The sequence below is a fragment of the Ochotona princeps genome, chromosome 6, assembly GCF_030435755.1.
Source record: "Ochotona princeps isolate mOchPri1 chromosome 6, mOchPri1.hap1, whole genome shotgun sequence".
NCBI classification, from domain to species: Eukaryota; Metazoa; Chordata; class Mammalia; order Lagomorpha; family Ochotonidae; genus Ochotona; species Ochotona princeps.
The window spans coordinates 11947523-12008470 of NC_080837.1; the positions used below are offsets into that span (position 1 = coordinate 11947523).

The 60948-nt window shown below is 55.3% G+C and overlaps 2 long non-coding RNA genes across 4 annotated transcripts; both read right to left on the bottom strand.

Annotated features, from left to right (window-relative positions):
* Window positions 1-34075: 34075 nt before the first annotated feature.
* Window positions 34076-50521, bottom strand: LOC131480520 (uncharacterized). 3 transcript variants are annotated; one of them, XR_009245580.1, is made up of 5 exons: window positions 49951-50521; window positions 42022-42096; window positions 41354-41478; window positions 38809-38933; window positions 34076-35255 (listed from the first exon to the last, which is right to left on the bottom strand). It is a non-coding gene; the product is annotated as an uncharacterized LOC131480520 (long non-coding RNA). The 3 variants fall into 3 exon arrangements; XR_009245581.1 differs by lacking the exon at window positions 41354-41478 and having other exon boundaries at window positions 38809-38929; window positions 42032-42096; XR_009245579.1 differs by lacking the exon at window positions 41354-41478 and having other exon boundaries at window positions 42032-42096.
* Window positions 50522-50539: 18 nt separating this feature from the next.
* LOC131480521 (uncharacterized) lies at window positions 50540-59892 on the bottom strand. The gene is made up of 4 exons (XR_009245582.1): window positions 59784-59892; window positions 53485-53568; window positions 50698-50804; window positions 50540-50585 (listed from the first exon to the last, which is right to left on the bottom strand). It is a non-coding gene; the product is annotated as an uncharacterized LOC131480521 (long non-coding RNA).
* Between the last annotated feature and the right edge of the window lie 1056 nt (window positions 59893-60948).

Genomic DNA, 60948 nt, shown 5'->3' on the forward strand with positions numbered 1-60948 from the left:
AATCCAAAGCCAGGAGCCAGGAGCTTTCTATGGGACTCCAGTGCCAGTGCAGGGCTCCAATTCTTTGGGCTGTCCTCGACTGCTTTCCCAGGCCACAAGCAGGGAGCTGGATGGAAAGTGGGGCAGCCGAGACTAGAACTGACCCTTCAAAATGGAATGTGGGTTCCGAGTGGCGGGTGCATCCGCTGGGCTGCTACACTGACCCCAGCAGCAGCTTTGATGCTAGAGCCTGCACAGAGATGGGGGACAGGCAGACAGATTCCCTCCCTTGGGGAGCCCGCCCACCACCAGCTATCAGCACGCGGTGTGGCTAGGCCTGCCCACAGAGAAGTCAGCAGAAGAGCAGCGGACTCAGCCAGCAGGACCATCGAGATTGAAACAACAGGCTTGACATGAGGGAGTGCACCTTGGGCTGAACTCCATCTTAGGTGAGGTCTCCCCTCCCACTAGCTCCTGGACAGGTATATCCTTAATAGCAGCTTGGGCACAGATGCAGGAATGAGCCGAAGGAGGGGCTGTGGGGGAGCGGGCCGGGTCACGGGGTGTGACCACTGTATGGAGGAGTAGGGGTTCAAGGGAAGGCTCCCATGTTGTTGTACCCTAGCTCTGCTGCCCGCCAGCGCTTCCCCTCCAAGAGATGAGGTGATGGCATCATCTCAGGCAGGCAGAGGCTGAGCCCCAGGAGCCCCAGCTTCCTCACCATGGCCCCCCAGGCTCTAAGTCCACTTAGCTGGTGGCACAACATGGGACAAGGAGGAGGTTCCCTAGTGGCGCTCCCTGAGCCCTCTACTCTGAGTCTGTGACCCCCTCAAACTTCCCTTCCCTAATGCAGGCCTCAGTTTCCCCATCTGTCATATGGGTCAAACCCCTTCCCTTCTCTCACACCCCCATGTTTGCACACTGGGTTGCCGAGGCAGGCAGCAGTAAGGGTTTCTAGCTGCCAGGGTCAGTCACTTCCTGCCCGGCACCCAGGGGGCTCATGATAGGCAGCATGGGAAACGCCCCATTGAGGGAGGAGCCTGGTTGCAGGGGTCAATCAGCTGCCAACATGTGCCAACCTGACTCAGCCAGCATCAGGTCCTCCTAAGCTGGCAAAACGGGGGGGCCCACTTAGTGCCTCCCCATAAAGGAGGCTCCTGGGCTCCCAGCTTACCTGGCTCCTGGGGCTGCCAGGTACAGAAAGGAGGCGGATGTCCCAGCTGTGGCTGCACTCAGGCCTCTACCCTGGGCTTCCGTTCCTGCTGAGGTTTCTCCAGGGGAGACTCCTGGGTGGGCTCTCCCTTGTCCTTCTTTGTAGGGGCTGAGTGAGCAGCACAGGGGCCCAGGCTGAGCTGAAGGTGTTGCTTCGGGCAGCAGTATGGTGTAGGACCGGGTCACAGGTCTGGGCTGACCAAGGGTGGACTGACATCACACATAGCAGCCCCAGTGTGTCCTAAACAGCCGGGAGCCACAGCAAGAAATCTTAGTGGGTCTCCTGGCAGATTAGGGCTGAACAGATCTGGCTGTGTGTGTTTCAGCTTGCTGATGCAAAAGAACCAGAGAAGCATCAATTTGAGAAGTGCAAAGTGCCACGTTCAGGACCTGGCCCCAAGCAGGTGCTCAGCCAGTGGCGACAGCGGCCGTGAGTGTTCCCAGGGACAACCGGCAGCTCAGCAAGGCAGGGCTCTGTGTGAAGTGACCTGAGGCCAGGTGTGCATGTCTCTGGGCACACTTACAAAACAAGGGCCTTGAAACAGAGAGAGCCCATGGCCTCCTCCTGGTGGGGTGAGCTTTGTGCTTCATGGCCCTTCTGGGGGATGAGGGTGAGGCTACATGTGAGCCTGGGATACCGGTGACAAAAGGAGCAGGTGAGAGAGGACTATGTGAAAGAGAGAGAGCAGGGATGAGGGAGAAGGTGTGAGCAGCAGAGGGGAGGAGGGAGAAAGGGAAAACGGTGAGCTGAGGGAAGGGGAGTGGAGGGAAGGGGAGTGGAGGGAAGGGGAGTGGAGGGAGGGGGAGTGGAGGGAGGGGGAGCTTCAGCTGGGCTGAGCTGAGGAGTCAGGGAGGGAGTTTGCTCCAGGGACACTAAAAGCAATCCTGGCTTGTTGGGGATAGGGCAGGCTTGGATGACCCTAGAGGGTTGGTGTTCACAATTGAAATCCCTGAATTGGGTGCACCCATCTGAATTCCAGCGAAAGACCCCCAGACCTGGGGGCCCTGCCTGCCCCCACCCAGAAAACCGGGCAGGCTGCGTGAGAGCCGCTGGCCCCGGGGGAAACCTGGTCACTACTCCCAGGACATGAGCAGGAGCCTAGCGGCTGATCCTGCCATCCATCCATGCAGGTGCCTGGTGAGCTAGAGGCGGGAAACACCGTCGGGGCGGAAGGGGTTACCACAGTCCTTCCCCAGCAAATGTGGCTGCTCCTGGTTCAGCTGGGTTGGTACAGATCAGGCAGCCTGGGCTCGATGCTACATCCCTCAGCTGGCATTCCCTGCCCTCCCTCCTGCTGCATGGTCCACAGCACAGGTCCAGGAGCGCCACCTGCATGTGGGAGCTAGGAGGCTCCAGGAAGGGGGCTTGACCCCTGCCGGCTCTGGCAGCCTAGTGCTGGGAGGGCTGAGGGCAGGAACATGGCCCCAGGACCAGGGATTGAAGGCACAAGGAGGAAGGATGTGGTGGGGCAAGTCTCCTTTCTTCTGCCTCTTCCTTCCTTCTCTGTCCCTCCTCTGCCATCGGGCAGGGAGAAGAACCCTGCAGACCAGCTGCTGGACCCACGACCCAGCCTGACTTCAGCTTCCAGCCTCTTAGGGTAGCCCTATGCAGCCCTCAAGCAGGTGGATGACACACACAGCCACTCCTGGGGTTCCCTCACTGCTCACAGGCCGGCATGCCATGAGGAGTGAGCCCCTGGTCTGCGACAATGGCTGGGCCCCCGGGGTGGGTGGGCGGGGAGCCTGTGTGGGCTGTTGAATAGGTCTGGGGCCCAGAAGCAGGAGTCTGGGACCCCAGCTGCCTGGGCGGGGGCAGGAGGCAGCCGTCCGTCCGGGGGGCCTGGGAAACCATGTGGCAGCCAGGCCACAGGCAGGGGCGGGAAGTCAGGACCGGCAGGGGCTTTGTGCCCCACACAATTGCAGACGCTCTTCTGGATAAAGGGACCAACAAAAGGGTCTTCGGAAGTTGCCACACTGCTCAGCACCCCGGAGGCCCCAGGAAGCCCAGCTTATGGGCTGCCCACCCAGGCATCCTCCTTGGGGTGGGGGTGGGGGCTCGGTGGTGGCCAGCTGGGCCCCAGCCACCCACGGCCTGGGAGGCTGTGCTGGGAGCTCAGAAAGTCTCAGGGGAGCCCCCAGCCAGGGGCAAGGTGGAAGCGGGTGGACGGTCATGGCTAAAGCACTGCTTCCTCCCACCTTAGGAGTGCAGCTGCCGGAGCTGGAGATGCCTCCTCTGGTCTCCAGGGCTCAGCAGTAGCTGCCTCTGGCCTGTCGCCATGGCCTGTGGTCCCCACCTCCCTTGCGGGCTGGCTGGCTGACAGGAGCACGGTGGGCCTGCAGGAGGGTGCGGCGGCTCATGCTGCTGGTCCCCAACATTTCTCCCTTTCTAAAATGGACTAGAAATTCAGAGTTGGGACCAAGACCCTGATCTGAAGGGTCTGCTCTGTACGCAGCATGATCATGGAAACAATCATTAATTCTAAGTTACTTGTACACAGAAGTAGTCTTGGGCTACTTCAAAAAGTATGCAGGGAAAAGGAAGTTAAAAAGATTCTTTTATTCCTTTACTCATGGGTCCAGCACCATGGTGTAGTAAGCTAACCCTCTGCCTGCAGTGTCGACATCCCATATGGGCACCGGCTCATGTCCCAGCTGAACCACTTCCCATCCGATTCCCTGTTTATAAGTCCAGGAAGGCAGCAGAGAATGGTTCAAGTCCTTGGGTTCTCCAACATGGGAGATGAGGAAGAAGCCCCTGGCTCCTGGCTTCTAATCAGTTCAGCTCCAGCTATTGTAGCTGTGTGGGGAGTGAATCAGTGGATAGAATATCTTTCTCTCTGTGACTCCACATATCACATAAAAATTTTTTAAAAACAAATCTTTTTTTAAAAAAGACTCTTATTTTTGCTGCTAAAAAGTGTTTGGAATTCATGTATTTCCATGAACTTTGTTGAAAGCTCCTTAAATGCATGGATTTCACAATTTTTGTACCGAGGGCCCGGCACAGTGGCCTAGCGGCTAAAGTTCTCACCTTGAACGTGCCTGGATCCCATATGGGTTCAAGTTCTAATCCCAGCAGCTCTGCTTCCCATCCAGCTCCCTGCTTGTGGCCTGGGAAAGCAGTCGATGACGGCCCAAAGCCTTGGGACCCTGTACCCATGTGGGAGACCCAGGAAGAGGCTCCAGGCTTCGGATTGGCTCAGCTCCGGCCGTTGCGGTCACTTGGGGAGTGAATCATTGGGTGGAAGATCTTCCTCCCTGTCTCTCTCCTCTCTCTCTCTCTCTCTCTATATATATATATATGTGACTTTGCAATAAAAATAAACAAATCTTTTTAAAAAGTTGTACTGAACTAAGCTTATCTTTTAATTCCATATTCCAGGAATATTTTTTAAAATATTTATTTATTCTTTAAAAGATTTAAAAGATATTTTTAAGAAGATTCCCACCGCTTCTGCACATCTGCCCCTCCTCCCATAGAGCAGAGTCTGGCTGCGGGTCCGGCCCTGGGAGCAAGGAGCTGGCCGAACCCCAGAGAGGCCGAGGAAAGGCCCTGCGGCACAAGAGAGGACAGCTGGGCAGAGCCTGCCAGGCCCTGGGTGCGCAGCTGCCTCCTGGTCTGGACCTGGGACTCTGTCTGCAGTCAGTCCCGTGCCAGCACCCACCCTCCCCTGCAGAAAAGGGGCTTCTCTTTCTGCTGGCCCACAGACAGCACCAGGGCAAAAGGGGCTGACCTGTGTTCCGGAAGCCGAGGCTGCCTGGCCATGCCCACTTCACCTGCACTCCAGAGCACCGAGTGTCCAAGGCCCCCGTTCCCCTCTATGCTCCAGGCCACTTCTGCCCATCTCTGACCCACTGCCCCACAGAGCACCCATGGCTCCAAATGTTCCTTCCAGAAGGCTGGCCCAGAGAATGCATTGGAAAGGCAGACAAGATTTACAGAGAGAAGGAGAGACAGAAAGATCTTCCATCCACTGGCTGGTTCACTCCCCAAATGGCCAGAGCTGAGCTGATCGAAAGTCAGGAGCCAGGAACCTCTTCCAGGTCTCCCACATGGGTTTGGGGGCCCAAGCACTTTCCCAGGCCACAGTCAGGTAGCTGGATGTGAAGAGGAGCAGCCAGAACAGAATCTGGAGCCTATATGGGATCCCAGCGCTTGGCACATAACAAACTAAAAAGCAAGTAACAGAATGAAGACCCCGGGAATGTCCCATGCGCCCAGGCCCCCCAGCTAGGGGAGGGACAGGAACTGGGTCTCCAATACCTGTTCAGGATTGGGCCGCCAGTAGCTCCCCAACGATTCACTGTAGAGCCCATGCCCTCAGCTCTGTGCACAGCGGAGACCTAGCTCTATGAGAGAAGCCTTGGTCATCGCTGCAGTTCCCAGCTGCCTGCTTTCAACAGCCTGGTCTGGGTCCATGGCTGAGTCCCTGCATGGTTGGGGGTCTCCAGGAAGACAGCCTAGTACGGCTGTTGGGCAAGTTGGCCTGTGTGGTGCTCACCTCATCGGGTGGCTCTGAGGTATGCCCAAATCTGAAAGCTGAGGCTAGAGACACCTCACTCACTATTTCCAGGCCAGAGATAGCAAACACATGCCTACCACCCATGCCTCAGGCAGGCACACGTGGAAACAGGTGCAGCACATGCTGAGACCCCGTTGCAGGTAGATCTGGGCAAACCCAAAGACACCACCAGCAATCACAGCAGGTGACAGCTGGGGGGACCCTTCTCGTGGGCACCTGACATGGCACACCAGACAGATACATTGCCCTGGGAACACAGACCCAGAGATGCTGCTGTAAGTCAGAAACCCAAAGCCACAGCACCTCGTAGCCGCAGGCAAAATGACAAAGGGACAAGCTAGCCATGGGCCCACCCCAGGGTAGGCAGACGCATCACCAGCAGGGAAGTCATAACCAGGGAAAACAGCCATCTCCAGCTCCCATCACCACAAAACACATCCCTTCTCCCAACCTCCAATTATTTTAACCTGCTGAGATTTTATATATATATTTAGAGCGCAGCACAGTAGCCTAGCAGCTAAAATCTTCACCTTGCATGCGCCGGGATCCCGTGTGGGCGTCAGTATTAATCCCAGCGGCCCTGCTTCCCATCCAGCTCCCTGCTTGTGGCCTGGGAAAGCAGGGAGCTGGACGGCCCAAAGCCTTGGGACCCTGCACCCGCATGGGAGACCCGGAAGAGGCTCCTGGCTCCTGGCTTCAGATGTGCTCAACTCCAGCCATTGTGGTCACTTGGGAAGTGAATCATTAGATGGAAGATCTTCCTTTCTGTCTCTTCTCCTCTCTGTATATCTGACTTTCCAATAAAAATAAATAACTCTTTGAAAAAAATATATATTTCTTTGTTTCACAGGTAGAACACCAGAGAAGGAGGGCGAGACAGACACAAGAGAATTTGCATCTGCAGGTTCACCTTCCAAATGGCCACGACAGCCATGGCTGGGCCGGGTCAGAGGTCATGAGCTCAGAATTCCATCCAGGTCTCCCACGTGGTTCCAGGAGCACAAGTGTTTGGGCCATCTTCTGCTACCTTCCTGGGTGCATTAGCCCAGCCCTGGGTTGCGGCCATTTGGGGAATGAACATTGATAGAAAGTCTGTCTCCCTTTTTCTCTCCCTCTCTCCCTCTCTCTGGCTCTTTCTGCCTTTCAAACTCTCTCTGTCTCTGTCTCTGTCTCTCTCCAAGGACCAAAGCTGCTGATCACCGAGTGCGTGGGTGTCCCATCCCACAACACTCCCGATGGTGAACAGATGGGTTCTGGGTGAGTGTGGGGTCAAACGCAAGAGGGATCCCGCGTGGGCCCTTCCAGCCTCCCCGCACTTCCGAGGCCCACCACGGGGTGTCGCTGTGCCAAAGCGATCCGGCCCACGCCCCGGGAGCCCACGACCCGGGAGCCCACGCCCCGGGAGCCCATGCCGGGCGCGCCTGGCCTCCAGGGCAGGGAGGTCACACGAGGGCAGGTCAGCTGTGTGCCCAGGAACTTGTCAGTCCTGCTTTCAGGAAATGAGAGAGAACACACTCATGAATACACCCAGAAAGTGTGTGGATGAGCCGCTAACGAGGACCGGTGGTTTCCTCCAAGACTGGTGGAGCTTTCACTTGCGCACATTTTACTCCGTCCGGATTTTAAACTGTGTGAATGAATCGCTTCTCTGAAACATAAAACATGTAAGGGGCCAGTGCTGTGGAACAAGGCTATGGGGTGGGCCTCTGCAGTGCTGGCCTCCCATATGGGTACCACCCCCCCAGGTTTCCCAGGCCCTAAGCAGAGGGCTAGGTCAGAAGTGGAGCAGCTGGGACATGAACTGGGGTCGGCATGGGGTGCCAGTGTGGCAGGTGGAGGCTTAGCATGTTGTGCCACAATGCCCGCCCCTGCAGCCGCATTATGCTTTATTATTTTTTTTACATTTTCTTATATTACCATTAGTTTTTAAATTTTATTCTTGGTATTGCTTACATAGCTGATCAGAGTGGGAAGGGTCGAGGATCGGGGAAAGTGGGCAAGACCATTGTTTATACATTTTCTTCTTCCTGTGTGTGGGGAGGGGAGGATACAACGGGAGAGACCACGTCCAGCCTCCCCAGTACCCGATGTCCCAGGGTCCCCGTTGTGGAGCAGGTTCTGAGGGTTCTGCTCGAGTCGTTTTGATAGTTCTGAGATGCTGCTGATCTCGCCGCTCCAAGGATGAAGAAATCCTCCCAAGGTCCATTGGCTGACACAGTCCACCCCAGAGTCTCCGTTCGCCCAGAAGTTTGCTGTCAAGTTTCACTGGGGTAATTGATCAATTTGTTCTACCTTTCTCTGCAGATCAATAGATGTGCAGCTGCATTTTAAACAAATAAATCTAAAAATTTTTTTTTAAAACTGTGAAATCTTTATGATAAAAAAGAGATTAAAGCCATGTGGCTGTGTTGTGTAGGGAGACTTGCAGAAGCAGACACTGAGAACACGGGAGCATAAGTCTTGAAAAACACAGAGGATGGAGGTGGGCCTCGCGGGCCTGGGTCTCCAGCACCGGGGACGGGCACAGAGCTCAATTATGGCCTTTTCTGGAGCTATAAAAATATAAAGGGCATGGCAGGTGCAGGGGAGGCTTAAGGTTTCTAAAAGAAAACCTGCAAAGTTCAAATTAAGGAAATGATTAGTTAGATGCCTGACAGAATTGAACTTCTGCCAGCCAGCCAGAGTGCCCCATAATTCGTAGTGGCCTACGTTCAGTGAGAGAGCACCTTAGTGGGCCTGAGCTAGCCTTCGCAGGGCTGGGCTGAGCTGCCCTCCGGCACTCCCAGGGCCCAGCACGGAGGGGCTCAGGAGCCGTTCCTCCACGCCGACACCGGAGACGGCAGCTTGCCAACCACAAACTTCCATGTCCGAAAGGAAGCATGGACTCCCAGTTTGCATTACATCAAAATGAAAAACACACAGAGGATGATCAAGACACCCACCCCCCACATCCCAGTACCTGGGGTCAGGGCTGGTGTTGTGGGACAGCCCATGAAGCTGCCGCTTGCTGTGCCCGTATAACGTATCAGAGCTTCAGAGACTCAGCTGCTCTGCTTCCAAGCCAGCTCCCTGCTGTCAGGCCTAGGAAAAGGAAACAGAAGATGTTGAGCTGCTCAGACCCCTGAACCCATGTGGGAAATCCGGATGGAGTTGTCGTGGCCATTTGGGGAGTGAACCAGCAAGTGGAAGCTTGCGCTCTCTCTCTCAACTCTGTCTTTCAAATAAATCACTTAAAATGAAAAAATGGGGGTCCAACGCAGTAGCCTAGTGGCTAAATTCTCACCTCACATGTGCCTGGATCCCATATGCGTGGCTGGTTTGTATCCAGGCTGCTCCACTTCCCATCCAGCTCCCTGACTGTGACCTGGGAAAGCAGTCAAGGATGGCCCAAAGCTTTGGGACCCAGTACCCGCTTGGGGGACCTGGAGGAGGCTCCTGGCTCCTGGTTTTGGATTGGCTCAGCCCTAGTCTTTGCAGCCACTTGGGGAGTGAATCAATGGACAGAAGATCTTCCTCTCTCTCTCTCTCTCCTCCTCTCTGTATATCTGACTTTTCAATTAAAAAAAAATAAATCGTTTTTAAAATGTAACATCCTGGAAAAGTGTTCAAGATAATTTGTTTTCTTGAAGTGATAAATTCAGATATCAACAAGGCCCTTACTAGTACAGAGAAAAATGTATACTTCATTAAAAAAATTTTTTAAAGATTCATTTATTTTTATTGTAAAGTCAGGCATACAGACAAGGGGAGAGGCAAAGAGGAAGATCTTCCATCCGATGATTCACTTCCCAAGCGGCCGCAATGGCCGGAGCTAAGCCGCTCTGAAGACAGGAGTCCAGGGCCTCCTCCAGGTCTCCCACGTGAATGTAGGGTCCCAAGGCTTTGAGCCATCCTCCTCTGCTTTCCCAGGCCACAAGTTGGGAACTTAAAGGGAAATGGAGCAGCAAGGACATAAACCAGTGCCCGTAAGGGATATGGGTGCTTGAAGAGATAGGGCAGACGGTTGGCAGCGTGAGGGTAGGCTGCCACATGGGACCCCTGCACCCCACATCCAAGATCTGCATCGACTCCCCATCCAGTTTCTGCTAATGCACCTGGGAAGGCAGCAAGGCACGTCCCAAATCCCTGGGTTTGCAACATGGGGAGACCAGGATGGGGCTCCGGGCTCCTGGCCTTGGCTGCCTGGGCCGTTTGAGGCGTGAATTGGTAGGTGGAAATCTCTCTGTCACTCTGGTTTTCAAATAAGTACAGACGTATTTTCAGTAAAATATTAGCAGCCTTCATGTCTGGGGGACAGGGCAACCTTTATTCTCTTCTGAGCTGTCTGAGTTTTCTCCACACGCATGTACTGCAGTGCACGTCGGAACAGACCCACCGTGCCCTTAGCGTTTCAGGCAAAGCCTGGAGCCGCCTCCTGTTCCCGTCCACTCAGGACAAACAGGGCTTGTGCCCTGGTGTTTTTCCACCCTCTCAGCTTAGAAACCAGATTGGGCATCAGAAGTGACACGTTGAGGCCAATGCCAAGGCATAATGGGTTAAGATGCTGCCTGTGGCACCTGGGCACCAGCTGTTCCACTTCTGATCTAGCTCCTTGCTGACGTGCCTGGGAAAGCAGCAGAGAACGGCCCGAGTGCCCCAGCATGGGAGACCCAGAGGAGGCTCCCGGCTCCTGGCTTCCCCCAGGTCCAGTCCTGGTCGTTGTGGCCATATGATGTGTGAACCAGTGGGTCAAAGATCTCTCTTCCCTTCCACTTAAGTTTGCTCTTCAAATATAGAGAAACAAATACATTTTGAAAAGAGTGAAGTCGCCTCCTTCGCCTCTGGCTCCGTGGCCATCGTTGCCCCTCCCCTCCTTCTCCTCCGTGCAGAGGCGGGAGCAGCTGGGGGCAGGGGAGAAGCCTGCTGCCCTGCTGGTTCTTCCACGGGGACCCAAAAAAGGATCCGAAATGCTGTAAGGCAGCAAAAGAAGCACCCCGAAAAATTCCTCTTTGCCGCACATCTCAGGTTGGAGACGATTGGCCTTGTTAAAACTGCACCTTAATGAGACTCCTTTCTGGCCTAATTGTCGCCATGGCAATGACCCCTAGTGGCCGTCTTTAATTAACTCGGAATCAGAGTCGCCAAATGAGCTCCTCCAATAAATTGCTTGCCAGCCCAGGCGGTCACGCAATCCCTCCCCTGCCCCCCGACCCCGCTCTCTTCTGGCATGGGTAATGGGGCTTTGCTCCCCACCTGCTGGTCCTCCCCAGCACGGCCAGGGGAGGGAACACAGACCCATGGTGGGAAGGACAGCACGGACGCTAAGTGCTTTCGCTGCATTATCTCATTTAACCTCCACACTAAGTCTGTGATGGATATACTCTCATCCATCTTCTTTCTTAATGTATTTACTTGAAAGGCAGAATTACACAGAGACAGGGAGAAACAGAGTAAGAGATCTGCCATCCCCTGGTTCACTCCTCGACAGCTGGTGCTGGACCGGGCTGGAGCCAGCAGCCAGGAACTCCATCTGGGTCTCCTGTGTGGGTGGGTGATCAGGGCCCAGGAAGTCAAGCCTTCTTTAGTTGCTCCCCGGCTATATTAGCAAGGAGCTGGATGGGAAGTGGAGCAGTTGGGACTTGAACCAGCACTCATATGGGACACGAGTGTAGCAGGTGGCAGCCTAACCCACTGCACCATGGCACTAGCCTCTCATTGATCGTTTTCTGTAGAGGAGGAAACAGAGGGGCTGGTGCCACAGCATAGTAGGCTAAGCTTCTGCCTGTAGTGTTAGCATCCCATGTGGGTGCCCATTCGAGTCCCATCTGCTCCACTTCCAAACCAGCTCCTGCCACTGTGCCCAGGAATGCAGCAAAAGTTGACACAAGTGCTTGGCACCCTGCACCCACGTGGGAGACCCACAAGAAGCTCCTGGCTTCAGACTGGCCAACCTCCGGCCATTGCAGCCATGTGGGGAGTGAACCAGTGGATGGAAGATCTCTCTCTTTCTCTTCCCCCACTCCTGCTCTCTCTCTTCCCTTCCTTCTCTGTAAATCTTCCAAATAAAAATAAATAAATCTGGGCCAGGTGCAGTGGCTTAGCGTCTGAAGTCCTCGCTTTAAACGTGCCGGGATCCCATACGGGTGCGGGTTCTAATCCTGGCAGCTCCACTTCCCATCCAGCTCCCTGCTTGTGGCCTGGACAGGCAAACCAGGATGGCCCAAAGCCTTGGGACCCTGCATCCGCGTGGGAGATCTGGAGGAAGTTCCTAGCTCCTGGCTTCGGATCAGCACAGCTCTGGTCATTGCGGTCATTTGGAAAGTAAATCATCAGATGGAGATCTTCCTTTCTGTCTCTCCTCCTCTCTGTATATCTGACTTTCCAATGAAAATAAATAAATCTGAAGAAAGAGGGAGAGAGAGAGAGAGGAGAGCTCTGTGCAGTAGCCTAGTGACTAAAGTCCTCACCTTGCGTGCTCCAGGATCCCAGATGGGCACCAGTTCTAATCCTAGGAGTCCTGCTTCCTATCCAGCTCCCTGCTTATGGCCTGGGAAAGCAATCGAGGACGGCCCAAAGCCTTGAGACCCACATGGGAGACCCAGAAGAGGCTCCTGGCTTTAGATGGGCTCCACTTCAGCCGTTTCAGTCACTTGGAGTAAATCATCAGATGGAAGATCATTGTCTCTCCTCCTCTCTGTATATCTGACTTTCCAGTAAAAAAAAAATAAATCTTTTGTTAATAAACAATAATTAAAAAGAGGAAAGTGAGTCACACACAGACTAGGTGGTTATTTTGTCCGCCCTCCCCCCGCTGGGGATGGAGTTGACAGGCTTACCCACTTCTGAGCACAACAGGACCCAGAACCGTTCCCATGGCCGCCACCTCCCAGCTAGGCGGCTCAGGCCATTCGCCTCACCTCTCGGAACCCAGTTCCTGGTCTGGGACAAGGAGGGCGGGCAATGGGGCAGGGCTGGGGCCCGAACACCTTGCCAGTTCTGTTCAGTGGCGAGTTTCCCCAGCACCTTACCATGGCGTGGTCTCGGGTGAGTTGGCGTGAGGAAGCTGCCTGCTTCAGGGAGCCTTGGCTGCGGCTGTCACACTGTGTGCACGGTGAGGGTGGAGACGATCTTTGGAAAGAGCTCGTCTAGGATGAAGCTAGCAGTCAGAACTGTGGCACACAGAAGTAGGGACGACCCCACTGGCTTCATGTTGTGGAATGGACAGGCAGCAGACTCAGGAGCCACAAGACACAGCCGCAAAGGTGGCAGCCTGCCCATATTAACCCAGCCAGACAAAGCTGGGAAGCCCAGGGCTGGCCCCAGGGTGCACTGTAGGCAGGGGGAGGCAAAACAGGATGACCAGCCTGTCCCTCAAGGCACGGCTGGGCCCGCATGCACGGCTCCACAAGACCATCTGAGTGCCAAGTGTACGACATGGCATACAAGGCCCTCTGCTCTCTCATTCTCCTCCCAGTGGCCCGAACTCAGACATCCCTCCCTGCCTCCACACCTTGCTTGTGCTTGAAGTGCCATTATGTCCTCTCCACAAAGGAAAAGGCAAGAGAGAGCGACCAACACAACACCGCTAGCCATTTGATCCAGGCTGGGGATGGCAGCTCTTGGCTGCCTGGGGCTAAGGAAAGGCCTGACCCGTGGATGCGCTGGCATTATCTGTGCCAGCAATCGCAAACGGGGGTGGTGAGGGGGGGAGATCATGAGTCCTAAGTTTGTTCTTCCAGTCCCACTGGCCAGATGAGAAGCTGAGACCAAGAAAAGCAGGCTTGCCCAAGGTCACATAAGGAATGTGATCCCGCATGGATGTTCACAGCATGCTTCTGTCAGCAGGCTTCTGCGGTGTGCTAATGACTTGTGGGTGAAGGGCAGTCCCGACTCCGCAGGTGTGACTCAGTGGATTCCCCCAGCCTCCCTCAACACCTCATGGGCTCATCCGAGAATCGCACGGTCCTGCAGTTCCCCGAGACTGTCGAGAGAGGGTGCAGATGAGCCACAAAAGAGCCCCGAGAGAGACTAATTTCTGGAAGCAGGGGAATCCATCTCTGGCCCTCAAACGGCGTCCTTTCTGCCAGTCGCGGCGCCTGCGAGGGCCAGGTTCGCCTTTGTCCTTGAGTCTGGGGCCACTGGACACCCCCTCACACTAGACAGTGATCTTGCGACCATCGCCTCTGCTCCTGGGGGTGCTTGCTGGCTATAGGGAAGCGAATGAATCCCAGGTCCCAGAAGCAAAGCTTACACCTGCCTGAGCCAATGAGCAGCCAAGCTGGGCAGGCTGAGTCCAGCCATTGTGTCTTTCTCAGTAGCAAAGTGAGGTGAGAAGGATATGTTTGCTCCAAGGGCTCCAAGTCCCTGTGTGTGACACAGGTGGCTCACTAATCTACTGTCCCTCCTTGGACCAGCTCCTGTGCTCTGCAGCTGTTAGGGTGGGTCCCAGCCCTGCCCTGCAAGGCCCGGACATTAGTAAGCTGCCGTCCCAGAAGGCTGAGTGTCGAATGTTTTCCAGCTAAGGCCTGCGCTGGAAAGAGGCAGTTGTCCATCCCTGGTGTCTTGTCCGCCTTGGGGAAGCATGTGGAAGATGGAGGGCCTGCACTGGCCATGGGCACCCGCCCTACTGAGAGCACCTGGCCAGCCCTTTGCTGGCTTTTGGGTGCTTTTCTCTCTGGTCCTTCACCAGCTCCCACACCATTTTCTTTTTTTTCTCAGTCAGTGTGGGTTTTTCAAATAACACCAGCTACCTTTCCCTTCTGTTCCCTCTCCTCCAAAAATAATCCCCTGTGAGACCATCTACAGAGGTTAAGAGTCAGTGCTCATCTTTCCCTGGCAGCCTGTTGGACACCTCTGATTGCCTTTCTTAGTTTGAAAGGCAGTCACACAGAGAAAGGGACAGATCTTCCATCTGCCAGTGCACTCTCTAGACGAGTGTAATGGTCAGAGCTGGGTATAGGGGCCCAAGCACTGGGGCTGTCTTCCGCTGCTTTCCCAGACACATCAACAGGGAGCTGCACTGGAAGAAGACCAGCCAGCATGTAAACTGCTGTCCATACAGGATGTTACAAGGGACGGCTTTACCTACTCTGCCACAAGGCTGGCCCCATGACTTTTTTTTCCTTCTTGAAGCTGCTAGAGGCTGGTTCTGTGATGCAGGGAGTTAAACTGCCTGAGATGCCTGTATCCCATGTGAGATGCCTGTATCCCAGTTTAAGACCTGGCTGCCTCACTTCCGATGCCTGCTAGCATGCCTGGGAAAGCGGCAGATGATGGTCCAAGTCCTTGGGCTTCTGCCACTCCTGAGGGAGACCGGATGGAGTTCCTGGCTTCTGGCTTTGGCCTGGTCCAATTCTGATCACTGTGGCCATTTGTGGTTGCACAATCTCTCTCTCCCTCTGTAATTTCTACCCACTCTGTTATTCTATCTTTTAGATAAATAAATAGATACATCTTAGGCACACAGCCCTCTTTCCTCCTGGGCCCCAATACATCATTTTCTCAGTTCTCCTGCTCAGACTCCCAGCCTCCTGGCTCTCCCTCCTTTGGCCTCTAAAGTCAAAGTGCTCAAGTGACTCTAGATGGCTTTCCAACCATTTCCTCTTGCCTCAGAATTCCTGAAAAACAGAGTTAAAAAGCAAGCTCATTTTGGTGCAAAAAGTGTTGAGATTCATGTGTTGTCCTCATAACACACATTTTCCACGAGCTTGTTGTGGCCTAACAGTTCCCTTTTAGAGTCCAGCCAGGACCTCTCCTCTGAATGGCAGGCCTACACATCCAGTTGCCTGCCCGACTTTCCCCTCCAGCTGTCTAGCAGGCCTGTCACACTCGGCATGTTCTAGAACCAATCTGCTATCACCCCAAGTCTCTGCTCTTGCACCTCCCTTGGTTCAGGAGACAGAAACCTCAGCTTCCTAGTAGCTCGCACCAAATGCTCACCGCCAGCCCTGGCTCCGCCTTGCCTCTCATGCCATACCTCCAATCCCATAGCAGATACTAACAGCTCTGTGTCCTCACCCCTCACTGCCACTCTGATGGTGTTCAAGCTGGAAGAAGGAGACAGGAACCACTGTAGCTTGTTGAAGAGCAGGAGTTGCACTGGCTAGAGCAAGAACTTGAAAGATTTTGTAAACTATTTATGTATTTGAAAGAGAGAGATGTCTTCCATCTGTTGGTTCACTCCCCAAATGGCCACAGCCACTGGAGCCAGTCTGGTCCAAAGCTGGAAACCAAGAGCTTCTTCCAGGTCTCGCATGTGGGTGCAGCGGCTCAAGCACTTGGGCCATCCTCCACTACTTTCCCAGGTACATTGGCAGGGAGCTGAAGGGGAAGTGGAACAGTCGGAACTAGAACCTGGGCTCACATGACATGCTGCCATGGCCAGTGATGGCTTTACTCACTACGCCACAACTCTGGCGCTAAGAACTTTATGTTTTACCCTCAGTTACGTGGGAAGTCACAGGAGGACTTCAGTGGTAATCAGATCAGCCTCTTGAAAACTCCCAGGGTTTGGAGGTTGGTGAGTGATGGCTTGGAACACTTCCCTCAGGTGGAGACCTCTGTCCAGGCAGCCATGCTTCAGCACCAAAGTAGGGACAGCTCCTGGCCGCGCTGTGGGAGCCCAGCCCTGCAGGTGCAGCCAGCCCACCAGCGGCCCTGGGCTGGGTCGCAGCATGGTGGGGGAGGTCTGGACTCCTTCTTCTGCAGCCCTCGCGTTTTGAAAACCTGCATCTTTTCTCTCCTAACACAAGGATAACGTTGCGAGCACTGATAAACCTCACATCTCTGCTAGTCCGGGACACCCATGGGAGGGGCTGCTCAAGAGCAAGACCCCTGAAAGTCAGATAGGTCACACGCTCGAGTTTCTGTCCTGGGCTCTGGAGGAATAAAAGAGAAGCATGGTGGGCCACAGGCTCGGAGATGCTCGCCACGTCTGTGCCGGCGGAACCCCCAGGATCCAGGCTCCTGCCCCAACAGGGCAGCCTCAGTCATTCCAGACAGGGCAGAGCGTCTCAAACGCCTGGTAGCCAAGGTAGCCCAGGTGAGCTCTGCCGCTGGCGTCCCAAAGCCGCTGTGCCGACAGGGCCCAGTTTAAAACTGTACTCCTGGGCCGGGCATGATAGCCTAATGGCTAAAGTCCTCACTTTACACACACCGGGATCTCATGTGGGCACCAGTTCTAATCCCGGCAGCCCTGCTTCCCATCCAACTCTCTGCTTGTGGCCTGGGAAAACAGATGAGGATGGCCCAAAACCTTGGGACCCTGCACCCACATGGGAGACCCCAGAAGAGGCTCCTGGCTCCTGGCTTCGGATTGGCTCAGCTCTGGCCGTTGCGGTCACTTGGGGAGTGAATCATTGGGTGGAAGATCTTCCTCTCTGTCTCTCCTCCTCTGTGTATCTGACTTTCTAAAATAAATAAATAAATACTCTTAAAAAAAAACTGTACTCCCTTTCCTAAGAGAGGCTAGGAGTCTTGGTGAACTCAGGTGCCTCACTCCAAGAGAGCCAGGCACCATGAAGGGCCTGACTTGTCCTTGACACTTACACCCTGGGAGCCTCTTTGGTTCCCAGGGACCTTGAGTGAAGCTCAGCCAGTGTCCTCACTAAGGACCTTGTGTGTGGCTTTGGTGCTGGCCATAAGTGTCCACTGCACAGGGTGAGCCAGGGAATGACCACCTGCCTCAGGAAGGGTGGCACAATGAGAAAGTCATGGACCCAAATAGGCAGGCCAAGAAGGCCACCATTTCCCTGGGGACTTACAAGGTGCCGTAATGTCAAATGACCCTCTCCGTCCCTGAGGCCAGCACTGTGGTGTGCAGAGACCCTTGGGATCAGTGTTGTACACATCAGGTTAGGCTGCTACTTACAACGTTGGAACCCCATGTTGGAGCACTCACTTGAGTCCCAAATGCTCTGCTTCCGATCCAGCGTCTTGCTAACGCACCTCGGAAGGCTGCAGGAGATGGCCCCAGGGCTTGCGTCCTGATTCCCACATGTGAGACCAGGATAGAGTTCTTGGCTCCTGGCTTCAGCCTGACCCACCCTGGGCCTTGGCAAGAAATCTGGGGAATGAACCAGCAGATGGAAGAACTCTCTGTCACTTTGCCTTTCCAACAAATTCAAAATCTTTGGACAGAGACAGACTTATCATGCTGCTTCCCCCTCCGCCTCACCTCCCATGCTAGACCTGTGCGGTAATCCTGTGTGTAATCTTTTCAAGATAGGATTCTGGGTACAAGCCACCACACGCCCAGCCCCAAGTACAGAGTCTGATAGGGAAGAGCTGAATTTAATATGAACGCTCCACTGTGGCATCTGGGGCTGAGAATTCTCTGAGATGGGGTGGGGAGTGGAGGCAGATGGGGTGGGGTGGAGCAGGGTGCAGAGGTGTGTACAAGTTGCTCACCACTCCCCTCTCCACCCCTGCTACCCAGAACCATCTGGGTCCTGGGAGAAGCTGCTTGCTTAAGCAGGGCCAGCCTCCTACCTCCTGTCCTGGGTGTCCCGGCCAAGGCAGACATCTGGGAAAGGGCTGTTTCCTCTGCTCAAGGAGCACAGAGGGCCCACCTGAGCTCCAGAAGAGCCACAGCCCCCTGGGAGCTGCATGTACCATGCGGTTCCCAGCTGGCTGAGGGCTTCTATACAGCCAAGTGTACAGGCTTGCCCCACAGGCAGAGACCGTCACATTGGAGGGGTGGCCTGCAGTGCCAGGGAGCCAGGGGGTGTGCCAGTGGAGGTGTGCATGAAACACCGGATTGAAACCTGGTTGAGCATGGGCCCAGGAGATGTGGCCACAGGTCTGTGTACCAGGTACCGAGGAATGGCTTCAGCACAGTGGGCAGCAGGGGTGGGGCCGGGATGACCCAGGGTCATATGACAGTGCTGTGTGTGTGTGTGTGTGTGTGTGTGTGTACAAGCTATCCTTGGTCTGGGCATTCTGGGCGAGTGAGCCTAAGTGCATGTGTGTATGTAGATTTACACTGCAATCTGCCTCTGTGTCTGGGTTATGTGACTGTATCTATACAAGCCTTTCCCAGCCTGGTGCGCCATTATGACCCTTGTGAGCCTATGTGTGTGCAGGAATGTCACACATGCACACTGGGGGCCCTGTGCATGAACCCCTGGTGCCCACCCCCCCAACTCTCAATCCAGGCCCTGGATCCCTGACCCCCTCACAGGTTCTCCAGGCACAGAGGCCAGCCGAGTGCATGGACAAGCATGTGGAGGTGACACCCATGGGCCTGTGTCATCCACTGCCCCCCCCCCATGTCTGGCCCTCGATGGACTTCTACTTTCTCTGCTCGCAGACAGCCTTCCCTCAAGGAGTGCCTTTAACTCACAGCCCCTGTCCCGGCCAGGGGCCGGAGAGTTGGGGAATATTCACCTCGGGGAGCTTTTGTTCTGCCTCCCGAAAGGCCTCGGTGGCTGGGAATACCATTCTAATTATGGGGAAGCCCAGCTTATGTGGGGGACACAAAGGACTGTGGTTTCATAGCAGTTCGCTCCATCCGTCAAATAAGGCCGTCTAATGACGGGTGAGAGCTGTGAATGCCTAAAACAAACTCGAAAAGGAGGGAAAATAAAGCCGCCAGGGGCTTAAAATATATTAAATTACCCTGATTAGGAGCGGTGGCTCTGCAGGCAGTGGTCCGAGAGAGGCCAGGAGGCTGGGAGTCCCGCTATTCACTGGGAGGGAGGGGGGGTCAGTAAATAGGGGGGTGGGTCCCAGAGCCGCAGCCCATTCTCATGCTAACGCCAGCACACACTGCAGGCTTAGTGGGCTGGAAAATAGAAATGAATTTGCTGTAATCCTCCTCCTCCCTCTCCCTGCAGCCCAGGGGAAGCTTGGTGTAATTGCAGCCCCTTGTAGCCTGCTGGGCACTGGGGCAGGCCGGCGCCCTAGACCCTCACACTCCGTCACTCCTCTCCCTGGGGCCTAAGCGCAGTGAGAATGGGGGTAGACTCCACCGGGTAAGGGGTGTCTGAGCACGTGCAGGGGTGTGCACACACCATGGCGTCACCCCTTTACACACAGACACACACACATCCTTCACTCTACCACACTCATCCCCCTTACCACACACTTCTGTGGTCACAAACACAACTTCATGCATTTGGCACACACAAGGCGAACACACACACAAGTGGGCCATACACACCCCTCCATGCACAAGAACATATGTGTCCCCTCAGATGGGACCCCAGAACCCCGACCCCAGAGTAGCAGGACAGTCAAGACTTTTTCCCAGCCCCGTGGAGTCTCTCCCTCGGTTTGCTGCTGTTAAAAGGGTGCTTGCGCTAAATACTTCAGAAAACTTCCCTCCCAGAAAGTAGGGGGGACAAGTCCCATCGACCGCTCCCACCTCTGCTGGCTCTGGAAAGACACGCCCACCCGCCTCCAGCATGCACTAGTACCACACTCCGGCTATTTTCCACATCTGCTCAGTTCCTGCTCACTCCGCCACACGCACTGCATCAGGCCTTGACCTGGAGGCGTCAGACTCTCGGCCATGGAGCCCCATGGTGAGGCGCCAGGAACCCAGGAGAGGCTACCAGCTGGCCCCGCCCGGGCCGGGGCACCCTCTGCCGGCCGGCCACAGCGGGACTGACCAGCCGAGAGGAGGCCAAAGGAACGCACGTGACCCCCGGACCTGACCCTGGGATTCTCCACGCCACGAGAGGAGCCAGACTGGAACAGAGGCCGCGAGAGCAGAGGGCGCAGGAGGAGCGTGCGGAGGGCTAGGTCTCCGCTGCCCCTTTCTGCTCACCGACGCGGGCAAGCCCATGCCTGCGCCAGTACTCCCAGTTGTCCACATTGAGAGGACACATACGGGGGAGGGGTGTCAATATGGGCCAGTCGTTCCAGGCGTTTCAGTCCACACCGTGGACCAGGGAAAGTGCTGAGCAGACAAAGCCCACCAGGCGGAAGCTCCCAAAAGAACAGGAACCTCCCTGTGGCCCCTCTCCTGGCCACCACCGCAGAGGACTGGTCTCCTGAAGACAGACTGGTGGGGGCTCAGGCCAGCAGAGTCCAACACCTCCCCCCCCCCCCCGCCTTTCCAGGAGGGCAGCGAGAGGGTAGTGGTCCCACCCCTGGCTGCAGGGGGAAGGGGTCACAGGCGCTGGCAATGCCTTGGAGGACTGCCAGGGGTCGCACCACCATCCTAACCCCAGAGTTGCTGGAGTTCCCAGGGCGAAGGCGAGGGAGTGGGACCGGCTCTGGGGCTATCATTGCCTGTGCTGTTGGCCCTGGATGCACCAGCAGGGCAGCTTGCTCCCCAGTCCCAGACCTACTCAGGTCTTGCCCACAATCTCTGTGAGTTTCTGTCTCCCTCCTGGCGTGGCAACATCTGGGTCTCCTGTCCAGTGCCCTGGGGCCAAAGACCACAGATGAGAAGGTGGAGTAGGGCTGAGATGTGAGGAAGGTTTGAGGACAACTCCATGACCATACTGTACCCCACCCTGCAAGCCCACAAGCAACCTAAACAGCTCTAGGTCTGGTTGCACCCAGGGGGCGGAGGAACCGGCCTGGCAATGGCTGGTAAATAGACGTGCTCCTCCTCCTCGGCCATTTGGGGAAGTCGGACTGTGGACCCTAGAGGCAGCAGGGGTAGAAACCAAGCGCAAAACTGAGAAGAGTGAAAAATGGGGGCCCCCATGGGGTGGGAGGGGTTCAAGTTGAAGGCCGGAAGACTGCCAAGGGCTCTCGTGGGCTGGAGGGTTGGTCTTGGTCGCTCTCACCAGTTTCCGGAACCCCTGACTGAAGCCAGCCTCTGGGTTTCTAACAATTAACTCACATCCAACACAAACACACCAGAGCAACAAATTGGAATTTCAGGATTCTCTCCCAATACAATCCACCAGCGTTCAGTGGGGGAAGCCCAGCGCCTGCTCCCCAAGGTGGAGAGATGGCAGCGAGGAGCGCGAGCTCTTGGGGTGCCCTCCACTGCCTTCCCCGCAGCCCTGGCTATTTGGGGTGGGGCAGAAATGCCCAGCTTCTCCCCACACAGGAGCCGATTTGTAACAGGAAAAGCCCAAGACCTGTGCGTTTTGAGAGATTCCCACTCCTCCTGTGACCCCCTGGTGCTGAACCAAACGGAGCTAGGAGAGCTCGAGGGCTTCCTTCCTAGGCTATTCCCCAAACAAGGTTGTGTGTTCGGTCGCATCCCAGCCCAAGTGAGCTCTGCTCCTCCGTGTGAAGGGGCTGCCAGGGCAAGGAAGCTCTCTCCTGACCCAGCCCCACGCAGTGGTGGCAACCAGGAGGAACTGGGGGCTCCAGACCACACGTGTTCCTGCAGAGATCGGCAGCCCAGGGCCTCCGGCTCACACTCTGAAGCAGTCTCAGTCTGCCAGCCCGCTTGGAGAGGAGAACCCAGCACCCCCGCAATCCCAGCCAGCATCGTGGAATCAAGCCTGGCTCCTTCGCCAGCAAGGTGCAAGGACCATAAGATTCCTTCTACTCAGTTATGGAGACTGCAATCTCAAAGACTTCCTATGTTGGGGTAGAAGGAACAACGCATAAAAATACATAATAAATAAATGTTTTTAATTGTAAAAATACTTAATAGCAGCGATTTTAAAAAAATGTATCTTCTGAACTCCATGTGGCCGTCTCCGTGAGTCACACAAGGGGTGGGCGGCTGCTCCCAGCTCTCACCAGGGCTTTGGGACCGTGGTTGTAAAAAACGCAGAAGGCAAGTGGGAGGGCGAATGCAGACAAAGCCATTTTAAAAAAGCGTTGGATTGGCGAAATCTCCACACTTAGCAAACACTTCCATTTTTATAGCTGCCCGTGGTTATGTGCAGGTCCAGAAAATCGATCGTGTTTCAGGGAGAATTCAGAGCATAGTGGGCGCCCCTGGACACAGAAATGCTTAAGTTGGAGGGAACATAGAGTGTGAGGGAGGGGAAAGAAGCCACTGGAAGCCAAAGCATTCATAAATTTATAGAAATCTGCAAGATTGAAGTCCATTTGTATTCCCCCTTGTGGGACCTATCATGGGTGTGGAGGAGACTGGGCAGGCCACACCCCTTGTTACCATCAGCGAATTGGGAAACCTTGGGAAGGCAGGCCAGAAGCTGGGATTCGGCCAAGCCGGGTTTGGAATACCCACTTTGCCTGGTAGTGGCCTGGGGATTTGTGCATCAACTTAAACTCTCTGTCCCTTGTACCCCACACTTAAGAGCCAGCCCCAGCTGGATAAAGTTGGGGGAGCCGAGGGTGAAGCTGGTGGAGCCCGCCATTTCCAGTATTTTCCTGAGTGCTTGGGGGATCTGCGGGGCAGTGTGCAAGCGTGCAGGAGGCTTTTGGGAGGCCCTGCATTCCTCAAGCTGACTTTGGCCATCAATGGGCGAGATGTAGGCTATTGACCCAGCGGCCTCCTCCTCTCCGCCTATTGTGGCGACTCAATCACGCACTTATCGGAAGAAAAGCGAGTTTATCTTAGCCTGGAGGAGCCTCGTGTTGTGTATGAGTGTGTGCGCGCGCGTGTGTGACTCAAGGGTGGGGGAAATTCTGCAGCCAGGAACGTGCAGATGGGTTGAGGACAGACACTTTTAGAAAAGGACCAATTTCCCCCTTCACAATGAGCGCTAAGTACCTGATAAATGGGACTGGTGTTTATTCATGAGCAGGTACTTTGGAGATGGCAATTAGAACAACCGCCCGGGCTGCCTCGCCAAGGTACTTAAAAGCCGGGCAGGTGCAGCGCGGCGCGCGGTCCCAGCGCACAAAGCCCGCGCGGCAGCCGCGGCGCGGGCAGGGCTCGTGAATGGGGGGCGCGCCGGGCCCCGAGGGCGCGCGGCGCGCAGGCACCTCAGCCCTTTGTTCTTTAACCGAAAATAAGGCCACTTCACCAGGGGGCACCCCGTGAAAATCTTGCCCTCTAATTATCAGAAATTTTCCTTCGTCCCTCCTGCCGGCCAACCTTCGGTCTGGCTGAGCCAGGAGAGGCGTTGAGACCAGGCGCTACGCTTGCATAAATGCTGCGTGTGAGCTGGCCGTCTTAGCTAACCGGCTAAGTAACTAACATACCTCAACAACTAGAAAAGAAGCTGAACCCAGGTCTGGGAACCGCGTGAGCGCACACGGTTCTAGCCGCCCCCGCCGCCGAGGCGCCACCCCTGGCAGTGCCGACAACCTCAAGCGTTCAAGGTTTTGTTTCAACTCAAGGGGAGAAAATTGAGGTCTGTCTCTTTCTACAGCTTCCTCTGCGCCGAGGTCATGGGACAAACTCGATCTCGCCCTCAGAGTGGCTCCGGAATCCCTGAACGTGCCCAGCCTTCCCTCACGAGCAGGTGGCGGCCTGGCTGCGGCGCACACGGAGAGGGCGCGCGAGCAGCAGGGCCTTGCGGGCCGTGGAACGGCCGAAGGGAATCCCGGGACTGCGGGGCCGTGGTATCAGGCCGACGCCTAACGAGCTCGGGGTCCGAGGTCTGAGTCACCGGCCCTGCCCCTCCTCTCTTTTCTAAGTATTTCGAAAGACAGATCAACATCATTTTTCTGTAGGTCACAGAATCAGAAAGGAAAAAAAAAATCTCTCTCACACACACAAAACCCAGATTTCCCTTGAAGAGACAATCCTTTTAGAATTCCAGGAAACCAGAGGTCAGAAACTGCGTCACCCACCACGAGGTAGTTTTTACGTTTTCCTCCAGTAAGAGCCAGGCGGCTCTCCTCCGAGGCGGACTGGCCGCGCAATGTAGCTATTTGCGCTCTTGGAGGATTTTCTTGGACGCTTGGGGTTACAGTAAATTATACAGACAGAATAATCCACATTTGGGGGGGGGGAATTTGACCTCTCGGATTGTGAGCGCAGAACGAAAGTGGAAACCCAGGATCGCAGAGGCGAGGTGGCCAAAGGCTGGACAGCGCCTGGGGCGCGGACCAGCCACCGCCTGGAGTGGCCAGAGAGGGAGAAACACAGTTATGAAAGATCCCAAAAGAACTAAGGCCAGGTCTCTCTGCATCTTCCATCAGAGCCTGAGTTTGGGCTGGAAAGCGAACTGAACTCTCGAATCGCAGCCCAAGACCCCTGCGCCAAGAGACCCCCAGGGAAATGCAGCACGGGTCTGGTTAGCCAGCCTGTCTGGCGCGAAGTTCCCTAGGCCGGGACGCCAATTCCTCCTGCGCGCCGCCGCGTGACTCACGCCACGCGAGCAGCTTTCTTGCACGACGGCCTGGGGTGAATGCAACTGCGCAGCTAAGCGGGCGTGAGACCAGCCGCGTGGCACAGGACGGCCAGCTTCCCTATGCCAGAAGCGTGCAGGAGAGGAACCAAACCGTGTCACCCAGCCGGGCCTCCCCGGTCCCCGTGGCGAGATGGCAGCCGGCCTCTGCGAGCAGCCCTAGAGTTCGGCAGGAAGTGGAACACAGATCCAAATAGGGGCGGAGGTGGACAACAGACTGAAGATGACGCGGTCGCAAAACAACGTCTCCATTTTTCATTCCTAAAGCTGTATTTATGGCACTTCTAACAGGTGCAAGTGTGACAGGAAGGAAGGCCATGGATCGGACCGCCCACGTCTGCTTTTCTTTGAATTACAGATTTAGAATAAAATCATAAAAATACCATGAATGCGATTCCCAGGAAACGGAAGCACTCGTGGTAATCTTAGGTACCCTCTTTTGCCCTCCCTTGATGTTTGTTTCTAAGAGAAAGCCAGGGCAAAGGCGTCGGTAGCCAACAGGGGCAGCAGGCTGCGGACTTCTGCCGCTGCTTTGGGGAGTCTTGGCTTCCCAGCTCCCTCAGGCAGTCTTGGGTATCAGACCTAGAGACCCACTGTGGATCAGTGGGAAGTTGTCGGTAATTCAGATCCTCCAGGCTCAGAACTCTCCTGCAGAGGCTTGCTTGGTTTGGGAGAAAGTCAGGGCAGGCATTCCAAAGAGTATTTTTGTTTTCAAAGTTGATTGATTTGAAAGCCAAAGTGACAGAGCTCCTCCACCCACTGAGTCATGCCAAAGCCAGGAGCCAGGCCCTGCATCCGGGTTTACTGGGTTTACTGAGTGGATGACAGAAACCCAGTTGCTTGGGCCAGCACCTGCTGCCTCTTGGGCACATTAGCAAGAAGCTGAAGGGGAAAATGATCTCGGAGACCTGAACCAGGCACTCCAATGTGATGGCTTCCCTCCAACACCTGTCCCAGGCAAAGGGTTTTTTGTTGTTGCTGCTGCTGAGCCAGCTATTATTGCCAATGCTTTTTATTGCAGGTAATTGTTGTGTCTGTCTCTACCCTGAGAAATCTCATCAACCTGCCATCCTGTGGCCAGCTCTGTGAGCGACTGGTGTTGGGTTCTAACCAGAAGGCACCAGGCAGGAAGCAGAGTCCTGGGTTCTTGGGGCCATCCTTGTTCCTTCCCCCTTCTCCCCCTCCCCTTCTAGGGTTGGACAGAGGCAACCAACCTGGGGAACTCTCAAGGAACCCAGCCCTACTCTCCTCCCCCTCCATTCCCTCTCTGAGATTGTGATGAACCTGGAACCAAAGCGGTGTTTGTGGGAGCTAGGACTGGGTGTGTACCGAGCCTCTGCATGCTTTGTTCAGCAGGATAGGAAACTGAAACCTGAAGACACCACTCCACAACACACGCACACAGCTGCCTAGCACAGGGCGACAGAGCCAGTCTTCCAGCTGACGTTCTGATGCCAGGGCCAAGGTGGCCCTTTACACCTACGCCTAAGCTCCCAGAAGGGTGGGGCATCTTGTGGGGACCTTGAAGGCAAATGCAGCATCCAATAGAGCTGTTGCCATTGACTTCCCCTGCTGTGCATGGCGCTTCCAGGTATAGGTCTTCCACGGTCAGCAACTCTGGGACATTAATGGTTCCCAGATGGAGAAAAGACTCAAAAAAGCTGGCAGGAAGCCAAGTTCCACAGAAGACAGGCCCAGGGGAAGGGTAGGGGTTGCTGCAGCCTCCCTGATGCACAGAGGTCTTTAGGGGCTGCCTGTGAAGAAGGTGAGTGTTTCATTCACTCCTGGAGGTGGCGGCAGCTGGATTCTTGTAGAGTCTGCTGTGATGGGAGTCGCTCTCCTCCCCTCAGTGGTCCGACCCAGCCCCAGCGTGGCTGTCAAGGAGCTCTGCCACCTGGGCTCCCTTCGACTTCATCCTCAGGGCAGTTCCTTATCTGCCCAGCATGGGGACTCCAAGGAACTCTGCTCCAGGCTCTAATCTGGGGCTCCAGGAAGTGGGAGCGAGGATGGATGTACAGAAAATTGCGCAGTCTTCTGGGGACATTTGGGGGATGGGTTTCGCACCAGGATACTGGTGCAGTTCCTCCTGAACCCTCTAAATCAGCAAATTGATAATGGGGTTAGGGGTGTAGAGCCTTGGAGCCAGGCTGCCCAGGTTCAAGTCTAGCTCCAACCTGTCCCTTCTGGGCATAGGGTCTTGAGTTGGATCTCTCAGCGCTTGTGTTTCCGCATCTCTGAAACACAATGAAGAAAGCATACGTGGCACAAGCTAGCTCAGAGCCCTAGATACGGCCTCACCTCTTCCCAGCCCTCCTGCCTTTTGCTCTAGAATGTCACCACCTGCCGCTGGGATGTCAGCCTTCCCTGGGTCCCTGTGTCAGGGAGGGAAGGAGTAGGCAGACACCTGTGAATTGCCTGCTGGCTGGGAACTTTACCAGAAGAATCTTTTTGCCTAGGTCCATTGTTTATTTCCTGATATGGAAAAAAAAAAGTTCTATTTCTCTCAGTGCTTTGCTGTCCGAGACGTCCTCAGCACCTAGGTTAAAGCACTTGGAGACCTGCTGGTTCAGGTGCTGGCTTAGTTTTCCCAATGCAAATCGACAGTGGCATTGTTATTCAAGGTGGTCATCTAGTCAGTTCTACTGGCTGTTCCCTCTTTACCTCCTTAGAAAGTTGCGGGACTGACCTGGATGCAGTAACATCTTACTTCGCCTTTGCATGTCCCAGAGAGCACTTTACAGACGGGGAGCTGCAGGTTCAGCCACAGAGCCACGGTTTGAACGCACAGCCCCAAAGCCTAGGTTGTTCATCCTCAGCTCCAACTCCTTTCTCCTCTGGGCAGGATGTGGGTGGGGGGACCCAGGTGGGATGTGACTGGAGTGGGGGGGGCAGTTAGCCTGCAAGTTCAAAGCCCACCTGAACCTCTTTCCGGACATCTTACTGGAGGAAAGCCTCTTGATGCCCTCACCATCCCAGTAACCCTCTGCTATAAAGGGGGCTGATGACCTGACCCAGCTATTAGGTGGGAGGACGAAAACAGTTGGGACCCTTCAAGAATGAATTTCTATTCTCTCAGGCTACTGCGGAGTGTTCAGGCTGGAGGCACTGCTGGCTATTGGGGCTGGTTTTGCAAGGCGGGGTGGGGGAGAATCTTTTTTAGTTTCCCTTTCTAAACAAATTAAACATCTCCCCCCACACCTCACACATCCCTGTGTCAGTGATGAATCATCAGGAGCCCCAAAGACAGGGCCTAGGTAGGTCATAGCCTCCATTTTTAGCCTGGGTCCTGCAGCCTGGGGGAGGGTCTCAGAGAGCTGAACCAAAGCCAAGCACCTCCCTTCTGGCATTTATTTGCAATTATTTTTTTAAAATGTCATTGCTGTGTGATTTTTCTCCTTTCATTTTACTAGGGCACATGGAACCAGTCTTTCCACAGTGGTTCTTGCTGGTTCTTCATGTGTGATGGGATGGTGGAGAGCAGTTACTGGGGGCTGCTGTCCCAAATAGGGGTCACATTCCAAACAAAACAGATTCCATGTTCCAGTGCATGCGTGTGTGTGTGTGTGTCTCATTTTTATTTATTCGTCCACAAGCTATTTCATTTATCAGGGGGTCTACAAAACACTCGGTAGTGCACCTGACCCTCTGCTAAAGGTGTTACAAGAGAGGTGTGGGAGAATTTGCACAAGTCTGCAAGAGCAGGAGGAGGCTGGCCCTGGCCACCCTTAGGCCCAGTGGAGTTGAGCAGGAGTAGGCAGTGGTAGGCAGGAACTTCTGCCTAAATGCAGTCCCCAAAATGAGAGATTGGAGGGCTACATCGAGAAGAGGAGGAGGAAGAGGTCCCCCTTTCCACTGAACACCTTTTAACTTGTTTCAAATTTAGAAAATACCCAGGAGGTAGAGACCTCCAATGACAGGCAAGATTAGGTGTTCCCAAAGGGCTGGTTGGCTGAGGTGCAGCCCATCCCTGTCTCCACTCCCTCCCCCCGCTCAAGATCCAGGGTCAGCGAAAAAGACCTGCAAGGCCCCTGCACCGCCACTAGCACCCCAGCACTAGGGAGCTGGGGAGGGGGTGCACGTGATGAGCCCTCTCCCTCCACACACACCCCTCCATCCCTCCCGGAGGAGCCTCGGGGCCTGCTCGCAGTTGCTGCGTTCGAAATGCAGGCCCCTCCAATCATAAACTGCATGGAGCTAAGAAAGCGCCCAAACCAACGGGGAACCCCAGAAAATAACAGACAGGGAGACCCGAGAAGGGCCGGCGACCTGGACGAGCCTTCCTGGGGTGCCCTGCCCGGGTGGAACACCCCAGGCTCCAGCTCGGCAGCGCCCCAGAGGGGCAGCGCATCCTGGAGGCCTGGCCGGGCGGCCCAGCCTCCCCGTCGCCTTCAGTCCCATTTCTTTAGTCGCCTAGTGGGGTAGGGGAGAGGAAACGGGGTGCGAGCGAACCCCGCTAGGGACTCTTACCTCAGCGCGGGTATCCGTCCGACCGAGCGCAGTTTGCCGTTGGGACTGCGGGGCTGGGGAGGCTCCCACGGGCTCTGATCGCCGCTACCCCATCCTGAGCCCCTAGACCCTTCAGTGGCCCCGAGCGAGGACCCGGGGACAGGCGCCAAGCCGGCGGGCGAGGGCGGCTCCCGCGGGGCGCGGTGGGGCGGGGCGGGGGTATCTGCTGCGCTCCGCCCGGGAGGGGACGTGGGAGAGGTTTTCCCGGAGAACAAAAGGCCTGCCGGGGAAGGCTGGGCGCCCCCCAGGCCTGGCCCTGAACTTGAACTGTACTTGACACTTTGTCCTGAAGGTGGCGAGGAAGTCTGTCTGAGCTGGACGGCGCTTGACAGTCCACATTCGGTCCGGGGTCGCGGGCGAGCCCGCTGTCCTCCGCGCTGGGGACATTCTCCCACACTGCCTGGAGGTTCAGAATCAGGAGGTCCCCTCGGAGAATCGGGGTGTAGCCAAGTTCCTGTGGCTGCGGCCCCCCTTCCCCTCCCGGGGTCTCTCACTCCCTCCCGGGCCGCGCGCACGGCCCGACTGCGCGGAGCAGGCCGGATTCTCTGCACGTCGCGTCGGCCGCCGCTATTCAGCAGCTAATTGAACGTTAATGGCAGGTGCGGGTGAGGTCACCGGAGCTGGCGTTTCTCACACATTTTTCATGCAAATTCGCGAAACTCTAAACAAATTTGAATAAAAAGCTCTTTGTGCCTCGCCCCTCAGACCTCTCCCTCCAGCCCGCAGTCCCTCCACTCCGCCCCGACGCCCCGGGGCTCGAGCCTGCTGCCCCGCGGCGGGGGGTAGCCGCGAACCCCGGGAAAAGCGCCGCTTTCCGGTCGGTGGGTAGCGCCCGCAAGGGACCGAAAGAACACGACTGGGGCTGCAGTGCGGCCGGTGGGAGACGTTTCATTTGGGGTCCTGGGGCAGGGCGAGGCTGCTGTGGGCGCCGGCCCTTTCGGAAGGATGTGTACAGAGGGGCTCCGTGCCTTGCACCTGGGCAGGCGCACAGGCTCGGGCGGCATCGAACGGCCGGCAAACATCAACCTTAACCCACTTCGTGGCTCAGATATGCTTCTGGGTCTCTGGAGGATTTAACCACAATGTAAGGAACCAATAAGCGCTGGGAAAAGTGCCTGACACAGGCTAGTATTGTTATCTGGCGTCTCAGGGCCCTGTGAAAACGAAAGCTGTGGTGAACGCAGGGTTGTGATTTTGCACAGAGGTGACAAAAATTGCCCGGCTTTCAGATCATCTCCAGCACCTCCCCTCCACCCCTGCGCCCCATTCTAGCGGTGGAGATGGGATCTGGAACCCAGCTCCATTGGTTCCCGGCTGGCTGTGTGACTGTACTCACTTCTTACCTTCTCTGAACCTGTTTGCAAGTCTGTCCGACGGGATTAAGTTCTGCAGGGTTGCTAAGAGAAGACACTGGGAGGGTGTTCAGCGATCTGGAAGCAAAGGCAAGGCAGTGCCAGGCTCAAGGCCAGAGAAGCCTGGGGTGGGACCCAGCCTTTGTGCTCCCAGATGGCCCCAGCCCAAATCTGAGACTTCCCGAGGCCTGGTGAAGCTGCTTCCCGTCCACACTCCAGACAACGTCTGCCTCTGTGAGTGGGTGGTGAGGACTTACTGTCCTCCCCACGTTCCCCCAGCAACCCTGACTGCAGGGCAGGAAGAGCAGAGGTGCCCCATGGTGGGAGGAAGCCTCCCCCACAGCATCTGGGGGAGTCCATTGGCCTCAGTCTGCCTGGGCATCACCTCTGCGCTCTCACTTGTCCTTCTTGGCCTCAGCCTTGTCAGGGTGCCCCAGCAGGCAACCTAGGGTAGCACCCACTACAGCAGGCCGGGGAGCACTTCATCCTCCCGCCATGCTCCTTCAGGCTAGGGGCACCAAGGAGGGTAGGGGGCCAGCAGCCCCGAACCTGGCAGCAGCAGGAACAGCCACAAGCTGTAACTTCTCTCCTGCCGCAGTTGCCGGGCTGAGCACACTCCCAGAGACAGATGACAGCAGATTAAATTGGGAAAAAGCTCCAGGCAAGGGCTGATATGTGGTTTACCTTGCAGCAGAGGAACTTGTGGGAGCTGGCACTCCTCTGAGTGCCCAAGTCAAATAGAGTAACTTTGGGGGTATTTTAGGGTACCCTTTGGAGTTATACACTTTATGGCCAAGGAGACTCAGTTTGAAATCATGGCTCTGGCACTTACTATTAATGGAACTCAAATTTTGGGGGTCTTGATGTCCTCATGAGTAAAGTGGGAATATCAATGTTACCCCAGCCCCAACAGAGAGAGGAATCACAGCCCTACGGCACAGGGGCTGGCTCTGACGGTCTACTTACTCCAACAGGTTGGTTTTGATGTTTCCTTCATTCTCACTTAGCCGGCCCCATAAATGATCTGGGGTGACTTGGCTGCTTATCCAGGCACCTAGCATTCTGGCAAGTTTCCCAGGTAGCTCTGGGAGGTTTTCCCTCCCCATCTCAAGAGATAGTGTAGCCCCTGGCTTGTGATGGATGTAGAGGACTCTGTGTGGCCCCTCACAATTTCCCTGCCATTTATTTTTTGGGAGATGATGGGAGCCTCAGGCTGGTGCTCTTAGGCATTCTTCCTGGTGATCTGTTCCTCTCTGGAACAGGCGGGATCTTCCATAGCCTGACACCTTGACCAAGCCGGCCCATCCCCAGGTGGGACACCTCAATGGGGCCCTGACCTGTTTCCCTCTAGCCTCCGTATACATTGGGAGCCGCTGCTGGCACCACCTTGGAGTAACCATGGGCCTCTTCCCAGAACAGACAGCTCCTGAGAGTAGAGGAACAGGTGTGGGAGGGAAACCAACAGCCAACACTGGGCCCCGGTTCCAGCTCTGCCCCTCCCTTGCCCTGGAACAGCCTGTATAGATCAATCACGGTCTTCCACAGGCCTAAAACAAGAATGATGAGACCTACCTAAGCAAGCCCCATGGATAGCAAGCCTGGCACCCAGTAGGTGCTTCATTCGCAGTAGCAGCCAGGAGGATGTGGTGACTATTAAATCTGAAAATGGCCAGTGGCAGAAGCCACCAGTGCCTCAGGGATGGCTTTTCCTGTGACATCACTGGGGTGCTCCTGGAGCTTCTAGCCTAGGCTGGTTGACAGAAATTGGGCCTATTCACTGTTCTTGCCAGGACAGGAGGTGGACAAAGTCAACCTGGGCCAACAATCCACTGGTGTGAACAAGAACTGCCACTGGGAGGAGACTAGATGGAGGAGCTTGGGAAACTCCTTCACTGGGACACAGTCCCTGCAGGTGAGCACAAGAAGCAAGGCAAGGAGCACCCAGACCACACAAGGTTACAGTACCCTCCTGCATACTTGTGGGTCAGGCCTGGGGACAGACCCTAACACATAACACCCACTGGCAGATCTGAGAACCAGGGCAGAGGGTAGCAGAAGCCAGATTGGGCCACAACACCAGCCAGTGCACATTAGGACCAGGACAGCAATCAGGCTGGGCTGGGAGAGGCTACAGCACCCACTAGCAGGAGCTGGAACAGGGGGCAGACTAGACTAGGCCAGGCTGGGCAGTGACACTGAGGATGCTGAGGTGAGGTGAGTCATGCCAGCCTGGACCCAGCGGAGGTTGGGTTCATGAGCCCCAGGGGTGGGGGATCTGGCAGGGCTTGGGTTGCCTGGCCTGGGTCCTGGGGCCCGCCTACAGGTGGGTGCTGGGTTTCTGAGCCCTAGGAGTGGGAGATTCAGTGGGGCTTGGGTCTCCTGGACCAGGTCCTTGGACTCACCTGCAAGAACATGTCCTACCTAATGAAAAAGGTGGAGCAGTGGACACAGGCCCTGTTATAAAGAGATTATGGCAGTTCATTTGGTGCTGTAGCAGAAGAACAGAACAAACTGGACAACTACCCCAAACTATGACAGCAAAAAATCTAGGTGAATGGAGCCACTGGACATTGGGAAGTGACATCATCCTCAGATCGGTGAAATCAGCAGCATTTCAGAACTGTCCAAAACCTGGACAGAACCCTCGGAATATGTATACGTGAGATTCTGGGTTGATATGAAGTGGTGGTTCTTCATCCCTGGGTCCTGGCACGTGTGTGAAGTTGTGAGTGGTTTCCCCCTTTCTCTCTCCCCTCCCCCAGAAATAACAAGAAATAGCAGATTTGGAACCAATGAGTTCACCCAATTTTCCCTACATCTCTATCCTTCCCACCCTGATCAACCATGTAATCACTATTAAAAAATAAAATAAAATAAAATAAAAAAACAAAGAAGTTGGGCCTATTATATTTAATAGCCTCTTTACAGTTTTCAATAAAAGTATTTTTATACTCCATCCCCACTCCTACTAACAAGTATTTCCAGAAAGCATTCAACCACAAGCACACTGATGACTGCCAAAAAAATTAATTTTTATTTGAAGGATGAAGTAATAGAGAAAGAAAAAAAAGTGAATGTTATCTTCCAACTACTGGTTTATTCCCCAAAAGTTGGCAATAGCCAGGGCTGGGCCAGGCTGAAGCCAGGAGCCTGGGACTCCAGCTGGGTCTCCATGCACCAGCACCGTAGTCTTCTGCTTTGCAGGTGAGTTCGCAGGAAGCTGGATCCACAGGGCAGAGGAGCTGGTCTTTCAACACTGATAAGGGACTGCAAGGGTCCGAAGCAAGCCCCCTCCCAACTTGGTACTCTTGAGAAGAAACACCCTGGTAACTTTTACAAATACGATGATCACTGGCATTCTCCTAGCAACAGTGCCCGTGATGGCACTGATTTGGACCCCTGTGGATATGGGGACATTCAGGGAGTCCAGAGAACTGCATGACACTGGCACATGGTCCATAGGGCAGTGCTCACTAGTCACCCGTCCAGGCCTGTGCAGGCAGCTGGCCTAAGGGTGCTGTGAGTCAGGAGGTAGTAGAGCCCACACAGGCCCTGGAATGCAGAGCAGGCCAGCAAGGCTGGGATCCTGTCAAAAGGGCTTCCTGCAGCTGTTGGGTTTATGCTGCCAGGTGCCCCTGGAAGAGATTATTCAGGGAGCTTGAGAGAGGGGGTTGGGCAAAGGCTGGTGTGTAGTCCTGACCAAAGGCACTGAAATGTGTCACAGGAGGGAGAAGTAGGGGGAGGCATCCCTGGGAGCCATGGGACATGGAGAACCCCTGACCAATGAATGGCGAGCTTGCCCTTGAACCTTGCCCAGCTTCACTGTTCTCAGACACAGAACAAGAGGCGAGACGTGTTGGAGCCCAGCAGCACAGGCCCTCGGCTCATCCCAGACACCCTGACAGGCAGAGCCTTTTCCCTGCATAGCTCAAGCCAGCCTCCCAGCTCCCTGGCAACAGCACAGCAGCACGCCTCCCCCAGTCAGGCCTTGCCTGCTGTGAGCAGGAGGAGGGAGGAAGAGGAGCACCAAGGAGGAGGACAGCTGGGGAGGGGGAATCGTTAGCTGCTAGAAGGCTGCTGCCCCGTGCTTGGGTAGCTTTCCTGGCATGCTGCCTTCTTTGAGGTGGACATATTGGTGGCAGTTTCCCTTGGCAGGGGGGTTCAGGAGGGCAGAAGGGGAGAGGCCTGGCCAGAGTGCCCCACAGCCCATCAGACTCAGAACAGATTGAGGTGTGCTGGGCCCATAGACAAAAGCAAAGGTCCCATCAGGTGAATTGGACACATTTCCCTGGGGGCCATGCCAGGTGACCCCCAATGGCAGCACTGCCGAGTCCCCCTCCGTCTTCATCCCTGACTCCGCATGCAGGGTTGGGTGCTGCTTCCCTGTCCCCTCCTTGATGAGCTCGGCTGTACTCCAGTCCTGTGACCTTGGCGGGTGCTGCGACTGACTTCTCTGTCCCCAACTCCATACAAGTTGGAAAGGGGCTGTCCCATCACTTCACTTGGAGGGCAATCTAAAGATAAGAGGGAGAACGTACGAACAGTGCTGTACTCTGGGGAGGGAGGTGTCCTATAAATCTCATTTCAGGTATTATTAGGGCTGAAACTAGGTATTTCTGCTCCCTAGAGAGGAAGGGAGGCCAGTGGGGTGAGGCTGAGGGAAGGAACTATTCCAGGGCTGGCCTGGAAGCCCACAGTGAGAGGTCAAGGGAGGCGAGGGCTCCCGGCTATGGCCTTCAAAGCCTTTTGGTTCAGCTGGGACCAAGAGGTAGAAGATATTAAGCCAACCTATCATTTCAAGATACTGTGCCTGTGAGATTTCAGTGTTTCACCATGGCTTTATAAGAAAGGTATGGCTATTTTCATTTTAGAAATAAGAGCCCAGGGGTCAGCACAGGGGCATAGCACACTAATTCCCCACCTGTGGTGCCAGCATCCCATGTGGCTTCTGGTTCATGTCCCGGCTGCTTCACTTCCCGTCCAGCTCCCTGCCTATGACCTGGGAAAGCAGTAGAAACGGCCCAAGTCCTTGGGCCCCTATACTCACATGCGAGACCTGGAAGTAGCTCCTGGCTCCCAATTTTGGACCAGCCCGGCGTGACTCCTTCAGCCATTTGGGGAGCAAATCAGTGGATGGAAGATCTCTGTCTCTATGTATGTCTCTGCTTCTCTCTCTCTCTGTAACTCTTTCAAATAAAATAAATCTTAAAAATTAAGATTATTAAGACAAAGGCTCAGAGAGGCTCATGGCTGGCTGCAGGAGGGGCTGAACCAGTGCTCACCTGATCTCCTCACCCCATTATGGCAGCTGTGCAGATGGCAGGGACACCCGGTGGGTGTGCTGGGAGAGCACCCAGGAACCAAGTAGTGCTGCCTCCCAGGCTACAGGGCAGACCCAATGAGAACACTACCAACCCCATATCCCCATCCTACCCACTGCCCCCAAAGGGCTGTGGAGCAGGTGGAACTGGTAGGAAAGGCAAAGGCCTCTAGGTGAGAAGTAGGTGGTATGCCTGGCCAGTACCTGCTCTAGGGCAGGCCACTCCTCAGCCCCATGCCACCTGTCAGCAGCGAGCCGGGTTTCCTTCTTCATAGAATTTCTACAGTAGTTATTTACAGTTTGCCTGTTGTTATTTTGCAGAGGGAGCCAGCAGATGGGAGTCAGTGACTGAAGCTGGGAGCCAGGAACTCAGTCTAGGCCTCTCGTGTGGGTGACAGGAACCCAACTGCTGGAGCCGTCACCTGCTGCCTTCCAGGGACTGCATCAGCTGGAGCTGGGAGCTGCAGCCAGGCACTCTGAACAGAACACCAAATGCCATTGCTTTTTTTTCATTTAAAAAAATAATTTTTTCGTACTTATGTGAGAAACAGAGAAATCCTATCTGTTGATATTCTCCCTCAATGCCTGCAACATACCCCAGGGAAGCCTGAAACGGAAAAAGTTGGCTGGGTCTCCTAGAAAGGAAGGGGCCATCCTGAGGCTGCTGGGGCAGGGGGTAGTTCACCTCTCTGATTTCCGACTAAGTGGGGCTGTGCCTTCCCATGCCTGTGGCTTTCCTGGGCCACCGCGGGTCCTCCAAGGCAGGAATTCCACCTAAGAAGGCAGACAGAAAGACCAGCTAGAATAAACCACTGTGGGCAAAGTACACCCACGTCCAGGGTGGTCTGGGGTAACCCGGGGCCAAGACTGGAGCTTTCCTCCCTGCCATGGCTTGCCCTGACATTCCACAGCCCAACAAAAGAAAATGACACAGGTGAGTCAGAGCAGACAGACCCCCATCTGGGCCCCAAGCCCAAGCCACAGTGCTTTTGAGGGAAGTGGCAGGGGGAGAGGGGTATGGGGATGGTGAGACCCCCATGAGAAACCTGTCCACCCCCTTCTGCCACCTCCCTCCCCGTCAATGCCCAGCCTGGTGGCAATCTCTGTAGCCAATAGAGGTCAGGGATGGAGAAGGACCTTCGCTCTCTCCACTCTGCTGCTAAGACCTGCACCCTGGAAGTCCCAGGACTCGGCCTCCTGTGGCCTGGCCAAGAATTGCCCTGGAGACACATCTGCTGATGGAGACCCGTGATGGAGCAGGAGGACATGGAGATGCGTCAACTCCTGTCAGCTCTGGCGTATGGTCTGAGCCAACAGCCATGTTGATAAGGCGGCGCTCAGGCTGTATGGGTACTCAGATAGTCTCAAGATCACCAGCAGCCCCTGCCCCTTCACAGTTGTTAAACACTCGGGGAAGCTCAATTCCCTCATAAATTGCTCCACCTCTGAGGGAAAGAGGAGAGGGAGGGTAGCCTAATTTCGTGTCCCCTAGTGCCTAGCCAGAGTCATCATTCCCATTTATAGATGAGGTCTTAAAGGTTCACTCATCTGGTGACGCCAGAAGCACAGCCCCGGGTTCGGCCTCTGCTTACTGTAACTCCGCTCTTCCCTCCTCCAACCAAGGATCGGGGCCACTCTCTTCCTGTGGGGCCTGCACTCGGCCCCTCCTCACTCCAGCTCTACAGGCTTTATCAGGTGCACCGAGTTTAAGCAGAGAGGTACACTGACCGGCATGCTTGCTTAGTTCTAGACAAATCCCCACTCCCTGACCAGCTGGCCAGGAGAAGTACCACCATGTAGAGATTAGTGGCTTCTAACCGAGATGGGTGACCAGAGGGCTTGGGGGTTGGGGTTGGGGTAGGCTCAGTGACCACACAATAAAACCCAAGCCACGCAGAAACAGCTGGAAAGCCTTACCTTGGGAATTTCTTCCCAGGAATAAAAAGCAGGAGATGCCCGATTGCATGCAGGGCCTGAGCCCCAGCCTCCACTGGGCATAACCCACACTGGGCCCCGCCAGGCTGGCCACCTGCTTGGGAATGGGAAACTGCACTTGGAATGTGATTCTTCGGCTTTGCGTGACGCTCCGTCAGCAGAGTGTGACTCCCAAGATCCCCTGTTACCTCCTAAAGCTGCTGCCAGCTGCCCCCAGCACCACCCTTATCACCAGATTAAGGGGCTCAGAGCCACAGCTGAGGCAGCTGGAACCCCAGCAGGGATGGTGGGGTGGGAGCGGGGAGGGCCATGGGCAGCTCTCGCATCCTGTCCCCACTTTGGAGCCCTAACCTCACTGCCTCTGAACATCCGGCTGGAGTGAGGGGTCACCTGGACAGGAGGGGAAAGGGCAAAGCAAAAGGCTCCCTGGACACAGAAGAAAGAGAGGCGGATGAGGGAACTACGAGCTTCCTGGATGTTGAGAATGTGCCCAGGGCTCAGAGCAAGGCCCCACCTGGGCAGGGGACAAGTGCAGAGGGAGAGGACAGGGAGGATGGCATTTGCAGCTTTCCCCAATTCATTGTCATGTAGTCCACGAAGGTCCCTTCTGTCTATGCAGGATCACCGGGTTTGTAGGAAATGAGAACTGTGGACAGCGCTATGGCACAGTCAGCAAAGCCACCAGTTGGCAACACTGGCGTCCCGCTGGGCACCAGTTCATACTCTGGCTGCTCAGCTTCCCCTCCAACTCCCTGAGTGTGGCCTGGGAAAGCAGCAGAGGATGGCCCAATTGCTTGGGCTCCAGCACTCACATGAGGGACCCAGAGGAAGCTCCTAGTTTCCAGCTTTGGATCAGACTGGCTCTGGTGGTTGTGGCCATTTGTGGAGTGAGCCAGCTGATGGAAGATCTTTCTGTCTCTTCTCTCTTTAAATCTGCCTTCAAAAGTAAATAAACAAATAAATAGTGAATATTTAAAAAAAAAAAGCGGGGGGAGGGCTTTGGGGACACTTCAGGTCCTGCTAGCTGGCAGCTGCTTTCGCTACAGTTTCTCTGGTACCACTGCCAAGGCCCATCTGCTGGGCCCAGGCTTGCTTCCCGCTGTGCAGAGCCGAGGCAGCAGAGGGTGTGTGAGGCCCCTCCTGGGGTCTGCTCCCTCTGACGACTCAAGCCTGCGCTGGAGTCCCAGCAGGAAGCACCCCTTCACCAGCAATCAGGAGTACCATTTCTGCCCTGGTGCTATGTCAGATCAACATGCAACAATCAGCATCAGTACTACAAGCACCACCATTGCAGCCTTTGTGGGCTGGAAGGGAACCAGGAGATTCCTGAAGTTCTGCTCTCATCTCATCAGCAAGATCGCTGAGAGTTGGGGTGACAGTGAGATAGCTGAGATTTGGCATGACAGGAGACACGTGGCCCACCAAAGTCACCTAGCAAGTCAGTGGCAAGACAGTGCCTCCTGCTCCATCTGCCAAACCCCTTCCATTCAGGGTCAGGCCTGTATAAGGGCTAATAGAGAGCTTCTCCATCATGTCCCACACAAGATCCCAGCTCAACCGCAGGGGTCCAGGGCCAGGAGGGACGTAATGCGATAAGCAGACTGGCCATCTGGCTCAGGGACAGAGCAGAGCCCAGAATGGTCGCTTTTGCTGCCCGGTCTCAAGGGGCCCTGGGTTGCGAGACAGACTGCCAGATGGACAAGCCCTGGCCTGGGTCCGGGAGGCAGCCAGGGAGTTCCCTGAAGTCAGAGCTGACCGATTTTCAGGTGTGGAGGGGGCACAGGGAGCATTACCAGGTCCCACAAAGGGCATAAGGAGAACAGAATGGGGGGAGCCAAGATCACTCCCCCATCCCACCCCAGGCTTAGACCTCAGCGCTCCAGGTAGACCCAGTCTGCCAGGGCCACAGCCCCCAGCCCTGGGCCAGCCATAAACAGGGCCCCCTCCTGGGGAAAGGCAAACACATCTCCCCTGGCACCTTTTCAGACATGCATGCAAAACTAATTAACATGGGGAGACATGCGAGCAGCCGGCCAGCTCCACACCCTCGAATCCACGCAAACAAGGCCAGTCCTTGTCTGGGGGACCCGCACAAAGCTTTGTTGCTAATTTAGGCATCTGTCTCTGTCTGGCCTGGTCCTCCTGCCTGCGCTGGGGTTTTTCCCAGCCCCTTGGACAATGCTGGGAACAGGCCCGCAGATCCCTTATTCAAATCACACCCTGGACAATGAGCTCATTGTGTAGGCCTCAAAAAAGGGGATGCTAGAGGGTGGGAGTGTGTACGGGGCATCGGAGGGTGGAGAAGGGTGGGGGGGTGTGAAGAAAATGGGAACCCAGGAAAGTGTTTACTAACACAGCCCCTGCAGCTGCCTTAGGCCCCTTCCCCCGCGCCTGCCTGGCAGGGAGCTGGGGAGCAAGTCCTGGGAGTCGGGGAGGGGCAGGATGAGGGCCTTTTGGATAAACCTCCATCTGATTGGCCTTTCCAACTTGAGCTGCCTACTCCGCTACCTCTGCAGGGCCAGGCACCTTCCCACGAGGACCTCTGGGAGCATTCTCCCCTTGCTTCATCCTGGCTTGGCTGAGCGCTGTGCAGAACCTGCCACGGAGGAGGAGATGGGGCTTGGCTGGGCAGGGTGGGCCCTGCTGTCCTGGCCATTGTCTTTTTCAGGCAACATTTCATTTTCTCCTCCTTCCCAGCTAATAAATTAGAGAGCAGAGGACAGTGAGCTGCAAAGGGAGAGGCTCCCACGGGCGGCGGGTGGGCGGGAAGGCAAGGCTGGAAGCTCAGCACAGATGGGGCGCACCCTGCCAGCGGCTGCTCACAGGGAGCCCCACACAATGAGCAGCATGGAAAGAAGATCTCGATACAGGAGCCTCCCTATCATATGTACAAGGGGACATCAGAGTTCATTATGAAACAGTGATACATACATTTCAATAATTTCATTACAATTTTACTAAAATAAAGCTAAGTTTTAATTCCATTTTTTTCCAGAGATCTTTTGCAGTACCCTCATATATACATTCATGCAACTTCTAGTCTCTGAGGGGAGGAGCTGGGTCTTTGAAATACACCCCCCCCTTCCTCCCAGCTCCTTGTCCCACTGATGGCGCCTAGACAGGCTGACATAAATAGACACACACAGCCTGACACTGACACGCAGACACAAAAAGAAACACACACTCCCAGAGGCAGCCCCAGACACACACACTGACAATGGTGTAATGAATGCAGGCCAGCTAGTGCATTCAATCAGAAGTCTACAACCTGGGCTGCCGCCACTAGGGTGGCTGAGGGGTTACAGTGAGGCTCTGAGCCAGCCCCCTCAGCCTGGCTCCCTACACCGCTGCCCCCACCCCGAGATGGCTGCTGCTACCAAGGCAAGGTGAAACGCCACTGCTGGCGGCCAGGTGCAAGGAAATGCCACCAACCCAGGGACCTGGAGATGGCCTCAGTCTCGGGTAGGGCTGGCTGGACTGGCCTGGTTATTCCCAAGTCAAGACAGAAAGGTGCTTGGATGGTGCTGGGCTCCAAGCTGGCTGGGGTAGTCTTTCTGTGTGGGTCAGCCCACAGGTTGCAGAAATCTCTTCTCGTTGCAATAACAATTCTGAGAAAGCCACCACAGGATGAGGAGGAGCTGTGACGACTACAGAGATCCTCCAGCAGGTGCTTCCAGGGATCCCTGCCTGCTGTCCCCAAGGTCAGCAAACGTCTGAGGCCAAACCATAGGAAACAGCCAATGTTTGGTCATTGGGCAAAAAGAAAGAAATTGGTTAAGATCGACTTAACGGGCAGTTGTTCTGACAGCAGCTGCTGGCATCAGCATAGAACAAATCCCCTCTGAAACACTCTTCCCAAGCTGGACTCTTCTCTTCCTGAAGGAGAAAAATAATAGTAACCAAAGACCCAGACTCACCTTGGGCCATAGCTACAGTTGCAAGAACAGAATGCATCCCACAGAGAGTCATGCAATCTGCAAATGTGTGTCCCTCCCAACCCCCCGCCCCTGTGCCTGGGTCAGGACAGGGACCCACCTTCCGTCTTCTGCCACCAGTGCTCAAGCTTCTCTCTTCTCTGCCTTCTGACTTCAGAGCATGTCCTGGAGGGGACAGAAACAACATGAGGGGGCAGAGCAGGCTGGGAAACAGGGTGGTGAGCACCAGATGCTCTAGCGTGGGAACACAGGCAGCTCCCTTCTGCAGCCTTGTGACTAAACTGTGTGCTGTCTACCAAGGCCAGATTCTGTGCACTGAACGTTCAACAGTAAACCACGTCCAGGGAGTCCAAGCAATGGAAGCTCAGGGCCGGCTCTGGACACCCAGGACTTACACGCACTATCCTGTGGCTCACGGCTATGCCATCTTCCTAGGAAGCTGCCTTCATCAACCTCTCTGAAGCTTTCCAGGAAATGAGAGACAGAAGGTTGCAGAAGCAGTGTTCACCTCCACTGTGCAGCTCACGACTGCTTCCTACCTGTCCGTGAGAAAGCCCCTGCCATGATGCTCATCTCACTCAGCAGCTGCACTGGGCCAACAGACCCTGAGTGGAGGATGCCCACCCTGAGTCTTCTGGAGCCTGAGGACCTGGGGCTCCATTCAGAGACCTGGAATCACCTTCCATGCAGCTAGATGAGACACAGTAACCCCTTCCTCCCACCCCTATGTCCGTGACAAGCACGATATAGTTTCCAAGAGTTTCATCTTATTAACTCACACACATCAACCTCACCAACACAACCATCAAAGCAGTAACAATAATGTAAAATCTATCTGTTCTTCTTGCTCCCTGGAAGGCTCATGGGAGGATGATGGAGAACCCAGTGGCCACAAGGATAAATCTTGCTCAGCGATGTACAAGTCCACCTGACAAGACTCACACTCAGTAACCAGGAATTCTAGTCTTGGTACTCCCAACACCATCTGGATTCTTCTAAGAAGAAGCCTTCTCCACGAGAACTCATTCAGAGGTCATTTAGTATTTGATTGCATTTCAGGTGTTGCCCACCAGTCTTCATATAAATCCTGACAGGTTCTGGCTATTTTGAGTCTTAAGATCCAAGTTTTTTTTTTTTTTTTAAATGAATAAAGGATGACAGATGTCACAGTTCTATACAGAGTCTCTGATGGAATTTAGAGAATTAAAGTTCTAGCTGAGGCTAATGGACAGCTTAAGGTGACCTGGGGCAAAGCATGAAAGAGCATCTGACTGTGCTTTCCCAGGCTCCATGGACATGAAAAGGGACAGGGAAGCCAAGAAACCACAACCCCCCTGTGCCTGCTAATCCAGCGCCCCTTCCCACCTCCCGGTTAAGACAGACGCATGAAATTCCTTGAGATGCAGCTCAAGTGCTAGCCAGGACTGTGGTTTCCTTCTCTGAATCCCAGAGGCCTTGCCCAGAGCTCGACACATAATGCATGGTCAATAAACACTGAATGAATAAATGAGTGTGGTGGATGTGGCGTGGGAAGACTTCCAGTTCTTGCGTGGCACAGTTCCTTCACAAGCTGAGAGAAGGTACCAAGGCATAGCCCTGCAGTTGCCAAAGTCTAGGCCAGGCACCATAAGCAGTGAGAGGCAGAGACACGTGCTGTGGCACAGTGGGTTGAACTGCTTTTTGATACCAAACCCTGTTATCAGAGGGCAGATAGAGTCCCGGCTATTCTGTCACTGATCCAGCTTCCTGCCAATACAGCCTGGAGAGTCAGAGGTGATAGCTCAAGTGCTGGAGCCCCTGCCGCTCACATGGGAGAGTCAGATGGAGTTCCTGGTTCCTAACTTCAGCCTGGTTCTGGCTGTTTTGGATATTTGAGGAGTAGACCAGCAGACAGATCTCTCCCTCGCTCTCTAGGGTTGTGTGTCTGCTAGTTCTGCTAGTTTGGTCAGTATGGGGCTTAGCACTCCCCATGCCCACCGTGTTGCATGTGGACAAAACCAGACCCCTCAGCCAGATCCTGACCCTGGTTTTTCCCAGGCGTCATCTCTGAGTTGACCTACAGACCCACGCCTCTGGCCCAGTCACTTCTTAATTTCTCCTTTCACTTCTTAATTTCAGTCAGGAGTTCTGTGCCTTCTCCCATACCCCACTTCTTGTCCAGCAAGGATGCCTTAGCCCACCCTCCCAATAGCCCGGAAGACGTACTAGGAAACAGAATGCCTTCCCTGAAGATGTCACTCCAAATTCTAAACTCTTAAGGTCTGAACCAGCCTACATTGTGTGAAGCAGCCTCCCTCAGCTGCTTGAGGGTGAGTTCTCTGCTCCCAGAGGACAGGGGCAGGTAAGGGATCCTCCCTGCACTTCAGAGAACCCAGGGGACCAAGAGCCCAGTCCCCAGCCATCACCTGCCTAGGACCCTCACCTCTGACGGATGTGTGATGCACCAGCAAGACAGCAGTGTCACAAGTTGTCACTAGCCCTAGTTTGGTTCATACAGTAGTGAGCCCCAGGGACCCTAAGAAGGTAGGCAGATATCTCTCCCTAATGTCCACTGAGCCCAGGCCTCTCCCTCATCCCACAGCCCATGATCTAACCACGGAAGAGAGAAGAGCAGGCTAGACACAGGGTAAAGAAATGTACAGACTCAAGGGACAGGGGAGCTGTATTCCCAAGATGCCCTCTCATCACTGTCTCCCAGCGCTGGCCAAGGCAGTGATGGTCATCCTAGGAGACGGAAGGCTTGGGCCGCCTAACTGTGCAGACAGAAGGGCAGCATGGATCCCTTCCCTCCCCCAAGGGACTACGGGAACTACTGCAGAGAGCAACAACCCTGAGGAGGAGGAGGTCTTGCTTTCCCACGGGTAGGCAAGCAGGCTTGGGCCGATATCCCAATATCATGCAGAGAAGCACAGCAAGGCTAAAATCTTAGGGCAGTCTGGGCAGCTCAGCGCTGGGAGGGATGCTCCTCTCCATGGCTCCCACAGCCCAGCATGAGCCCTCCTGTCCACTTCTCCAGGTCTGTTGCCAGTTAAAGCAGGGGATGGGGCAGAGTCAATGCCCGGTGACCCCAAAAGACTCATGCTGCTCTCTAAACTCAGATTCCTCAGGAGACAAGCATCTATTAGGGCCTGAGACTTCTCCCACCTGGAGCTCCCCAGACATGCCCTAAGCAGGCACCCAGATGGTATCTGGCTGTGAGCAGCAGACCAGACCCAGGTTCCTTTACCCATCCCTTCTTGTCACACTAGGCAGGCCGCAGAGGAGGTCCAGTGTGCAGAGCTTGGCCGCCAGCTCCTGTGGCCACCAGCATGACTCATAATGAGGCCCCGGTCCCCCATTCCTCACCTCCCAGGTTCTTCACAAACTTCGAGCTTTGGGAGCTAAGAGTCCCTCTCTCCGAGCCAAAATTACAAGAGGGGGAAAATGGACTATCTGAAGGGGGAAGGGCCTGAAGGCAAGCTGGACCCCTCAGCCAGGGGTCTGTGGAGGTGAGAAGGGTGAGGTAGGCCCCTCTGCCTTCCAGGAGCAGAAAACTGTGCCTCCCCGCAGAAAGCATGTCTGAGGACCCCTGGCTTGGCAGGGGACCAGGGCAGGAGGCCGCTCCAAGGAGATGCTGGCTTTGAGCCAAGGTGCATCTCAGAAGCTTCAGTGCCCAGAGCAGCAAGGCTGCAGGAGGAGGGGCCACTGACCTGGGGCATCCAGGAGCCCTCAGCTTGGCCAGCGTGGCTGCCTCCTGTGCTCTGCAGTCTCCATGTGGCTGGACGATGCGAAATCCTTGCTGGGATAAGAATCTCTCCTGTCATCTACAACTGTGCCTGAGCACCAGGAAGCCTTCAACCAAACACGACTGGGACTACCTGCTGGCCTTACCCCCAGCCTAAATGCTAAAAAACAGAGTGGCCTGCAAATCCAGGCCCTGACTTCTGTCTCTGAGGACTGAGAGTGCCCTCACCCCAGGGACCCCTCAGAAGGCAGTAGGTTTGGTGCTCTCACTGCTGCCCCCTGGCTCCTCCTTGGTCCTCTGAGCATACAGCTCACCAAAGGCCTCCGAGCCAGGAGGGAGGGCAAGGAAGCATGAGGATTAGTTACTGAACATCAGGGCCAGACAGGCCTTGATCCTGCAATCTAGACCAGCAACATCCAACAAATGCACACAAATGCCACATGTAATTTTCAATGTTCAAGAAGCCTCATTAAAAAAGAAGAACCATTGTTTTAATAGTGTTTATTTACCCCATTCATTGTCATCTCAGCAGGTGACATGGGCCACATACAGTATCAACAGTCCCCATGCGTCCAGCAGTTATCACATTGGACAGCACGGCTCTTCACTGCTGCAACATTCCCTCATTCCTGGCAGGGTGTGGCTCACAAATCTGAGGCATGCACAGCAGGGAGGGAAGGGGAGGATCAGACTGTGCCCTTGCAACCAGATCAAGCAGCATCCAGGGCCATGAGACGGATCACTTCATGATAAACCAAAATCAAGGACCAGGCAACATAAGCCTATTTGAAACAGAGAGTCGTAGAAATGGACATGCTTGATATTACTCAGGGACAAAGACAACAGGAAGGAGGTCCTGGAGACCTTTGCATTGGACACAGGCCTTGCTGGGGACCTCAGTCTGTAATGTTCCTGGAGACAGCCACCTGGTTCTACAGGGCGTGAATACCCACACTCCAGCACTGGGTCTGGTGAATTTTCCACAGTGTCTCCCTGCAAGAACTACCCACAAAAGCTCCTCTCTGCTTTAGAAGGCCAGAACAAGTCGTGCATTTACCCCGTGCTTCTCGTCTTCTTACTCTGAGTCGCCATGCCAACACACAGTCATAATTACTGAGGAACGCGTCAATAGTGGCAGCATTGACAAAGACACTATATCAGGGCCTGTGAGCTAAGCAAGGTCAGGCTCCTCACAGCCCCCAGCTTCCTGCCCACTTCCTTTATTCCACTCGGATCCATCTCTTTCCCTTCATTCTTTCTGTCCCACCCAGATGGTCTCTGATTATGGTTTTTTTTTTTTTTTTTTTTAACAGAGAAAGGAGCCACAGCTCAGAGTATAAAACACTTTTATAGCAATTAGGACACAGATTCTCCTTTCAGTTCTGGTTTTAACTTGTGGAAAGTCATTTTAACACCGAGGCCTCAGTTCTATTTTTTTGTTTTGTTTTATTTTCTTCTGTGAACAGGGAATATATTTTGGACACAGCCTGTTTGGCAATTGAGTACATTTAACACACTTTCTAAATCTGGGGGGCTGACAGCGTCATCTCATATCTAAAACGGCCTCTATGATCAGCACAAGAGGTCCTAGAAGTTCAGGGAAACAAAAGAAAATTCAGACCAGATAGGGGCTGGTCTGAGGCTCCAGGAACAGCGGGTTTGAACCTCCATGTGAGAAGGGCAAACATTTCAGAAAAATGATCAGGAGCTGAACAGTGGTCTCTGCCCGCTCTTAACAAGATGGGTGGGATAAGTGAGAAGCTCTGGCTAAGTGACAGACATCTGAGGCACCTGGAAAGAAGCGGGACATGCCTTTGGGTGAGAAGGAGCAGGCAGCTACCTACCTACCCTGGGGGCCCTGCACAAGAGCGCCCCAATTTCAGAACACCCAGTGCAGCAACATTGAACTTACAAAGGAGATAAATTGGAGACTGATGATTAGCATCACAAAATGATTATTCCCTTTGTAAAAGGCTTCACTGCAGGGCTGCTTTAAATAGTGCATTTAAACCATGATCTGATTTGCTAAATTTGATTTATACACATCTACTGTCTAAGTGAGCGTGCGGCTGTATTTACATGTCCTCCCTCGGCACAGAGGAGGGGAGAAGCAGGCATTATTTGGGGCTTTTAATCCTGGTGGACAGTAACTAATCTGGGGAGCTGGACCCTGGTTTTCTTCCATAGCTGGGGTTTCCCTTATCCCCACTGCCTTGCCCATTCAGACTCTGCTCAAGGGCAACAATCAGAATCTAGCCAGAGTATGACCCCACACCAAGATGCAAACCCCTCCCCACACTGGGGCATGCCACTTTCCCAGTTCAGATTTCCAGAAAACCTGTCTGTAGCAGAGTCCCTAAGTAAAGTTAGCACCCAAGGGGAGTCACCAGCTTGGGTGCTAGTATGAGTCACCAGCTGTATGCACTGAAGCCAGGGAACTTGGGAATCAAACCTGGGCAGGTTCAGAAAAGCTGACTCTCCACCCAAGCAAGACAAAAGAATGGGTCAGCTGGGGTCTCCTGGTAACTGTGCCGGCATAATGGGAAAACTGAGTTCACCCAAAGGGGTGTGCAGGTCTCTCTAACAGCATGGGCTTCTAAGAGACCCGTGAGGGCCAATGAGAAAACAAAGGTGAGAACAGGTGAGCACTTCAAAGAGTTAATGAAAACATAATTAAATTATAAACTTACTCTGGTGCAAAAAGAAAAAAATGAAAGGCAATGCATAGCTTCTTCATAACACACATTTTCTATGAGTTTTTGGAAGTACCCTTATACACCCTTATTCAGCTCATACCAGTTGCCAGGGAGAGAGAGATGGAGAAAGAGATCGGTCTCTAGACAGTGTCCTCAGGAACCAACTTTTCAGAAACAACCCCTCACCAGAAAACTTAAGATAGAGTCCCCCCTCCCACACTATGCATCTCAGCCTCAGGGAGTTAACAACCCTCTAGTTTGGAATTATCCACAGACTCCAACGCACAAAGGACTAGGAGTGAACAAACAGGCAGCACTGGGTTCTGAGCGGACAGGAGGTGTTATCAGGAGAAGCTCACCAGAGCCTGGCCATGAGAGGATGAGCACAGGAGCTTGACAGTGAACTTTCCGACCCTGGGGAAAAACACTTAACCTCTCCTGGCCTGGTTTCTTGAGGTTGACATGAGCATTTGACCTACATAATAACCACCAGGCTTTACATTTTCTATATATCTCGCGTAGAATAAACCCTCACCCCTAAAATTTTGGTGAGCTTCCTCTCACTGAACAAGGTTATAAACCCTTTTGAGCAGTGGAGAGGTCCTTGTTATCAAGAAACTCAAAGAACAAGCAAATAATCATAAAATCTATTTGGGGGCCAAGGCTTTAGGTGAGGAGGCTGCGGGTGGAAAGGCAAACCCTCATGGCTGAGGTAAGAATGTGTAGGAGTGGGGGCTTGTTTGAAAGATGAGACCAGAGGATGATGAGTCCACGCCTGTGATAGGCATGCATGGCATGGTGGGGGACAGCTCTGAGTCCTCATCCTGGCCACGGCAAAAGTCAACAACAAATAATAATAGTAATAAAGAAAAGAAAGGAGAGCTCCTCGCCCTACCTAACCAGGAGAGGCCCGCTTGTGTGTATTAACGCTTCGAATGAGGTTTGGCACAAACCAGGGTTCTAGAAACACAATCTAACATCACATTAATGCCCTGGGTCCCTGTACCCAGGCCTAGAGACTGCTTGAGGCAGCTGGAGCAAGGCCTGCACTGAGGTTATTCACCCAGGTGGAAAGGGGACAAAGGTGGACCTGGAGGGTGCAAGTTCAAAGGTGCTGCTGCAGGCCAGCCCTGCTTCCCGCATCGGCTTGGATCTTGATCCGGAGGCCTCCTCGGCCCCAGTCGCACCAAGGCCGCCCCACCGGGCCAGCACAGGCTCCCCAGCCACCGCCTCCCTCCCGCCGGAGACACGCCCAGCCCGGGCACGGCGGCCTCAGCGCGCGGCCCACCCAGGGGGCCTCCGCTGCGCGGGTGTCAGCCACGCGCCTCACGCTCCTGGAGGAATTGGAGGCGGGATGGATATGAAAAGAGCTCCAAGCGCTCGCGGCTCCAGACTCCAAAATAACGCCTTTGTTCCGCACGGCCCGCCTCTCGGGACAGCAGGCCTGGGCGACCGCGACTGAGGGTCCGTCCGGGAGGTGGGCAGGCCGCCTCAGGGTGACTCTTACCTGCGGGGTCCGCCCGGGCGAGCGGCGGCAGGGCCTCCCCCGGAGCCTGGGGGCCCGATGCGCGTTCAGCCCGCCTGGGCCCCGCGACCCACCTGGTGCCCACGCAGCCATCTTGCGGCCGCTCCTCGCGCTCTCAAAATGGCCTCCCGGGCCCGCGGCGCTCGGCCGAGGGGATACCACGGAGCTCTCCTCTCCTTCCTCCGTCAGCCAGGCCGTGGAGCCCGAGTCGGGAGGGCGCTGCGCCTCCTTCACCCCACTCCGTCACCGGGGTGCAGGGTACTCAGGGTTCCGAAGGCCTCAGGCGCTGGACGCGTGCTGGTGTGGACCAGGTGTGAAGGGTTTACAAAGGACGTTGTGTTCCGGCTCGCGCCGCGGTTTCCGACATAGTGCCTGTTCTCCGTAGCCCCGGCCCTGGGCCCTGCTGGGGCCAGCGAGGTCAGGTGCGGCACACGGAAGCAGCTTCGCCCTGCTCAGATGAGGCTCTGGCCGCTGCGTGCCTCAGGCCCCACACTCAGCCGATGGGGGCTGTCCCAAAGAGATGCTTGTAGGTCCAGACCGTCAGGGCCACCATTTGCTTTGCACCTACTGTGCGCTGTGCGACGAGCTCTGCCGAATTCTACCACAAAACACACCCAGCCGGCAGCGGCATTGCTGTAGGCACTTCACAGGCTGACGGTGGCCGTGACACTGGTTGTGGGTCTCGGGAGCGTCGCCTTTCTGGTTGACCCTGATGGAAACACAGCCGCTCCATCAGTATAATCCTGCAAAATTTCTCTGGCCGCTGTTTTAGGAAAGTCGCGGGTCAGTTCCCACCTAACGCCCCCGCTCTGGCCGCTCACCTCCTCCGCTAGCCCTTCTACGATCCTGGCCGCAAGTTAGTGCGGATGAAGAGGGCGCGCAGAGCAGCGGGAAGCACGCCAGAAGGAAGACACCTGTTGGAAAGTAGCTGCAAAACAGAGCAGAGACATCAGGCACCCCCCAACGCCCCCCCAATCTATTTGAAGGTAGCCCTCATGGTCCCGAAATGGTGGCCTGGGTTGAAGTTCTTGGGCACTCCCCCTCACCTTGCTTCTACCACGCCCGCCCAGGAGGGATGCTGGAACTGCCGGCTCTGCCTGCGGCCACACACTCGCAGGGGCGCTTCTTGGGCCAGCCGGCGGCAGGGACCCTCCGCTAGGGGAATTCAGCCAGATGAGACCCGATGCAGCACTGAGAGTCCGGCTAACCCGCTGAGGACACCTCTCGCTTTTCCCAACAGCTGCTCTTGAGTTCGGAGAGCGGTGAAACCTGCCAAAGCTGGGACTAGAACGTTTAGAAACCCCAAGCTAATGGGTCCCAGACCCTTTCTTGGCGTTGCAAGTCAAGTCGGGGGTCCTGCTCCCTAAATCTCTAAAGACTCATGTAAGTCCCTCTCCTCAGCCGTCCAAGCCAAATTTTGTTAACAGTCCCTTCTCCAGAGCTGAGCTGGCGTTCCTTGAGATCCCCATTCTCCCAGCTGGAGAGCCAGTGGGTGTGCTGCTGACCTGACACTTTCACCGTCTCCAGCTGGTGTTCTGAGTTTCACATAGAGACCCTGGTGCCCAACCTTTGCCCCAACCTGGAGACAAAGCCCCTCATCCATGTATGCCAGGCACTTTATGCCAGGCACTTTAAAAGACAGTGTTTTTTCCTTAATTCTCACATGATCCTCCTTCAACCAGTGGCAACTGTGACTTGTCCAGACACTGAATTGCAGAGGCTAAAAGATGTGAAAGAATCCTCTCTTACAGGCGTGGTGGGGGATGGAGTCGGCCTCCTGCGGCCCCCAGTCTTGGGGTCATCTTGGGTCTTCTATTCTCCTGTCAGAAGTTGTCCCCGACAGGGATAAAAAGTGGTCCTGCCACCCTCCCTGTGACCAGGCTCCACACCTTGTGAGCACAGTGCTGAAGTGGAGGGAACCTGGTAAAGCTTCCTACTGACCAGCCCTGCACTCCTGGATTTTGAAACCACACTCTAGAAGTCCAAGGAGCAGGTGACCTGCGCTATTGCCAGGATAACACAGGCAGGCAGGGGTGAGCTGCCTAGGCAGGGAAAGTCTGATATGGCTGGAGCTCCAGCGGAGCCACAAAGAACATGTGGAAGAAACAGCCCCCTTTCTGGTTCCCAGCAAAAGGTTTCACTCCAACTGATATTTGGACAAGAGATGACAGCTTTCCTAACCCCGGTTCTGAACAGTGCTTTTTCTTTAAAGAATGTCAATGTGATAATGTTTCTGTTTTTTTCACTGAAAGACAACCTCCATTGAAAAAAGTATGTCCATTAGACCTGAGGTGAAAGAAGCAGAAGACAAAAATGAACGAAAAAGAAAAAAAAACAAAAAACAGTGCCAAGGACAAAATCCTCTTCTGAGACAGCAAAGTCCGCAGCTGGAGGACGAGATGAGGTGGGGACACCAGGGAGGGGTTAATGCTGTGGACAAGGCTCTAAAGCCACACTCTGCAGAAGGCCGAGAAGAAAGAGCGCACAGAACTCTAGTTGGTGGCCCAAGAGCAGCCTTCCCTGGATGGTGGTGGGATGCTCTGGCCCAGCTCCACCTCAAGCAGGAGAGGCACAAAGAGCCAGGGTTTGTTCCAGGAAGAGAAGGGGGAGGGCAGTACCCTCAATTCATGGGAGGGACAAAAAGTAGGTTGCAAGCTGGAGTGGGGGGTGGGACATGAGGCTGACCAGTGAGGGGCTCTGGTGCCTGCGCAGATGGAAGCTGAAAAGAAGTTCTAATTAGCACAGAGCTGGCACGTTCCATTAATAGCTCACTCCCCGCTCCTGGATGCCACTGAAGGCAGCCAAGTTGGAAGGTGTGAGGTTCACCTGTCCCCAGCTCATTAACAGACCTGGGTGAGAACAGGCCTGTCCTGGAGGAAGACCAGCCCAAACTAGCTCCCATCTTCTCCCCTCCCCTCCCCTCCAAAAATCTAATTATGAGTCTGCCTTCCGGGCGCTTCTGAGGGGAGCCTGTTTAACCCAAGCTCCAGTGCTCCCAGACACAGGCACAACCAGGCCTCCAAGGACAATGCTCCCTCCAAACTTGAAATAAAGTTATTTTTAAAACACCCCCTAGTATACAGTCCATTTTTACATCAGGGCAGACCGGACAAGCCTTGTGATACAGTGGGTTAATCAGCAGCATGGAATGCCCACGTCCCACTGTGGATTGCCTAGGTTTGAGGCTGCTCCACTTTCCCCACTTTCCTATCTAGCATTCCTGCTCGTGTACACCCACGGAGATAGCAGAGGGATGGCTGGAGCCCCTGGCCCATTCTCAGCTGTTTCAGGAATGAACTGGCAGCAAATGGTTCTCTATCCCTCAGCCTTTTAAATCTAATAAATAAATCAGCCAATGTTAACAAAGAAGAAGGTGAGCAGGCTGGCAAGAGGTTGGGAAGTGTCTGCAGTGAGGGAATCAAATCCGCCGGAGCTGTAAATACATTTGTCAGACACACGGACCTGCACACCTACGATACAAATGATCCCTCTAGGCACCCTGTACATGTGCGCGTGTGCATGCGCCGAGCGTCCACAGTTCACACACACACAGGCAAAGGCCTCGGCCCCTGACCGATCGCGATCTAGCGGCAGCCCTGTGATCTCACCGATGTGAAGGTTCGCACCCTTTTCAAGGGTCACCGTGGAAAAAGGCTCCCAGCACATCTCACAGACGTGTAGCCTCCGCTGGCCTGGTGGGGAGAAGGAATGTCTGAATTGAATCAATTAGCTGCAGAAAACTTCAGAAAAGAAGTAAGGCCCTTTATAAAAACAAAGCCCACTCCTTAATCCCCAAAGGCAATCCTCTCCCCCATTCCCAAGGCCATTCCTCAGTAAACAAAGAAACCCCTCCTTCCACATCCACACCTCAATATTCATTATGAGCTAATGTTAGAGGCTGCATTCCAGCCTGCTAGAGTGCCCTAATGACTGGAGACCCTGGGGCAGGCGACTAAGGGGTGTCCTCTCTCTCTCCTTCCCCCTCCCCATCTCAGCCCTTCCAGGAGCGGTTTGTTCTTTCTTTGCTTCTCTCTCCTTCAAATTAGTGAATAAGCAAACCCACCACAAGCAAATCAAGGCGCAGACATCACTAACTCTACTTTGTTCATTTATTTTGACAAGTGCAGTTTAATTTTAATTATTTATGATAATACTTCATAGTAGACGAGTAAATGTGCCGGAGTATATTTGGTAACATTAATGAAGTCTGCCTAATAGGAACCTTCACTCTGGCACCGCCTGGAGAGTTGCCTCCTTCAGGAGCAGGGGTGAGACCACTCACTGGGCTGTGGGGGGGCTTGTGATTTTTTTTGTGGGGGTGGGGAAGTGTGGAACTTAGTGGGTTTGAGGATTAGCAAAGGGAAAAAATTAACCCGATTCTGGAGAAGAGGCAAACACCCAAGCCCATAATCGTGTGTCGATGTGGCTCATGTATGTTTAAACACCGCAAAGGCACATTCCGTGATAAGGAGGCCCAGGCATGCCCACATGCCACTTGCCTATTTACACACGAATCTCAAATGTGCAAATCAGCAGAAGCCCCAAGAAATCAGGCTCCCGGCAATTAAAACATTGAAATAAAAATGGACTCTGCGACACAGAGTACTCTATTTCCTCAAAGTACCTTTGCTGCGTATCACACACCTAAGTAGGCAAACATGGGAGGGGAGCATTCGGTCGATGATTAAAAGGTGTGTGTGAGGGGGGTTTCTTTCAGGTGATTTACATAGAAATGCTTCCTTCAGTACACAAGGAACCATGAGACCCAGGTCTTAGCCCGTGCCACACCATTTTAAACAAGCTGATTTATAACAGCCACCCCCATTCCTGCCTTTCTTAACATAACTGTTGATACAAGTGTAAGATTCCACATATATATATGAACAAACACATATTATATATATATAAATAATGTGCAATCATCTGGTCAAAACACATAGGCATCTAGTACACCTCAAAATGTAAGCAACAAAGCATTCACACCAGAATGATCTACAAGAATGGTATATTTAAGCCATGACACAATTGATGCTTGAATTTTGACAATGTAAAGAAACATTTGGCTTTTGCTTTTTTAAAAAGGAAAAGGATGCAGGCTTCCTATTTCTCCTCTCCACCTATCCAGGGCAGTTTAAACCCATTTCCAGGGACAGGAGTGGGTTCTCTTGGAACCAACTGCGCTACCAGCTCCAGGACAGAGCCCAGCTTCTCTCTGAATCTGCAAGCCCAGATTGGGTCAAGCTCATGGAGCCAGAACTACTCGCTTTGCCATTGCTTGCTGCTTTTCCCTGAATGATCCCAAGGGGAAGGGAGGGGAGTGCAACTTGTCTCAACTAAACTACACCAAAGGCTGGGAGAATGGGGCACAGCGAGTGTACCAGGGCAACGAACATTCTCAGCCAAGTTCCTAGAATCTGCTTGGCCCTAACACAGATGCCCCCTGAAAGCTCCTAGCAGAGGGATGCCTTGCCCACCTCCAGCTCCAGGCACCAGGCTCCCAACTTTAACTTGCCAGGTCCCAGGCTCCTTGAACCCTTCTCCTTAAAGCTGTGGCCTGGCTCTGGCGTGGGAAAGACGGTTTGGGGCTTTTCACAAATCCAGTATCCCCTTGAACCAAAACCAATTAGCCTGGCCCAAGGTCCTGTCATTGAGGCCCTGGCCCTCTTTTCAAACCCCTGCGGCTCAATTGCGGTAAGGGGCTGGCCAGTGAATGCCAGGACCACTTAAAGTGGTGCTTAAGCCGGACCGGGCTGGAAGGAAGGAGCCGGCGCTATAGGAGCCTCAGCGGCCCATTCTCAGAGCCACTGACCAAGGTTTTGTTCAGCCACAGCTCCCACCCTGCCTCTATTTTTCAAAACCTTTCCTCCTCTCCAGATTCCCAGCTGTCTGGAGGAAAGATGAAAAGCTCGCCTTAGCGAGCTGCGAGACATCCAAATCCGGGCAGAAAAGGACAACCCCCCTGACCCCAAAAGGCCTTGTGCTCTTGGGATGGGATCAACAGCATCAACAGCACAGCCACTGCACACTTGATGCTTTCAAGGCAGCCCATCTTCTGGATGAGAAGACTAAGACCCAGGGCAAGTGGCTTGGCCAAAAGCACAGCCCTTGACAGTCAAGTGCTCTGAAGGAAGCCCGTGGGGCTGTGACCATCACTCTCTGGGGGGAGACATGGATCAACACCAAGAAAGGCCAGCCCGTGTGGCAAGAGCAGTGCCAAGACAAGTTCAGCTAGCTCCCAAGGGCCCCCACGCCTTCAAGTCTGCTCCTAGCCTAACTGACCACAGGCAGAAGGGGGTGGATGCGGGTGGGGGGGCAGATGCCACAGTCCTCCTCTAGGAGCCCTCCTCCCCACCTGTCTCCACCTTCCCTTCCCTTCACACCCTTCCAGGTGAAGACCCTTTTGTGATGGGCAGCTCTACCAGGGTGCCCTGGCTGTCGCCATGGTGACGCACATCCCACCTTAGGCCGCATCCATCCGGAGTGGCATCAAAGGATCCCAACTCAGAGAGCGGGATGGGAACTAAAACCCCCGCCACACACACGCGAGGGAGAAATGCCAGGAGAGGTGGGATTGGAAGGAAGGCTATGAAAATGGCGCCGAAGGCCTCCAAGGGCCGCTGCTCCCGGGGCGCACACCCTGGCTGGAGACAAACCCTGGCGGCAGCCGGGTTTTCTGGGGGCACTGGAGGGGGCGGAATCCTAGCCTCTGGGACTTTTCCGGGACCCATGGTCCTGCGCTTCCCGCCGGCCCCTGCCCTGGGCGCCCTCCCGGGCCGTCAGCCGGGACACCCCAGCGGGCCGGGCTGCCGCGCGGCGGGCGCGCTCGGGTCGGCGAGCGCGGCGCGCGGATTAGCCCCCGAGGCCGCGGAGGCGAGGGCGCGGGCGGCCGCGGCCGGGCTTGAGGGCGGGGCGGCCGGCGGCTGCGCTTCTAATCCCGGCGCTGCGTGTGGGAGCGGCCGGATCAGGGAATTAGCGCTGTAACTTCGGATTAGTAACGCTCGCTAAATGAGCGCCTAATTCCGACCCTTTATGCTTTTCAGCGTCGCGGCTGGGTCCTGGGAGGCCTCCTGGCCTGGCTCCCTCCGCGCACTGGTCCCATTTCCCGGGAGGTCGAACCGCGGCCGGTATCCGGCAGGCCTGGGCCGGGCCGCGCCGCGCCGCAGCCTCCTTGGTGGTGGCGTCCCACTAACACCAGCTCTTCGTGGGCCCGGGCGGTGTCCCATCTGGTCCGGCCGTGCGGGGCTGGGCGGCCGCGACAGAAGACGGGGGTGGGGGAGAGGACGCGGAGGGGCAAAGGGCAGAGGAAAGCTCCCCAACATTTGATTGCCAGGTTTCCTGCCCGGCTGGTGGTCTTAGGCGGGACCTGCAACAGCGAGCCCCGGGTCCTATCCTTGGTGTAAAATGAAACGAGTTCAGGGGCAGCACAGCTCTGAAATGCCAACCACCCCGGGCTTCCAAGCAGTAGCTTCAACTGTGGTCTCAAGACCTCCTAGGCATTTCTAGCACGGAGAAAAAGTAGCATCAACAGTATGTGAAAGTGAAGCCTAAATTTGGAGGACCAGTGGCCTGAGGAGGCCTGCGGAAGGGCTCTGGGAATGGAGGGGATGGAGACGAGGAAGGCTGAGGAGGCCCCTTGCGGGAGCAGAGGTTGGCCCAGGCACAGAGTTGGAGCCTGTGACCTGGCGTTCAAGTGGCGGAGGCGATGGGCGGGTGAACTAGCCTCTCTCTGAGGGCCTTTTCCAGTGGGTGTGGAGTGGGCTGGGGGAGATTAGAGTTCTTATTCTCACAGTCCTCCTCCCACCATCCTCTCCCTGAAGGGGGGGGGCATCAGCAGATTCTTGCAGCGGAGAGAGAAAATACACTCTACCTCACTCCTGATCCTCCTCCTTTCCACCCCCCCAGTCAGTCGCAGTCCCGCCCCCGGTTTTCAAGCCTGACACTCATCTGAACTGTGCAGGACACGCAGCCACGCAGGCTGTCGAAGAAACAACAAGGGAATGGGGTGGTGGGAAGCAGAGAGGTCCCTGGGTCCAGGACCTGGCCTGGCCCCAGCCCTGGGGCGGAGGGAGGGAGTGCTGGGCCAGCCCTGCAGCAAAGTGCTGCTCCGGTTTTCTCAGAAATGAGGTCGCAGTTGGCACACAGGCTCCCAGGTGTGCAGAAAGGGGAGGTGGGGGGCAGGCCAGGGATGCTGCTGGCCGCTTCCTGAATCCCAAAAGAGGCTGCTCACCTTGGGCCAGCTTTCTGAATGGGGGAAGAGGTACAGGCACACACACAAAACCAGTGAGGACTAGGAAGCTGGCCAGGAGAGCAACGGATTTCCCCCAGCCTGGCCTTTTGTTTGTTATTTTAATTTTTATTGTCCATAGCCAACACTTTGGTGGAAAAGCCTCCCTTCCCTGTTAACCACAGCCATACAGTTCCTCCCAGAGCCAAAAGAATTTCCATTTTGGAGGTACTATCTGAAATTCTGCCTTTTACACATGTAACCTATTTTCAGAAGAATTCTGTTAAGCAAAGACAAAAAAAGGGGGGGCTTGATGGAATAAAGAAGGAAAAAGAGTTCTATTCTTACAAGGGGACTGGGCAGGTTCTCAGGAGAAGATAGGCTGTGGGCATGCAGTACTCAGGAAGAACACAAGGTGCCCACGGGCTCAGCTTGGCACCCCTGAGCCGTCTGACCCTGGAGGAGTCACTTCACGCTCCCACACCAGCGCCCTTGGGTGTAAAAGGGCTAGGAGAAGGGGCTCAGGTCTGGGTGTGGCTCGCGCTCCCCTCTGCCCGCCACAGCACTCCCTCATTCATCTCTCAGGAAAGCACTCCAACCCTACGGGGAGGAGTCAGGCCAGGTGGAACCTACTGCAAGGTACCTGGCCACACACCCAAGATTCCTGGCTTTCCTAGGCTGCAGGGGCCCACTGCTTCAGCACAAGCTGAAGTGTCAGGGAGGAAAGGGTTCCTGCCACTGCCTGGGGCTGAGACCCCCGTGCAAGGAGCAGTGGCAGGCCCCACTCTGCGCCCAGAGTGGCCGGGTGTGCTGCATTGGGTTGCCATGGGAACGGAATTCAGATTTCCCCCAATTGCTTTTTTATTTGCTAGACATTGTAATACATCTTAGGTTGCCACTTCTTGGGGGTAGGGAGGAGGGGAGCTGCCAGAGCCGGGAGCTGCCGCCTGCACCTTAACCCCTTGGGGAAGGTGGGCAGCGCTGGCGGCAGCAGCCAGCCAGGGCTGACTTGGAGGTGGCCTGGAACTGGGCTCCGTCGCTCCCTCCCCAGGCTCTTGGTTTGTATGCAGGGCAGGGCTCCCGGTCGGGGAGGGAGGCCCCCATCTCAGCCCCTAGCCATTGAGCGCACTGCCCGCCAGTTCTGCTCCGCTTCACGCTGCACACAGACCCCCCAACTGCACACAAAGGCAGCTGCCAGAGCCCGTGAAAAGTGATCAAATTATCAAGAACTTGACCTCGCTGAGGGGCGAAGCTCTGGCAACCCCCCCAGCCGTATGCTAATGGCGTTCAGGGGCTGACTCGTCGAATAATTCGATAAAGGCCGCATTGTTAGCGGCAGGGCAGCCCCCTACCCACCCCTTCACTCCCCCTACTCCACCCCCTACCGGCCGCCGTCTCTCTCTCCCACCGCATTTGCATCCCAAAATCCCCGTCCCCCAGCTCCGGCAGCGGATTGTTCCAGCCTGATTTATGGGGTGAACGCGAAGGCTGGCGCCTCCCCCGCCAGCGACCCCTCTGCAACCCCAGCTGCCTGCCGTCCCCCGGCACGCTTCACTTTGGGGGGTCCTACTCCTACGCCGGGGTGCTGTGGTGGAAGGCAGGGAACGAGGAAGACTAGGTGGAGGTGGGGGAGGCTGGAAGCTCCTCCAGAATGCCGAAAGGGTCACCGGAGGGCCCAGGTACCTGGTCCGGGCGCGGCCGCTCCGTCGGGCTGGAGTCCGCTGTGCCGGCGCGGGGCTCTTCCAGGCTCCTGGCGCTCGTGCGGGCCGGGCCAGCCAGCGGGCGGGGCGGGCGCTCTGTCGCACGCAGAAGTTTGAGAGTCATTTCTACTTTCGGTTATCTAGCTTTATGACGGCTCTGCGGCACTCATACAGCTAGATAACCAAAGAGAGAAACGGGCCTCCCTTCGTCCTGCCGCCGCCGCCGCGCTGTGGGCCCCACGTGCCGCCACCGGCTAGGCGCGGGGGCCTGACCCGGCGCGCGGCTCCGGGAGCCCGGGGCGCACGCCAAAAGCCGGCGGGGGACCCCGGCACACTTGTCCCCCGCCCGCGACTCCCACCCCCGCGGCGGGCACCCCGCGCCTAGCTCCCTCCCTCCGCCGCCCGGCCCGCCTCTCCGGGCCGCGCGTCCGGGCGCCCGCGCCGGCGGCGCGCTCTGACGGCCGCCCGGCGCGCCGAGGGCCCCCCGCGCCCTGCGCTCCGGCGCCCCGACTGCCCCCAGCGCACTGGACCGCCAGCCCTGCCCTCGCAGGCTAATCGCCCCGCGGGGAAGTGACGTCATTGCGGGCCGCGGCCAATGGCCGGCTCCCATTCAAATCCCAGCCCCCTTCCCGCGCTCCGCACCACCCTGCCTTACAATGGCCTCGGCGTTCACGGCTTCCCCACCCCGGGCCGGGGGAGTGCCGCCTCGGCGCTCGTGAGCAGTCGGGGTGCTCGCCCGCACGCCTTTAAAGTACCGCCGAGACCCAAAACTCTTCCGCTTTGCCTCAAGGCCCAGCGACCTTGTGCACCATTGGTTAAGGAGCCCAGTTATGCCCTGGAGAGGCATGTCCTGGGAAGTGCTAAACTCCTCTCCAAGGCGAGCAGTGTGCACTTGGGAAGCTGAAACCCACAGCTGGAAGCACTGCGTCTGTAACTTCTCTTTCCCTCTCCCATGCCCAGCACCAACCGCAAGACACTGCCCACGAGGAGAGGGGATTGAGTGTTCCCCTGAGCAAGCATCAGTTGCCACATGTGTGCCCAGAGGTTCCTGGAGGCCAGGCCCTGGCTCTCTAGCCCTTGGTACCAGGCCACTGAGCCCCTCCTGTGCCACTGCTAATAAGCAATGCTGGGGGTGTTCAGTCGATGGG